Source organism: Solanum dulcamara, chromosome 4, assembly GCF_947179165.1.
Source record: "Solanum dulcamara chromosome 4, daSolDulc1.2, whole genome shotgun sequence".
Taxonomy (NCBI): Eukaryota; Viridiplantae; Streptophyta; class Magnoliopsida; order Solanales; family Solanaceae; genus Solanum; species Solanum dulcamara.
This window is the reverse complement of record NC_077240.1, coordinates 29,203,438-29,275,526: the sequence shown is the minus strand read 5'-3', so window position 1 is coordinate 29,275,526 and position 72,089 is coordinate 29,203,438. Positions and strand designations below refer to the sequence as shown.

The 72,089-nt window shown below is 34.9% G+C and overlaps 3 protein-coding genes across 3 annotated transcripts in view; all 3 read right to left on the bottom strand.

Moving 5' to 3' along the window:
• Window positions 1–7,565, bottom strand: part of LOC129887211 (probable prolyl 4-hydroxylase 4) — an 8,387-nt gene extending 822 nt beyond the window's left edge. Inside the window, exons 1-5 of the mRNA XM_055962209.1 lie at window positions 7,352–7,565; window positions 6,634–6,691; window positions 6,433–6,537; window positions 1,782–1,839; window positions 750–925 (exon numbers count right to left, since the gene is read on the bottom strand). Of these exons, the coding sequence (XP_055818184.1) occupies window positions 750–925; window positions 1,782–1,839; window positions 6,433–6,537; window positions 6,634–6,691; window positions 7,352–7,473 (519 nt within the window). The 5' untranslated portion in view covers window positions 7,474–7,565. The remainder of the gene's footprint in view (window positions 1–749; window positions 926–1,781; window positions 1,840–6,432; window positions 6,538–6,633; window positions 6,692–7,351) is intronic.
• Window positions 7,566–16,071: 8,506 nt separating this feature from the next.
• Window positions 16,072–24,608, bottom strand: LOC129884934 (receptor-like cytosolic serine/threonine-protein kinase RBK2). The gene is made up of 9 exons (XM_055959200.1): window positions 24,574–24,608; window positions 23,732–23,838; window positions 23,222–23,641; window positions 22,791–23,042; window positions 22,543–22,697; window positions 17,020–17,099; window positions 16,799–16,934; window positions 16,554–16,703; window positions 16,072–16,191 (listed from the first exon to the last, which is right to left on the bottom strand). The coding sequence occupies exons 1-9, from the start codon at window positions 24,606–24,608 to the stop codon at window positions 16,072–16,074; spliced, it is 1,455 nt and encodes a 484-aa protein (XP_055815175.1).
• Window positions 24,609–25,461: 853 nt separating this feature from the next.
• On the bottom strand, window positions 25,462–30,743 carry LOC129887210 (uncharacterized protein At4g15545). The gene is made up of 9 exons (XM_055962208.1): window positions 30,391–30,743; window positions 30,259–30,327; window positions 28,319–28,375; window positions 28,044–28,080; window positions 27,440–27,532; window positions 27,053–27,307; window positions 26,596–26,638; window positions 25,764–25,842; window positions 25,462–25,683 (listed from the first exon to the last, which is right to left on the bottom strand). Exons 1-9 carry the CDS (start codon window positions 30,649–30,651, stop codon window positions 25,591–25,593), a joined length of 987 nt encoding a protein of 328 aa, XP_055818183.1. The 5' UTR covers window positions 30,652–30,743; the 3' UTR covers window positions 25,462–25,590.
• Window positions 30,744–72,089: the final 41,346 nt, after the last annotated feature.

Sequence of the window (72,089 nt, the reverse complement as noted above, 5' to 3'; positions counted from 1 at the left end):
GCATGTGAAAATTCTTTTTAATAATAGGTGGTGGTGAGACTCGAACCCAAGACCTTTATTTGCTCTGATACCATGTTATTTAATGAACTTAGGCGTGCAGGAGTGTTAGTGTCCCACATCGATGTGGGATGGGATAAATTTCTTCCTTGTATGGTCTTGGACAATTCCTACATCATGAGCTAGCTTTTAGAGTTGAGTTAGGCCAAAGCCATTTCTTAACAATGATAAGGTAAAGAATGACATTTATCCTTGATCATAATTTGTTAGGTGAAAAAGAAAGGATGGAGAAGAGCAAAGGAGGTAGCTGAAGGTTATTTCCTATATTGATAAGGAAGTCAAAGAGGATGGGATGCAGAAGTGAAACATATTTTAGCTTTTCCATCACTCTAGAACTGGTTCACAAGGAGGAAATATATATCTTTTGTTTCCCTTCAAATCCTACCAAACAACTAGAAGCAAGTGATGAACACCTCACTGAAGGGAAACAAACCAAGGAGCTTCTTATCCTTTGACCTTCCACTCTCCCTGGTAGAACCAGATATGCTGCAAAATAAACTCTTCACTTTTTTCCTAAAAACATCATCATGATGAATTTCTAAACTAATCTCTGCTTTGAGAACCTATCTCAAATGATGATTTCAAGGGGACAAAGTAGCATAAAACAAACTGATACATGGGCAAAATAGAGTCGGGTTAATTCATGCTTGTATCAGTGCAAAGGAATAAAAAGGGGACAAACACAAACGAACCTCTGCTTCAGGGAAAACAGATTCACCACCTTTCTCTACATCACTGAGATACATGAGTACAGTGGCTAACCGGTGTCCACCACGAACAATATTAACCTTGTCGGTGAAGTAATCATGGTGTGGCTCATATCTCTGTCCTTCCTCGTATCTTAGAACTTGTATGTCTTCTCCATTCTCTGGGGGAGACAAAAAAGAAATAAGTTTTCAACTTGGAACCCATTATCATAGTATTGACCATAAAGAGAGTGAAGAAAGCATCTAAAGTCTATAACAACAGATTTTGGAATAAAATTGATTTCATAAAACCACAGCCAAAGATACCAAATCCTTCAAACAGCACTTTCCTTCAAACATGTTACTTTACTAACACCGTACATTGCTCAATCTTTAGTTTATCTCCTCTTTTACCCCAGAGAATCAACTCATAACTTATATTTCTTTGCACTGACTCTAATATGGTAAGACAAAAAGTTCAGAACTTGACAAAGATGGATAGTTTAACAGTATTACAAGTATTAGACAGTACATAAGTTAATAAAATTAAAATACCACCTCTCAATTGAGCACACAGATAAGAAGCATAAAAAATCTTGCAATAATCAATATGTGTGTGTGAGAGAGATAAAACAGAATAACAAATATATGACTAAATGAACAGAGAAACAGATGGGATAACTTGGAAAATTATGATTTCATACTTTCTTCACTTCTTCTACCTGATGGTCTTCTCTTAGCATCACACCGTGCAACTTTTTCTTATAAAGATTATCCTAAACGTTTGCAAAGCTTCACAAAATTCCAACGCCCAATCTATTTAAGGATTGATGACAAAGTATAATTGGATTGATCAATTACTGATGTTGAATCAATTACCACAATATTTTCTTGAAGTCAGTAAATAATAGCAATCAAGTTCATTTTATATGTGCCAGACATACTTTAAGTGGGAGTTAAGAAGAGTCTTCAAATTTGCCACTAATTATGGATGGTTTGGCTATCCTAGGTAGTGATATCCTTCGGAGTAAGTCAGACCTTTAGGTAGAAAAGTCCAAGTCGCTATCTTTTCCTCTATCCCCGTGACAATAGGATCCTGCAGCCAAAAAAATAAAAAAGAGGCAAAATGAAGAGCTGACACAATCGAAGATACAGGATTGAGGATAAAAATTGTATATCAAGTAGACAGTTATTCTTGACTGGAATGTGCCCTTAATTTGACGCATATCTTTTATTTTCTATGAAGAATCACAAATGGATCTCAAATCCCCATTTCTCATAAATAGTTGGTAAGTTTGACTTAGACTAGTGCTTTTATTCAGACAAACATACAGGACTGAGGATAAAAATTGTATATCAAGTAGACAGTTATTCTTGACTGGAATGGGCCCTTAATTTGATGCATATCTTTTATTTTCTACGAAGAATCACAAATGGATCTCAAATCCCCATTTCTCATAAATAGTTGGTAAGTTTGACTTAGACTAGTGCTTTTATTCAGACAAACATACAGGCAAGATTTCAAAATTTCAACGCTTACAATCTATTATTTATGATTGTAGAGATAGTTTCAATTTAATCTTATATGTCAAACTTTCCTCCTAGGTTAGGAAAGGACTCCATACAAATTGCACAGATACATGTAATAAAACTGTAGATCTTTCCAACCAAGTGCACTAATTAACATTCCACCAATCAGTTAGTAGTGATCTAGCTGTTGATAGTTAGAGGTCCTCCAGCTTAGAAACACACTCATACACCCAAAAAAGCATGGTGGAAGTAGAAAACAACAACATACCCAGTGAAATCCCACAAGTGGGGTCTGGGGAGGGTAGAATGTACGCAGACCTTACCACTACCTCATGAAGATAGAGAGGCTGTTTCTGAAAGACCATCGACTCAAAAGTGTCGGCCCCAAATATGAGAAAAAAACCAATTTATATATCATAATGACAAAAACACAAAAACGATGCAAATTTTACAAGACAAGAACAAGAACAATAACAATTGCAACATACTGAGATACTCAAAAGAAAATAACAACACAACTACAATGACAATCCTAAACCGTCACAATGCAAGACATCATTCTATCCCTACTAGCCTTCTACTCCTACTAGCCTTCTACTCTAATGTGCGACCTCCACTCCTTCCTATCTAAAGTCATGTCCTCGATGATATGGAACAACGCCATATCCTATCTAATCACCTCTCCCCAATACTTTTTCGATCTACCCCTACCCCTCCGCATAACCCCCAAATCCAACCGCTTACACCTTCTAACTTGTGCATCGACACCCTTCCTCTACATATGCCTAAACCATCTCAGCCTCACTTCTCTCATCTTATCTGCCACAAGGGTCACTCTCACCTTCTCTCGAATAACCTCATTCCTAATCCTATCACTCCTAGTGTAACCACACATTCATCTCAACATCCTCATCTCCGCAGCATGCACCTTCTGAACATGCAAGTTCTTGACTGTCCAGTACTCCACTCCATATAACAACGCTGATCTAACCACCATTTTGTAGAACTTACCTTTAAGTTTAGGTGGTACCTTTTTATCACACAGGACTCTAGAGGCAAACCTCTATTTCATTCATGCTGCCCCAATGCAATGCGTGACATCATCATTGATGTCCCCACTACTCTGAATAATGAATCCAAGATATTTAAAGTTTTCTAACTTGAGAATAGGTTGATTGGCAAGCCTCGCTTCCATGCTCTCTTCATCCATCGCAACACTGAACTTGCACTTCAAGTATTCTGTTTTGGTCCTGCTCAATTTGAACCCTTTGGACTCATATTTTGTCTCCAAACCTCCAATCTATCATTAACTTTGTCCCGAGTCTCATCAATCAACACTATATCATCCGCAAATAGCATACACCATGGAACCTCCTCTTGAATAGACCATGTCAGCTCATCCAACACCAAGGCTTTAAGAAAAGGACTCAGCACAGATCCCTGATGTAGTTCCATCTCAACAGAAAAATGCTTTGAGTCACCTCCCACCGTCCTAACCCAAGTCTTGGCTCCAGCATACATGTCATTTATCGCCCTAATATACACCATCGGGACACTTTAGCCTCTAGACACCTCCAGAAAACATCCCTTGGAACTTTGTCATAGGCCTTTTCAAGATCAATGAATACCATATGAAGATCCTTTTTTCTTTCTCTAAATTTCTCCACCAATCTTCGCATAAGATGGATTGCTTCAGTAGTCGACCGCCCCGGCATTAATCCAAATTGATTCTCCGAGATTGACACTCCACTCCTCACCCTCATCTCCACCACTCTCTCCCATATCTTCATTGTGTAACTTAGTAATTTGATACCCCTTTAATAATTATAATTTTGGATATAACCCATGTTCTTATACAATGGATCCATAGTACTCCACCTCCATTCATCGATCATCTTAGTTGTCTTCAAAATAACATTAAACAACTTAGTCAACCACTCCAAATCTGTCTTGTTAGTACTCTTCAAAAGTCCATCGAAATTTCATCAGGCATGGTTGCTCTCCCCCTCTTCATCCTGCTAATAGCACGTCTAACCTCCTCAACCCTAAAACACCTGCAGTACCCAAAGTCCCGAAGACTATGAGAGTACACCAAATCACCTAGTACAATGTCTTTTGTCTTTTCATTTAAGAGTCTGTGGAAGTAAGTTTGTCACCTTTGCTTGATAGAGGTCTCATCCACTAGCACTTCGCCTTTCTCGTCTTTGATGCACTTTACTAGATCCAAATTGTGGGCTTTTCTCTCTCTCGCTTTGGCGAGCCTATACAAACTCTTATCCTCACCTTTTTCCCATAACTCATCATATAAGCGTTCAAAAGTTGTTGTCTTTGCACTGGTGACCGCCAACTTCACTTCCGTCTTGGCCCTCTTATAGATATCTTCAAGCCTACACTTATCATCCTTATCCACGCACTCCAACCACTCCGTATACGCAACCTTCTTAGCTTTCACTTTTTTTTGAACTTCTCTATTTCACCGCCAATCTCCTTGATGATCACCAAAGATGCCTATCGAAACCCCTAGAATCTCGGTAGCTGCTTTTCTAATGTAACCAACAGTCATGTCCCACATGTTGTTCACCTCTCCGCTACTACACTAGGTCCCCAAACCAATCAACTTCTCCCTCATCTCCAGAGAAAGTGCGGGAGTCAGGGCTCCCTATCTAATCCTCAGTCGGTCATAAAGGGTCTTCTTTCTCCTATCTATCTTAATCCCCAAGTCCATCACCAAAAGCTTATGTTGGGTAGTAATATTTTCACTTAAAATGACCTTGCAATCCTTACAAAGGCCTCTATCACCCTTCCGGAGGAGTAAGTAATCAATCTGAGTCCTAGCTACTGACCTGATAAAGGTGATCAACTGATTTTCCCTCTTCAAAAAACACGAGTTAGCAATAACCAACTCAAAAGCTTTAGCAAACTCCAATAGAGATGCCCCGCCACCATTCCTTTACCCAAAACCAAAACCTCCATGAACATCATCAAAACCACTAGAATTTGTACCGATATGACCATTGAAATCTCTACTAATGAAAATATTTTCGCAACTCGGTATACTTCTCACTACCTCATCCAAATCATCCCAAAAGAACCTTTTGACTTCCTCATCCAGGCCCACATAGGGTGCATACGCACTAACAATGTTCACAATAAGCCTACCTACAACTAGCTTAATAAACAATTAAACATCAACCTATCACTGATCCTCTTTACCTCCACCACACACTCCCTAAGATCCGCGTCAACTAGAAAAATTTAACAAAAATAATTTACCACATAACAAGAATTTCAAAGTTTTTTCATGCTTCATAATGTTTCAACACTTGATATCTTCTCATTGTGCACAAGATCACATCAATGACATCCTCCTAATCAGTAATCTTAGAAACAATATCACCTCTTAATAAATAAAACTGAATTGCATGAAAACTCGGCAAAGAAAACGTGGAGGCATAGAAAGAACGTTTCAAATACAGCAAATGGAGTCCATAGACAAAAGGATTAACGTTTAAATTCCTACATTACTATACACCTGAATGAACAGAACATTTGGGTCCGGATATTGCAAGAATTTGACAAAAGTAACAAGCCATTAACTGATATTTTTAATCATATAATCGGTAGGAAATATATAGAACTTCTAGTACTTTTCATTTGTATTCTTACTTTGTGTAATGTTGCCATTAGATGAATCTAATTGGGAAGCATAGCCTCATATAGCTGACCCCAACTTGTTTGGGGCTGAGGCAGAGTTTCTGCTATTAACAATTTATCTTTTTATTTCAAAGTTAAACAGAAGAAGAATGTAACAGATGCCTGTAGGGAGCAGCTTGCTTTTCTTTCATTTCAATGCTTCTGGAAGAAACCACTACTCTTCATTATAAAGCATGTCTTTTTATGGTATAAACTTCTTAAAGAACCACCATACAAGTGCACCCGGTCAAGCTACAGATCCATCAACAAAAAGATCTTCTGACCCAGGAATGATCCTCTACCACACTTAAGTGATAGAAATTCATAAAACTACAAATACATGTCACACTTTCAGATTACAAACATTTTTGCTTAGTTGCTAACTCATTTTTGCAACTTAGATAAACAATAAAAGTGCAGTATTTATACAGTAATACGATAATGAGGAAAGTTAAAAGGAAAAAACCTTTGCTTTGCTAATGAACATTCCGGAGCTAGTCCTGACCTCACTAAGCTTACTTTCCCCAGACTCATTGTCTGCCACAGCAGATCTTTTCAACTCTTTTTTTGCCTACACCACAATTGACAATTCAGCTTCCAACACAAACAGATCTCAACAACTTTATCCAACATTCTCAAAAAAGTATAAATCGAAATTAATACTCACAAGAGATACCAAATGATTACATTCTTCGTCCGTAAGGAAACCTTCATACACAAAAGCTCTGCAAACAGTCACAACTAGCAAACTTCGTAAAACACTATAGTATTACGAAACACTTCAAAAAACTTGGCTCTTTCCTCAAAATTGTGCAACTGTGTACACTTAGAAACAGGAAAATAAAGGATTAACTATCTTTTCATGAAATAGGACTAGCTAAAGCGAGGAAAATGCAACATTATTGGAAAATAATTTTTTTTAGCCTTAAAACCAAAAAATAGTGAAATATCTGTTTCCATGAAAAACATATAGCTAAATGAGAGAGGCAATACAATATTACAGGGAAAAGGATAAAATCAACCTCTTTTCCTCAAAATAATATTGCACTTTCCTTAGCTTTGAGACCAGAAGATAGTCAAATACATACAATTCCATGAAAAACATAAAGCTAAATCGGTGAAATACTACAATGTTACAGGAAAAATCATAAAACTGGCTTCTATTTCTTTTTTGCAACATTATCGCATTTTCTTAGCTTCAAAAGCAGAAGATCGTGAATCGGTGGAACACTATAACATTACGGGAGGGGGGGGGGATAATTAAAATTGACCCCGAAATCGGAAAACAAACCAAAATTACAGGGAAAATAAACTTAAAATGTTGACTTTTTTCCCGATAACATTCCAATTTATTGAGCTTTTGAAGTGGGAAAACAGTGAATTACCTAGGTTTCCATGAAATTTGCTTGACTTTAGAGGGATTAATGATTGCGGAGCATGATGATTTAGTAACGAACACAGCGATCAAGAAGAAGAAGAAAGTGAAGATCTGGTAGAACATATTCATGGAAAGAAAGTTTGGAATTTTTCTTGGGAAAATGTTGAATCCAATTCGCGTGAACTGTCACTTGAATGTTCAGCACATGAAACAGATGGTCGCTATATATAGTTGGTACGATGTGCTACTTCTTTTATTTCTCTTTTTATCCCTTTTTTTGAAAATTATTGTACCAACCGCCTTTTGAATTTGGCCTAATTATACAATTGTACCTACAAAGGTAGTAATAAAGTAATAAGTCCTTATTTATTTTAATTTGAATTTGAATATTCCTGGATATGGAATAGTTTTTGTTAGGAAGCATTTTATTATTCAAGAGAGGAAAGAGGAGAGAGTCGTAGAAAAATTTACTTAATCCTCCAAGATTTGAAATTTTGTTTTTCAAGTTAAGAAAAAAATCCTCACAAAACTTTCAAAAAAAATTATATGTGAAATACATATCTAAACACAACTTCAACTTTCAATAACGTTTTTTCAAGAGTGAAATACATTATTTCACCACTGAACTTGGCACGTAAACTTACTTTAGCAACTAAACTTATGTTATATTTATTTACCCCCTTAACAACTTACCTTTCAATTATTTTTCACCCTAAAGTGCTGACGTGGCAAAAAAAATTGAGCAAGTGAAGAATACAAAAATATGAACCCATTGATATATCTATTATTATACAATTAAAAATAAAATAAAAATAATATACATTTAAAAAATAAAATAAAAATACTTATTTTTTCTTTACCTCCCACCCCTCCATCCCTACACCCTATTCAGCCCCTACCCCACTCCCCATAGATCCACCTTTTCTTTACACCCCATCCCTCACAGCCCCTCCTCCAAGTTCTTCACCCATAGCTTCACCCCCACCACCTTCTTCTTCTTCACAATCCCACCTTACCCTATAGCCACGCCCCCACCTCACCCTACAGTTGCACCCCCGCCACCTTCCTCCTTCTTCTTCTCCACAAATCCCTCATACCTTCCTCCTTCTTCTTCTCCACAAATCCCTCATTCTTTCTATATTTTCACTATTCTTTTCTTTTTATTTTCATCATTTCTTGGTTTCTTGATTTTGAATTTTATTTTCTTTCAAAAATAAAGTTACAAAATAATGGTTATGAAAGAAATGAGATTATTAATAATAATAATAATAGTGGCTAATAATGAGAATCAAAATGACTAATTTGAACGAATTTAAATGTAAGTGGGACGAATTTGAGAAGAAATTGGATGAAATTTGGTGGGGAGATATGTTGGGAAAGGCAAGCACAAACAAAGATGCAAGACAGGGCAGTAGTGGAAGAAATTCAAATCTAAATTTTTTCTTCTATTTGAACCAAGAGGAGGCAAAATAATGCAAGCACAAACACTGTTTGGGACAGCAAAAAAATTATCAAAATAAATAAGGCAAGGCAAAATTAAATAAACAATACGAGACACCAAGATTTACGTGGAAAACCTCTTCGATGTGAAGAGTAAAAACCACAGGACTAAAAAATTCACTATAATCAACAAGAGTTACAAAAGTGTTCTCCAAAATGGCCACCAAAGAAGTTTCAAACAAAGAGCAACAACAACTACAAAATAACACCAAAGACCTAGAGAAGAAAGGTGCAAAATCACCAAAATGTAGCTACTGTTCACAAGCTAAAATCTGGAGCTACAGGACTCCAAAACCATCACTGTCAGTTCTCAATCAAATATTAAGTTCAAAGGAACAAGCTATCCAAAATTCAGCTCAAACGGACAAGAAACGAAGTGGAGATCGCAATTTGAAAATAGTTGTTAGGACTTGTGCGAAAATCTGCACTCTCTCACTTTTCTCTCTACGTGTGGCTATTATACTCTCTTGTTGATTCTTGAAAAATAAGACCTAAAAGAAGTCTTACATATGCACCATAATATTGGGCAAAGAGGCTAGTCCAAATTGGGCTTTTATTTATCCACATACGAAGGAAAAAAGACTAAAATCCAATAATTCTCCCCCTCTCGACTATGTGGAGGAGACTGCCATACCGGCGATTATGTAACATCCTTCATACTTTCCTCTTGAAAAAGCTTTAGTCATCATGTCAGAACCATTATCATTCGTATGAATCTTCTCAAGTTCAAGCAACTTAAAATCCAACACATCTCGAATCCAATGGTATCTCACATCAATGTATTTAGATCGACCATGAAATGTAGAATTCTTGCCAATGTGAATAGCATTTTGACTGTCGCAATAAAGCACATACCTCTTCTGAGCAAACCAAGTTCCCCCAAAAGTCTCTTCATCCATAGTAACTCTTTACAATTTACAAGCTTCAACAGCAGCAACAAGCTCAGCTTCTGTAGTAGATAAAACAATACATTTTTGCAACCTAGATTGCCAAGACACAACTCCCCCTGCAAAAATAGTCAAGTAGCCCAAAGTAGACTTACGAGTATCAACATCACCTATCATATCTCAATCAGTGTAACCACATAGAATAGGCTTGCCTATTCCAAAACACAAACTTAGACTAGAAGTGCCACAAAGATATCTCATAATCCACTTTACAACATTCCAATGCTCTCTTCCTGGATTAGAAGAGCAATATCCGATCTTATACACACCATTGCATACATCAAACTACCAACAGCGAAAGCATAAGGAACTTTCTTCATATCTTCCTTCTCAGCATCACTAGAAGGACAATGCATTGTGCTCAATTTGAAGTGCATAGCTAAAGAGGTTCTGACAACCTTAGCTTTGTCCATGTAAAATCTGTGAAGTACTTTCTGAATGTACTTCTCTTGTGATAACCACAACTTCTTGACCTTTCTGTCAAGGATAATCTGCATGCCAAGAATCTGCCTTATTGGTCTCAAGTCTTTCATAACAAAAGACTTATTCAACTCTTGCTTCAACTCTTGAATCCTGCAAGCATTCTAACCAACAACAAGCATGTCATCAACATAAAGCAAAATGATGATAAAGTCACTATGAGAGAATTTTTGCACAAAAACACAATGGTCTGAAAAAGTCTTTTTCAAGCCCTGCTGACTCATAAAAGAACCAAACTTCTTATACCATAGCCTAGGAGCTTATTTTAGACCATACAAGCTCTTCTTTAATTTGGAAACATAATTCTCTTTTCCCTTGACTTCAAATCCTTTTGGCTGCTTCATATAAATTTCTTCATATAAACACAATGGTCTGAAAAAGTCTTCTTGAAGCCCTGCTGACTCATAAAAGAACCAAACTTCTTATACTATAGCCTAGGAGCTTGTTTTAGACCATACAAGCTCTTCTTTAATTTGGAAATATAATTCTCTTTTCCCTTGACTTCAAAGCCTTCTGGCTGCTTCATATAAATTTCTTCATCCAAGCACCATGGAGAATAGTAGTTTTAATATCCATTTGTATAATTTCCAAGTCCAGACTTGCAGCCAAGTCTAGAACAACGCAAATGGATGACATCTTCACAACTAGAGAGAATATCTCATCAAAATCAATTCCCTTCTTCTAATTAAATCCTTTCACAACTAATCTAGCTTTGTACTGTGAAATTGGGTTTCCATTTTTATGTTTCACCCTGAAAATCAACTTTTTTCAAAGCTTTTATGTCTTTAGGCAGCTTAACAAAATCAAAGGTGTAATTATCATGCAAAGACTTAATTTCATCTTCCATAGCATCAAATCATCTTTCTTTTTCTTCACTTTCCATGGCCTCATCAAGACTCTCAGTTTCTCCTCCGTCAGTCAAGAGTACATACTCATTAGGAGAATAAAGAGATGAAGGTATTTTCTCTCTTGTAGATCTTCTGAGAGAGTTTGAGCATCAATAATAGTTGGTTGTGGACCAACCACATCATCTTGCACTAGAGCATCAATATTATGCTGGTCATTCTGAATATGGTCACCATCTTCATTATCAACTTGTTTTTCATCATTTTGAAGATTTTCTTCAGGTGCAATAGTCAAAGGAACTGGATCAGCATCAACTAAGATATCACTACTCTGAAAATCAACTTTCTTAGCTTAGTCAAGATCTTCAATTGTTTGGTCTTCAGAGAATACAACATCACGGCTTCTAACAAGTTTCTTCCCAACTAGATCAAAGAAACAATAGCCAGATTCATCTTGATCATAACCAATAAAGATACATTGCCTAGTTTTAACATCTAACTTTGACCTCTCATTCTTAGGAACTTGCACAAAGGTTTTACACCCAAATACTTTAAGATGATTGTAAGAAACATTCTTACCAAACCAAACTCTATCAGGGACATCATCATTCAAAGCAACAGTATGAGATAAATTGATAATATAGGCAGCAGTATAAGTGCTTCTGTCCAAAAGAAATCTGGCAGCTTAGCATCTGAAAACATACATCTAACCCTCTCAACTAAAATTTTGTTCATTCTCTCTGCTAAACCATTTAGTTGAGGAGTCTTTGGAGAAGTTTTCTGATGCCGAATACCCTTTTCTCTACAATATTTATCAAGAAAACCAATATACTCACCACCATTATCAGAGCAGATGCATTTCAATTTCTTCCCAATCTATCTCTCAACTAAGGCCTGAAAATTCTTGAACACATTAAATACTTGATCCTTAGACTTCAAAGAGTATACCCAGAGTTTGCGAGAATAATCATCAATAAAATAAAGTGCACCATCATGAGACCTCACCTTAAAAGGACCACACAAATCAAAATGTACCAATTCCAGCAAATCAAGCTTTCTTAAAGGCGGATGACTCTGAAACGAAACTCTTTTCTGTTTACCGGCTAAGTAATGAACACATTTCTTCAAATTTGCTTGTTTCACTCCAAAAAGCAAATTCTTCTTTGCCAAATTATCAATCCCCTTCTCGCTCATATGACTCAACCTTCTATGCCATAACTCTGATAAAGTGTCATTCTCCACCAAATTTATTGAGCCTCTAGAAATGGAGCCTTGGAATATATACAAGTTAGACAACTTGTCACCTCGATCCATAATCATTGAACCTTTAGTAAGATTCCACTGGCCAATACCAAGGGTGTTAACATAAATTTTATCATCAAGGTTTCCTACAGAAATTAGATTCAAGCCAACATCTGGAGCATGCTTGACATTGTTAAGAACTAGTGTCGAACCATTGTTATTTTCCAATCAAATTGTGCCAATGCCAAGTACCCCAACCTCATTATCACCTCAACCTCATTATCATTACCCATTTTCAACATTCCAAAATTACCTGGAGTGTAAGAAGAAAATAATTCTTTCTTTGGCGTGACATGAGAAGTAGCACCATAATCCACAAACCAGTTAGACTCACCACAAACAAGATTAATGGCATCTTCACCACAAGCAACAAGAAGATCATCCTTAGCAACAATAGCAACACGATTTTCATTATCGTTATCTTTCTTTTGTTGTCTCATATCTCTCTTGTACCTGTAGAAATATTTCTTGATATGCCCATTCTTATGGCAATAATCACATGTAATATCCTTATACTTTGACTTGCTTCTACTTTTATTTCTGTCATTGTGACCTCTGAACTTGCTTCTTCCCTTGTCTTCAGTAACCAAAACATCGGAGTGTGAAACTAAAGAAGATAAGCCTTGAGATATTCTTCTCATCTATTTATTTAAAACACCACTCTTAACATATTCCATAGTTACAACACCACTGTGAGCAGAATTTGTCAAAGAAACTTGAAGAGTTTCAAAAGAGTCTGGCAGAGTATTAAGAAGCCAAAGTCTTTGTATTTCTTCATCAAACTTTACACCTATTCCGGACAATTGATAAAGGACACCCTGAAAATTATTTATATGATCTGAAATAGGATTGCCTTCTTTATATCTGATATTCATCAATTGTTTCAGTAGTAACAATTTGTTATTGCCAGTCTTCGAAGCATAAAGTGTCTCGAGCTTATCCCATGAATTTCTGGCATGTGTCTCATTCACAATGTGATTTCTAACATTATATTTAACCCATTGTTTGATATAGCCACAACCTTGTATGTGCTCAAATTTCCAATCCTCATCATTCATAGATTCAAGTTTATTGACAGCAAACACAAGTAAACGCATTTTCTCAACAAATAAAAGATCTTTCATCTTGCCTTTCTAAATATGATAATTGCTACCATTCAAACACACCATCTTGCTCATATTTAACTTCATCATTCAAATAGACAATCAACAACAACCAATGCTCTGATACCACTTTGTTGGAAAAGACAAGCACAAAAAAGGTGCAAGATAGGGCAATAGCAAAAGAAAATCCAAATCTAAACTTTTCCTTCTATTTGAACCAAGAGAAGGCAAGATAATGCAAGCACAAACACTGTTTGGGACAACAAAGAAATTACCAAAATAAATATGACAAGACAAAACTAAATCAACAATACGAGACACCAAGATTTACGTGGAAAACCTCTTCGGTGTGAAGAGTAAAAACCACGGGACTAAAAGCTCCACTATAATCAACAAGAGTTACAAAAGTGTTCTCCAAAATGGCCACCAAAGAAGTTTCAAACAAAGAGCAACAATAACTACAAAATAGCACCAAAGGAGAAAAATCACCAAAATGCAGCTACTGTTCACGAGCTAAAATATGGAGCTACAGGACTTCAACACCACCACTGTTATTTCTCAATCAAATATTAAGTTCAAAGGAACAAGCTGTCCAAAAATCAGCTCAAATGGACAAGGAACGAAGTGAAAATCGCAATCGGCTCAAATGGACAAGGAACGAAGTGGAAATCGCAATTTGAAAATGGTTGCTAGGACTTGTGCAAAAATCTGCACTCTCTCACTTTTCTCTCTACGTGTGGTTGCTATACTCTCTTGTTGATTCTTGAAAAATAAGACCTAAAAGAAGTTTTACATATGCACCATAATATTGGGCTTTTGGGCAAAGTGGGCTAGTCCAAATTGAGTTTTTATTTATCCACATACGAAGGGAAAAAGAACAAAACCCAATAAGATGATGGTAATGGTGGTGGGTGTAGGTTAAAGATGATGATGATGATTTATTTTTTTGAAGGGCACTTCATTCAAATTAATAATAAAAACAATAATAATCAAAACAATAAATTTGGACGAATTTGAAGGGCAATTCATCCAATTTGGATGAAGAGAAAGAAGAAAAAAGAGAAAATAGAGGAGAAGAAGAAGCAGAAGAAACAGAAAAAGAAAAATTAAAAAATGAAGGATTGGTAATTTTTGACGTGGCAACAACGTGGCAATGATTTTTCCATGACATGGCGCGAGTGTAGTACATACTCATATTGTGAGAGTGGTATTATTTTTTTAGGGTGGAAAATAATTGAAATAAAAAGTTGTTGAGGGGTATATAAATATAACTTAAGTTTAGTCACTACAGTGAGTTTTCGTGCCAAGTTCAAAAATGAAATAATGTATTTTTTCCTTTTTTTCAACTTAACATCGATTGAATACTACCTTTTAAAGATATTATCCAATCATATTCAAACACCTACTAGTTTGTAGCTGCTAACCTGCTACTTAGTTGATGCGGCTGGATTGACCTTTATGATCCTATGTCATTTTCCTAGTTTGAAAATAATGTCCATCTCAAATTACAAGAAAGTGTATAATCTGTGTCCCCTTTCTTTTATGCTTAATATCTGGCCTTGATTTTTGTTATCTATTTTGAGACTTCACTCTTACTTCAAAAACCTTCCATTTTAATTGTATGTTTTTTAGTTGTGAATAAGTAACAAAATAAACCTACCTTTGAGTGGCAGAATATTGCCCTTCCATTCCAGGATTGGTTCACCTGGAAAATGAAGTCTCACAACTTTAGTACGATAATCAACATTGGGATAGCATGAGGCTAGCCAATCCATACCCATAATAACATCAAAATCAACCATGTTCAGCTCAACTAAATCAGTCAAAATATGAAGGCTGCAAATGATTTCTGTAAATCTTGGATCATCCATTTCATCTGGAACAAAATCTTAGTGCTAATGACATCAAGAAGAAAGCAAAACCAGAATATAATAAAATAAATAAGAAGATATGCATCTGAAATTCTTTCAACAATGCAAAATAAATAGATCATTGGACAGTTATCTGCACTTTATGACAGAAAGAATGTACTATGCATATTTATTTGCTTACATACATGCAATCTAGTATATCACAAATTTACCTACATAATATATATCTACAGTTCACAGTTCTATGCATCAATTGGTTTCAGTTTCAATATCTACCTAGTTCAAAAGTTTGTAGATGTATATCTAAACAAAAATATTGTAAACTGGATACGAATCGCCCTAGAAATGTTGGCGTCTCTTTTCTTCCTCGACAAATAGTAGCTGAATAAATTTACTGCACACTCACTGAAGAAAGCTGCTAGGTACGTACGCCTGTCAAAACTTGAAAGTACTCTTGAAGCATTACACTTCTTATTTTGATTTCTTGTCCCGATTGGACTGATGTATTCTATTGCTCAGATTCCATCTTTACTGGTATAGAACAAGCTTCGTGCGTGGTGCATACATTAACTACATTATGATCAATCGCATTGAAGATCGATCCTCACCGTTGCTAACAAGGAAAATATCTCTAGTTCTACCTGATTTTACTGGTTTGTGGATTATCTGTAAACTTTGGTTAGGGTGACTCAAGTAGTGCATCCAGTTCTATGCCACATCTTCGCTTGAGGGGAGGCCACCTTTGAAACTTTTTCTTGCTCTGTATAATGCCATCAACAGCAACTAACATTTGTTCAACCTGTATGACAACATAAAAAAAACATTGTTTTCAGCAGAAGAAACTGTCTTTGTTTTGAGAATGCAGAATGCAAAAATTAAGAACAACTTTAAACTCTGTAATTGTAATCATCCGTCATTAGATTTTCTTTTTGAATGATTATAGTCAACGTTCCCTAGTCAGTAAAGTTTTGAATGTTTTGTTTGTTCCATGGCGCATTAGCTACTAAAATTAAGAGAAGCATGAACATGGAAGATACAAGAAGATGCTAAAATTTGCAGCAAAAGTCAGATACTCCTCTTTTAAATGGTTATTATCAATATTTTTGTTACTATGATATGATTAATATTGGGTATTTTTCGACTAAAAATGAAGTTACTTGCCTGGATCATTGAAGGCCTATCTGTTGAAAATTGTTGTATGCACAATGAGGCAACCATAAGAATCTGATTAAGCTGCTCTAAGTCATATGCATCTCCGAGTGATGGATCGACTATCTCACTATTTTTCTTGTTGAGGAGCAATGATTTTGCCTATAAAGTTGATTGGTTTCAGTTGGAGCAATAGGAAATTATCTAGTACTACATTTCCAATTGACTAATTGAAAGGAGTTGAGATGATTCCATACCCACATCACAACACTATTACGAGCTTCATCCAAAGCTGGACGTCCAGAAACGATCTCCAGCAGTAACACACCAAACGCATACACATCAGTTTTTTCATCCATAATGCCATGCATAAAGAACTCAGGAGGGAGGTATCTGCCATGAACATCCAAGATGAAAGTTACTACAAAAAAATCATTATCGCATATTTACAATAGGTAAAGTTTAGGTTCAAACAAACCCAAAGGTGCCTTCAAACTGCGATACAGTGAGGTGAGTCCACTTATCAGGGAGCCATTTTGCAAGTCCAAAATCAGTTATCTACACAAAACCAAAAGATGAGCAACAAATACTACAATCATGTAATCAGTAATCTGTAAATAAATTGCATCGTGATTTATCCCTAAAGTAATAAGAGTAACCAAATTTGAATACTAGAAGAAAACTTTTTTGGTGGAATACATAATTGAGACTATGTATTATATGCAGGTATTACGGAAGGGGATATTCCGAAATCATAGAAATGAAGTCAGTTTCATGTCAATAAAGCCATAAATTTGTTGAGAGAAAACACCACAACTAAAGTTTAATATGATAATTAATATGAAAATAAATTGGAAACGAGAATTTTACGTGGAAACCCCTCTAACAGATAGAAGGGAAAAACCACAGGGTAAAAGGATCTCACTATTAAAATATGGAGCACACTGCTCTCAAATATAAGGAGAAAACAACAATTAACACTTCTCTCTTGTAAAAGGAACAACTACTAAAGAGGACACTCAAAACTATAATATTTATCTAGGTGTATAACTCTCTTTGTATTTTTACTCTCACTTTTCTGAATGATTTAAATGAGGGCAGAATGCCCTTTAATTATAGGAACCAAAAACACATAAAAAAAATTACACGTTACAGTTTCCTCTTTTCTGCCAACCATCTTTTCTTCACGCGTTTACATTTGTCAAAAAGAGACTGCATTTGTCAAAAAGGGAGGCAGCCTCTGTCAAAGAAAGGAGGCAACCTTTATGACTTTCTTTCATTAGGCAGCCTTTGTCAAAGAAAGGAGGCAACCTTTATGATTTTCTTTCATTCTCCCACTTGAAGATTTAATTGAGAATCAATTAAGTCTTCACACCATCCTTTCTACCCAACTACTGCAATGTTACAATTATGCTAGGCCAATAGAAGATCGACACCATATGAACTTGTTACTGTTGATCGACTTTGTAAAAATATCTGCTAGGTTGTCATCAGTGTGAATTTTTTGAATATCCACACTGCCTTCTACCACCTTCTCATGGACAAAGTGATACTGAACTCGTATGTGTTTTGTCCTTGAATGAAATGCCGGATTCTTTGCAAGATGCAAAGCGCTCTAACTGTCACAAAATAAAGCAACCTTCTCTTGTTTGTGCCCGAGCTCCTTCAGTAACATCTGCATCCATATTGCCTCTTTGCTAGCTTCTGTAGTTGCTACATATTCTGCTTCTGTCGTAGATGTAGCCACGATAGATTGCAGTTTTGAAACCCAGCTTACAGCTCCTCCAGTAAGAGTAAACACATAACCTGTGGTGGACTTGCTTTTATCAAGATCACCTGCATAATCTGAATCAACATAACCTTTAACAATAAAGTATGATCCTCCATAACACATTGCAACATCTGAGGTACCCTTGATGTATCTCAGGATCCTCTTAACAGTATTCTAATGCTCTCTACCAGGATTAGCCATGTATCGACTAACCACTCCCACTGCTTGTGCAATGTCAGGTCTTGTACATACCATGGCGAACATTAAACTTCCCACTGCTGATGCATATGGTACTCGAGATATCTCCATCCTCTCTGCTTCATTGCTAGGACTCATACTTGAGGATAACTTGAAATTAATAGGAAGTGGAGTAGAAATTGACTTACAATTTTGCATCTTAAAGCGTCTCAAGATTTTTTTCAAGTAGTTCTTTTGAGAAAGCCAAATCTTCTTATTATTTCTGTCTCGGTGAATTTGCATCCCTAGAATCTTGTTTGCTGGTCCCAAGTCCTTCATTTCAAACTCCCTAGCCAACTGTGTCTTTAAATTTGTGAGATGATCTTTGTTGGGGCCTGCTACCAACATGCCATCAATATACAACAACAAAATAACAAAATCTTTATCACCAAATCTCTTGTAATAAACACAAGGATCTGAACTATGTCTGTTGTATTCAAGGCTTATAATGAAGGAATCAAATCTTTTGTACCAACATCTCATCACCTGTTTGATACCATATAGAGATTTATTCAACCTGCAAATCAAGTTCTCTTTTCCCTGTTCTTTAAAACCTTCTGGTTGGAGCATGTAAATTTCTTCTTCAAGTTCTCCATGAAGAAATGCGGTTTTGACATCTAACTGCTCCAAGTACAGATCAAATGTAGCACACATCGCCAGGATCACTCGAATTATTGTAAGTCAAACCACTGGAGAAAATATCTCATTGAAGTTTATACCTTCTTTCTGAGCGAATCCTTTCACCACCAATCTTGCACGATACTTCTCCACTTGATCATTACCATTGCGCTTAATCTTGTAGACCCATTTGTTTCCAATGGCCTTCCTTCCTTATGGTAATTGAATAAGATCCCATGTTTTATTTTTATGAAGAGCTTCAATTTCTTCTTGCATTGCTGCCATCCACAGAGATGATTCTTGGCCTTTCATAGCCTCGTGAAAAGTTAAAGGCTCTCCATCTTCTGTTAATAGACAGTATGCAACATTGCCCTCTATAGAATAATCTGAGTGCCAAGCTGGTTCTCTTCTCTCCCTAGTTGACCATCGAACTTGTGGAGTTTCGATCTCAGCTTGCTCTTGTTCTTCGTGCTCTGGTGCTGCTTCAGAAGAAACTGGAGCTTCTTTTATTTCTTCAACTTCAACTGTAGTAGTCTCTGATTTTTCTTTTGAAGTGCTACCTTCTTTTGCTTGTATCTTGTTTTCAACAAATACAACATCCCTGCTGATTACCACCTTGCGGGCTGTGGGATCCCACAAGTGATACCCCTTAACTCCATCAGCATACCCTAAGAAAATGCATTCTCTAGATTTTGGATCCAATTTTGATTTTTCTTGGGTGTTGTACATAACATAAGCAGGACATCCGAATATATGTAAGCGAGAATAATCAGCTGGTTTTTCTGTCCACATCTCCATTGGCATTTTCAGATCAATTGCAGTTGATGGTGACCGATTGATCACATAACAGGCGGTTTTGACTAATTCCGCCCAAAATGGTTTTTCTAACACTGCAGTTGCCAACATAGCTCTTGTTCGTTCCAACAAGGTTCTGTTCATCCGCTCTGCTACTCCATTTTGTTGTGGAGTATATGCCACTGTGAACTGCCGTTTAATACCTTCTTATTTACAGAAGTTATCAAATTCATCACCAGTGTATTCTCCTCCATTATCTGTCCTCAAACACTTGATCTTTTTCTCAGATTCAAGTTCCACCCTCGCTTTGAACTGTTTGAAAACTGAAAAAACACCTGCCTTCCTCTTGATTGGATATACCTAATTTTTCTTGGAGTAATTGTCGATAAATGACACGAAATATTTCGCTCCTCCTAGGGACTCCACCGGTGCTTGCCAGACATCAGAGTGGACCAAATCTAATATTTCCTTGCTTTTAACAGAGAAACTGCTAAACTTCAGTCTATTTTGCTTACTGGTAACACAATGCTCACAAAAGGGTAGTAAAACCTTTTTGAGCCCTGGAAGAAGCTTTTGCTCAGCAAGAATCTTCAAACCTCGTTTCGACATATGACCAAGTTTACGATGCCATATCATCGTTGATTCTTCAAATGAACTTGCTGACGCGGTTGATGCTTCTCCTTCTTGGTGTGTTTCACTTTTAAGCACATATAGGTTTGCAGCAAGTTTTTCCGCTTTCATCACTACAAGCGCTCCTTTGGATATTTTCATGACTCCACCATGAGTCTTATATGAACATCCATTATCATCTAGTTATCCTAAAGACAATAGATTCTTCTTCAAGTCTTTTACATATCGTACCTCCTAGATGGTGCGTACCGTGCCATCATACATCTTTATTTTGATGGACCAAATACTAATAACATTCAAAGCATGATTATTTCCCATGAACACAGACCCTCCTGAGATAGGATTATATTGATGGAACCATTCTCTCCGGGAAGTCATGTGCCATGTTGCTCCTGTGTGCATGATCCAGACATCAGAGAAATATTTTCTGCCTTCGTTATTTAATATTGCTTCACTACATAAAATATCGTCATCATCCGAGGTACATGCAACATTCCCTTGAGCATTTGATGGCTCAGTGTATTCACTCTTCTTTTTAAACCAACAATCTTTCTTGAAGTGTCCTTTCTTGCCACAGTTATAGCACTTGATATTCTTCTTACTTCTTGATTGAGATCTACCGTGATTGTGACTCCCACTAGGGCCACGTTCCGTTGGTCTTCCTCTCACCATCATCAAAGCTTCAGCTTGCTGCGAACTTGCTTATCTATCTTCCTTATTTTTGCGTCGATTTTCTTTTTCTAAGACAGTGGTTGCAATTTCATCGAAAACTAGACTGTCTGTATTGTTCGTCAGGTTGATGATGAGTTGATCATATGAGTCAGGCGGACTTTGAAGTAGAAGCTCCGTAGGCTCAGTCCCCTCTATTTTGCAACCTATTGTTGTAAGTTGCGAAAATAGAGTATTCAAAGTATTGATGTTTTCAGTAACCGACATGGACTCTGCCATTCAAAAAGTATACAATCTTCTTTTTAAGAAGATTTTATCATGCAAAGACTTGGCCTCGTATAACCCTGTAAGAGTATCTCATATTTTCTTCGTCGTCCGCTTTTCAGTCACACTAGACAACACTTGATCAGCCAGTGCCAAGTGTAGATCAGCAACTGCGTTGCTGTCTATGTCATTCCACTTGCTGTCATCAGTAAAATCTGTGGGTCTGCCTTCAATTGAAGCTAAGCAATTGTCCTTTCTCAATATCGCTTTTATTTTCATTTTTCACAATGAGAAATTAGTCCCATTGAATTTTTCAACATCAAACTTTGTTGTACTCGACATTGTTATTTGCTTCACACCCTTTTAGATCGTTTCTGAATATTTTGCGAACAATCGTGACAAACTGTACCGTCACCGAATTTTACTATTCACGAAAATTTATTATTCACGAATAGTACCTTCGCATAAAACAGACAGAATAATCGAGGGGTCTGATACCACTGTTGATGGAGAAAGCACCACAACTAAAGTTTGATATGACAATTAATATAAAAATAAATTGGACACGAGAATTTTTCGTGGGAACCCCTCTAACAGATAGAAGGGAAAAACCACGGGGTAGAAGGATCTCACTATTAAAATGTGGAGTACACTGTTCTCAAATACAAGGAGAAAACAACAATTAACACTTCTTTCTTGTAAAAGGAACAACTACTAAAGAGGACACTCAAAACTACAATATTTGTCTTGGTGTATAACTCTCTTTGTATTTTTATTCTCACTTTTCTGAATGATTTAAATGAGGGCAGAATGCCCTCTATTTATAGGAACCAAAAACGCGTAAAAAAAAAAATTACACGTTGCAGTTTCCTCTTTTCTGCCAACCATCTTTTCTTCACGCGTTTACATTTGTCAAGTATTTGTCAAAAAGGGAGGCAACCTTTGTCAAAGAAAGGAGCAACCTTTATGACTTTCTTTCAAAATTTTCATCTCATGATGAGTGGTTCAAAGAAATACCTGAGCCTCAAAATCTTCTGTCAACAATACATTAGCAGCCTTGATATCTCTATGGATAATCCTCCTCTGGCAGCCCTCGTGAAGATAAGCAAGACCTGCTGCAGTACCTAGAGCAATATTATACCTTACGTGCCAAGTCAATTTACCCCTGTCACCTGAAAATGTTGCAAACATAATAAAATAAAGTAATTAGTTTTTAAGAGTCTAGAGAAGGCATCATTTCATAAAAAGAATATTAATGAACATACCACTGAGCATATTAGCTAAGCTTCCATGAGGAGACAAAGGAAGAACAAGGTGCATCCCCCCTTCGACTCCATAGCCAATTACATTGGCAACGTTTGGATGTTTGACATGTACTAAAATTCCTAGCTCAGATAAGTAGTCAGACGTCATTTCCTCTTGAGATCCTCTGGTTAACCTTTTCACTGCCACAGGTTGGCCATCTTTGAGAAGTCCCTTGTATACTTCAGAATAACCTCCCTCACCAATCAAGTTATCTTCCAAAATTACAACAAAAGCTTAGGCATCATAATGTGGTTCTACAACATAATACTTAATATATGCACAAAAACAAACTAGCTCGTACTATGAATATCAAAATCATATATCCGTTTAAAGTTAGCTACGTCCGAGCCAACTGAAATATTTTTTTTTTTTAAGAGTAGAAACTTGGTACCAGAACTAAAGTTGTTGGTAGCTTGCTTAAGTTCTGAGAGGGAGAAATTCTTCCAGTTAGCTTCAAAGCAGTGTTGTAAATCAGCATCTAGAGTAGGAGCAGGCAGCATTGGCATGCTACGTCGTGCACTCCTACTTTTTCTTTTGGATAGCATCTTTATGGAAGGTAGTGAGGGTAGCGCAGGAATGGTAGGATGGAACGTATGCAACTGTATAGACGGTCCTTTCTTTAGTCTTTTGATGAATCCTTGCCAACCATCTGAATCTGAAGTGCTAGGCTTGGAAGTAGTTGTTTCAGACTGATCTGTCTGATTCTCCGAAGCTTCTCTTATCGACTCCTCATATACTTTATCCTCTTTGATAACTTCTCTAGCAGAATCCTCATCCATATGATCTTCCCCCACGCTTAGACTTCGAAACTCTAGCATAAAAATGATAATAGTTTAGAATATGATTAAACAAATGATGTTTAAGATAATATGATGAAGAAATTAAACTAGCTTGTTATCACCTTCCGCGGTGAGTGAAATGGAAGAAGCACAAAATAGTAGCTTGGGTCCTATCTTGAAAACCTCCTCGTCTGACTCTTCTTCGACAACATTATTGCAGGTGTTCTCACTGTTAACATAATTTTGGAAGCCAGAGATATAAATAAAGACCATTGCATAGATGTTACTATTTAGTTTTAGAAAATCAAGCAAATATTCCTTAAAAGATTTTACAAGCAAGGAAAAGGTTTCTTTCACCATTTCTTTGTCCAGTTTCATTCAAATCTGACTCCCCTATATCATTTGGAAACTATATAATCTCAAAAAAAAAAAAAAAAAGATCTAGAAATTCAATTGTTGTCAAAAAGAAAAGTGCATGCCAACATCATTATGACAATAATGTTGATGTCTTTCTTACCTTTGTTATTGAATGAATTTTACTACATGACAATAATCCAGATAAAGGAGGAGAGTCGCGATTGGTTGATGATCAACGTTACAACAGTCAAAGTCTATAATGAATCCTATATGTAAACACTCATATAACAAATTTTGTGATATTGAGAGGTGATTGATCTGATAAGATATATAACCATACAGATATGAATTCTCACAATATATATAAATACACACACATACAGAGCCTTATGGGGATGCCCTTTTGGCCAATTGAGGGAACATTATGAAGCAACAACAACAACATACCCAGTGAAATTCCACAGGTGGGGTCTGGGGAGGGTATGATATACGCAGACCTTACCACTACCTCATGGAGGTAGAGAGGCTGTTTCTGAGAAGCAATAAACAGAAAATCATAAGAAAAAAAAAAAGAAGAAGAAAGAATTGAGAATAAATGCATATATACCATGGAGAAGCATAATGTTCAAGAATAGTTTCCATTGATCCTCAGAGAAAGAACCCAAAAGCCAAATTAGACTTCCTCCACAGACACCAAAAAATGGGAGAAAATTGCAGAATGAATGAGAAAGAGAGAGAGAGAGAAGTTTAGAGGAGATGAGAAGGAGAAAATGAGGAAAAGGAAAGAGGGAAAATAGTGGTTATGTTATCAACCTGCATGCATGCCAATGCACCTATAGCCCAAAATTGTGGAACCTTTAAAAGTATATTTTACTAGGGACCAAAACGATATTTATTATCATTAGCATATAGTACGTACGTGCATCTACCTAAGCTCTGTGTATTCATTAATTATTTCGTTCCTGAATTCAACTTAATTCATTACTTCATTTATATATATATATATATATATATATATATATATATATATATATAAAAAGTACAGTTGACATTTTTATCTAATCTTGTATTCACCTATATATATGCTCAACATTTATATTCCATTTGTGACTACCATGACAACCCATACATGCATGCATAAATCTTTCTATGAATTGAGAAATTAATCTTGACCAACATGAAAATGTGTGGTGTATACTGCATTACAGTACCTTAGAAAAGCTAATTTACATCACAATTAGTACATTATTATTTTCTACTAATTTACATGTCATTTTCTTTTTTTCCTCCACCTCTCCAGTCAGTGGCTGATTGAGAATTTAATCATTATCGTATTCCAAGTTTATAAAGTAAAGTATATATTTAATTTTCTCTCTCTATCTTTTTTGCAAGCATATATATATTGAGTGGAGATTGAGGCACTAGTCTATTTTGTAAGCTCAAAACATTTGAGTTCAATAAAATGTACATGAAATTCTGTTTTTGCTATTGAAGCTATAAATTAAAATAAAATACATCGACAACAAAAGAAGAAGTTACAATGTAGTGAAGCAATTTTGGCACATTTAGTTTATTCAGTCAATTTACAGTAAAAAATACGTGCAAAATTCAAGCTTTGGCCATTTTATTGGGCATTACGAGAGATCAATCCTTCAAAGATGGTATAAAGGTCTTTGTTTTCTTCACCAAAAATTTCAGCTGCTTTCCGCAAGGTTTCCTAAAATGTTCAAAAATAAGCTTGTTATATTTGCACAGAACAATGTATGCTAGTTTGGTGTCATCAGATCATATGCATACCTCTTTTGTTTGCTTGTGCGAGTTTAGGTCCTTAACATTTGCTAGAAAACCGCCAAACTGCTCATACGATAGCCGACTCCTGATAATGCACAAACCATCCCATGGTAATGAAATAGAAGCTCAAAGACTTAGAATATACAACGATGAAACACAGAGCATATCGCACACAGCAAATCTGGTTCGAGAACACTGATGATCACCAGAGTTATGGAATATCAAGTTTCATCCCCCATTTTTGCATTAGTAGAAGGTCTAATTAAGACATTTTACAGTTATCCAGTTGAAGAGTATAATCTTTTAGTCCTTCCCGGGAAAAAAAGGAGGAATTCCGAAGTGAAAACCAAAAATGTTTCCCACATGCTAGAAGAAATGAAAGATAAAACCAATATAGCAACAGACTTTGGTCTCTTGGTCCATTTCGTTGAATATCCGAGCAACAATTTAATCAATTATCGTGTCAAGAGGTGCTTACGAGAGCCTTCTTTAAAGAGGAAATAAATATCAAATCATATTTTTGGTACAAGAGATCTCCAGTAAATACAATTAGATGTTTTAATTTTGAGTAAATGACATCAAATACAGTTACTGTCTCATATCAAAAAATAAAAAAAGGAAAGAAGATTGGGGTATAACGTTATGAACCTTAGAGGAGGAGGTTGTACTGAATTATACAGATGGGACTTTCTTTTAGACCCCCAGAGTGCATTGTGACATCAAAATAAGTAATTTTTTGTCAATCCAACATATGCGATTGAATTTTCTCTAACAAAGTGCAGTGGATCAGTCAGTACAAAATAGCTAATAACTTAGTTTTCAGCAGCAATAGCTTTACCTGACTTGTCGGAAGAACTCTTTGCCATCCACTCGAGCTCGTGCTGGGATAGTACATGCAAAAGTGGAGACACTCATGTCAGACCTCAGACCTCAAACACATGAGGCTTTAATTTTGTCAAATTAAGGAGGAAGTAGAGACACAGCTAAGCATTCATGCACTATATATAGGTGCAAAAGAGTAGTTGACTGGTGGCACTTAGACCACATGTTATCCAATAGAAGGTGGTGATTGACGATAACAAAACTGTCCCATTTCCCTTGCATTACCTTACTCAAAATAGGTCCTCAACTAGGATGAACTTATTTCATCAAGTAAAATTTTATTCATCCCAGCAACCTTTGAGCTGAAGATAAATGTGTTATATTTTTAGACTGAAAAACACCATATTTAATTATGCATGCCAAAATGAGCAAAGAAAGGAACCCAATATGAGATCTTCAGAAAAAGAACAAACCAGTTTGTGATCCTGCTTCAAGGCCTGACATCGAGCCATGCTGGCTATAGGGTGTAGAAAATACTGAAGATCTGTCATCATACATGCCTCTAACTGTTGAGAATGAAATAGAATGCCTCCTTGGAGATAGTGGTCTTGGCGACCTTGAAGGAGACACAGATGCTGAAAGACTTGGAGGGGAGCCAGGAGGAGTAAGACGTGGGGTGCTAGTCTGCGATGCTAACAACAGACCTGGTGATATTCGAGGCCTCGAAGCTGCAATATTTGAATAAAGATAGAAGTTTCTGGTTAAGTTACACAATGTAAATTGTTTCGTACATTAGAAGTTTCTTAGCCAGAGGTCACCGACAATATCACAATACAGACAATTGGGATTTTGGAGCATACTTTCTGATTCAGCATCCTCTGAATGTGAATGTCCACCCTCTGTTGACTGGGTCCGTTGAGGAGGTTTTGAAGGTGGCAAGGAAGAATCTTCATCTGAATAATTTATACTAGCTTGGGTTAAGTAATACTCGTAAGTTGAAAATGTTGCTTTAAAGTGCTCAGAGATAACATAACTTCCATTTGAAATAATTGGCAGAACTGCTTGTTTCCTCTTACCCTCATTTACCCAATAGAAAAAGGAGGACCCAAAACATATGCTAAAAAAAAATGAAAAGCGAAGAGGAAATGACTCAAGTATATTAGACTGTATCGACTGTATACGACAAAAGATGCACAAAAGATTCTCAAATCAATAAAACCTTTTAATCCTTTGAACCAATAATAGACAACTTCATTATATCCTAATGAGAAGAGATAAGTTCCTATATCTAAAGTTGTGGAGAAACTCCGCTCTAATAAACATATTTCACATAGCAAACATTGGAACATATTACACATGGTGAAGTTTGGAGCAACAGAACACCTTCACACAAAGATATTTATTGAATATGAGCAAATTGCAGATAAAGAAGATAGACACTGAGCAATGACCAAAAAGATAAACCTGATCTGTTCTGCCCATTTTTCGCTGGAGCTCCAGCCTGTCAAACACCAAAAGCAACAGATTATTAATGATGACAACATCTGCTACTTACAAGATTAGCAGGTAATAGTGTTGCCAGTTCCCGTAAAATTTTCAGCACAGAGAAATTTAGCCCAGTTCCATGTAATAGTATAGTACCCTCAAAGGCATTATTTTAGTTACAGGAATACTATTTTCTGCAGTTAATAAACAACAGGAAAATGGAGAAATCCTTCGATGTTCATACAAGGACTCACCAGGTTGTCTTCCTCCTCATTAAGCGATCTCATTAGCGTCTTTCTGAAGGCTTCCAACTGTATTTTCAAGAGATCAGTAGGCTGAGCTCAGAGAAGCTAACGCATGTTACTTAGCCAAAAATTAAATATATATATATATATATATATATGTAGTACATGTGTGCGCATGTATGACACAGCTTAAATGGAGAAAAGAGAAGATTATCATAAGCTCCAACTAGTTATGCAGTCGTCTGTACTACAATACTAGTCCAATGGCAATGTAACATGAGAAAGCGTAAGTGCTGGTTCAATAAATATTAAGCCATGAAACAATTGGATAGTTGGTTAATAAGGCATGAATAGCTACTACTACAGTGATGTGTATGAATAAAGCTCCATTTGTATATTCAAGTGAATAATATATGTGAATATACTGCATTAATACTTCAGTGCTTGGAGAAAGGATGAACGATACAGTAGCAATATGTAATGTACATGCAACTACTCTAACCAAAGGACATTGTAGGAAACTATAAAAGTAACTTAATCGGGTAATTGCTAAACTGGCAATTACATGCTCTATAACAGGTAGGACTTAGGAGCTTCACTCCATAAGGTCCATAACAAGCCACAAGTTGCTCGGGATAAAATGAAGCTAAAGTACCTTAGACAAAATACCCCTAACAATCTTGTTTTCCCACCCCTTTTTCCCCCTTCCTCTTTTACATTACTCTCTTAAAATCTCTTATCAAGCCATAAAACCATACTCTATTTTTTATAACCACCTCCCACCAGCAACAGGCATCAGCATAAGACAGATGGGAACTAGAGCTGTCAAAATGGGCTGGCCCAACCCAACCCAATCCAATTCTAAAGAGCTAGCGAGTTAAATGGATTAGGACGGACTGACCCTTTTATATAAAGGGCCAATAAAATAGCAACTCAACCCAACCCTAAGTGGGCTACGGATTGGGACGGGTTGGCCATTCAATCAAAAGATGGACAACATCGACATCTTAAAAAGACTATGGAACTTTGATGAACACAACACCAATACGACAAAAATTCGCATATCCATGGGTTGCACACACTTTAATGGAATACTTACAAAATAACATAATAGACAAGATACAACAATAAACATTCATAGAATTCATCAGAATAACATACATTACATGATTATTTTTTTCATAAACTGGACAAAAAAGGAGAAATGAAAAATTAGGTATAAGCATAAAAGTAAAAGAGGTCAAAAATTCATAGTTATAATAACTTCAATTGCCTAGTTGCTCAAGATTTGGCAAAATAAAACACTACTTAAAATATATATAATAAATATTTTTAAAATTCACGACCCACGGGCTTACTTCTAAGGCTCGCGAGTTGAGTCTATGATGCTAGTGGGCCAAATGAGGCTAGCCTAAAAAGCCTCATTTCTAAATAGGCAAAAAAAATTTACCCTAAACCCACTTAATTCAAGGTTGAGTTGGACCGACCTTACGGCCAAGCCCAAGCCCATTTTGACAACACTAATGGACCTAGTGTTTTTTTGTTTTTGCTAGAATTTGAACTTAAGCCTCGTGATTCTCAACCACTCCATTGACCACTAGCCCACACCCTTAGGTGCCTTATCAACAAGCCATATTATACTGCTTATACTAGAGGTCTCATATTTGAATCCTGTGAATGGAGTCCGCTTAATCAGCGGCTTTCCCGACGAGTGACATGAATCCGGACTAGCTCTGCTAGTAGACTTCTGACGTCAGATGATTAAAGAAAAAAAAAAGGATCTTCTACATTTAAAAGGACAACCAATTGAAGCTTCAAACTTTACTCATTTTAAGCTATCTAACAAAGAAATGAAACAAAACATTCGAATCTCAAATGCAAGTATTGACTAAGCAGAGCAACATCATTCAGTTGACAAATTGGGATAATTGGCTATGAATGAATAATACCTTAGAAACATCACGATTAAGCTTCTTCACAGTATTGGATAGCGTTTCATTCTCTTTCACCAAATTCTCCTGCAAAATTCAACCAAGTCAACCCCTAGTCCCAAGAAGGAAGCAAAACGGGTCGGGTCGGACCTTTTCTTGCTCAGCGCGGGAAAGCCTATCGGAGGCGTCGGCGAGGGAGGAGTCAAGGGAGTCAAGCTGGGAGTTAAGGTCGTTGATGATGTCATCTCTCTCCGACAAATGGCGGCGTAGAGAGGCGGCTTCCAATTCCAAGGCGGAGATGCGGGTGGATAAGGCAATGGAGGTAATCTTACGCGCTAAATCAAGCTGTTCGAATGGATCTGACGGCAGTACTTCCACCACTTCCTCGGGAAGATCGAATTCCGTAGCCATTTCTTTTATTTTATTTTAACTTAGTTTACTATTCTAGTGTTGTACTACTACTACTATATTATTTATTCAAGTTTTAATAATTTTGTTTTGTTTTTGTGGAATTATTTGTTATATAGTCTATGCTCTTTGTTTTGTTGTGTGAATCTTTTTGTGAAGGTAAGGAAAATAGTGTGTCCACAAGGGGGATATGAGTAAGATAAGGTTGCTTTTTGGATTTATTTGCTCACTTCTATGTGTGGTTGTTTTTCTCCTTTCTAGCAACTTTTCTTGTTTGTTCGTTATTTGTCTGTGATGGTTTAAAGAGAAATCAAATACTCTATTCATCTCTTCTAAATTGATAGTAGAAAAAAAAGGTGGGAGCGTTTAAGGAGGGGAAAAAGAATTTATTTAGTTATCTTTAAAGTTAAATTAAATTAAATTAATTTAATATTTTATAATCATAATTTCAATATTTAAAAACTATAAAAGAAGTATTATAGGATACCAATTTAAATAGATGTTTGACCATAAATTATAAATATTTTTTTACTTTATTTATATGAAGATAAAGTTGAAAAAATATATTTGAAATAGTTAGTTCAAGTTAAATTAAAAACAATTATTAGCAAACATTAATTTTAAAAATAAAAATTATTCCAAAAAAATGAATATTTCTCATGGTTAAACCACCTAACTGTTCCCGCAAGGACGTTCTTATTGACTTGTTGATTGAGCAAGAATCCCAGTTCACATGGCAAATCTTTTGCTTTCTTCTTTATTGAATTTTTTAAATATTACGAGTTAATTATCTTTTTTTTTTGGTAGAAAAGTATAATTATATATATTAAACTGCTAAAAAAGGGGGGGCTATTGCCACCCATAATAGTGGCATTGTTACAAGTACGGCCTATTGTGTGGCCATTTGACAAATTGGCACATGAGTTAGTTTTTCTCAACAAAAAAAATACTTTCTACAATATTTGCCCAGACATATTTTAAAGCAAATATTGATGGGACTATCAAAATGTTGGGGTTCCCAAAATCACTACATCTAGCTCCCTCATTGCTCAAGATGTTTGCTACCATGTTCTGCTCCCTCAAGACGCGTGTCACTAATACTCTTCCCAGATTTTGTATCAAGTATCTGCACTCAAAGAGAATGTTAGCATATAAGGATTATCATGGAAAAACATATTAATGACTTCCATGGAATCAATGTTGATTTCCGATGGTGTAAGATTATTTGTGTGGGGAAGAGCTTGGAGCTCTGCCAGTTTCGAGTTGATATGAGCAACCTTGCTCATGAAACCAAAATCTAGTCGCCTATGTGGTTTCTGATAACTCTTCCTAGGACACCAGTGTTGATGCCATTATTAGTGGCTCCGTCAGTATTGAGCATAAAACTACCAGGGGTGGGGGGATTTCACTTAACAGTCATGGTAGTGTGAGTTTTTTGAAATGGACAGTAGAAGAATTAATGCGGAGGTGGTATTTTATGGCTTGGTGGAGGACATTGGAAAGAGGAATGGCATTTTTTTTCCCATGAAGATATTGTCATTTTTTTTAACTAGACGTTCCAAAAATAGTAGGGGATTAGAGCTTCCCAAGGGATGCTATTGTTATAGGGCTTTCCTTTGCTCTCCTTCCATATCTTTTTTCAATTATCCTTGTTATAGATGGTAAAGTTTAATTTCCAAGGGAAGGTGAGAGTTGTCATTAATCTCATTCCAGAAATTAGATGAAGTAGTGCATTTAAAGAGTATATGATTCATATCTTCCTGCATGTTGTTGCACAATCGACAAATGTGGTCTATATTTAAGCCAATCTTATGGAGGTAGTCAGAGGTGGAAAGTCTACCATGGTGAAAGATCCAGAGAAAGGTCTTGATCTTGTAAGGGCAATGGATTCTCCAAATCCAGTTAAAATCTTTAGTAGTTATATCCTACTTTTGGGTATTGGAGTTATGGATCATGTTGTAGGAAGAATTAGAGGTGAAAAATCCACTAGTGGTAAGGTTCCATGAAAGTTTGTCATTTCTACCACATTCAGGGTAAATATGAACAGACTCCATGTTGGCTATTAAACTATTAGGCAATTGGAAGGAAAGGTTGAAGAAGTCCTAGATGCCACCTTCCCAAAAGTCATAAATTTTGGATCTTTCCTCCCCCTCTCTTAGAGGTATATGGAGGATGTTTCTAATGGGATTATAATTGGAAATCCATCTATCATGGAAGAAGCTAATTATGTTGCCTTTAATCACAGACCATCTATAGTCAACCATGTTTTCTTTCCATCCATCTAGCACACAACTCCAGATCCTAGAGATAGGGTTCTTTCTTCAGTTCAGGTTGCCCTTAAAGTACTTAGACATCATAACTTTATCCTAAAGGCTGCTTCGATTGTGGTATAGCCTCCAAGCTAAGCCAGCATGAAGGGTTCTATTTCTGATCTCACTCTTTTGGATCCCTAGACCACCCTTGTCCTTAGTATCAGTGATAGTGTCCTAGTTCACAAGGTGGATTTTTTTTCTTAGGGCTAGTTCCCCAAATGAAATTTCTTTGAATTTTATTAAGGCTATTACTGACCTTAGCAGGGATCTTGATCAATTACATGACATGGGAGGAAATGCTGCTAAGGAGGGCTTTAGCCAATATTGTTCTACTAGTCATGTTAAAAAATATGGTTTTCCAGCCAGACAACTTATTGTTCATATTATCAATGAGGAATTGGGAATCACTGTTGACAGGTCCTTTGTGAAAGATGAGAAAGCCGAGATACTTACCAAAGGAAGCGTTGGATTTGATTTTAAGAATATTGGAGCAGTTAGTAGCATTTTCTTTGGAGCAATTTGAAGAAAAGATGACTTAGACTTGCTAATGTTTATGCTTTGGCCAGAGTGGGTGCAAAAGTGATTAAGAGTATTCATGATGGTGGCAGAGTTGAGGTTATCTACCCTGAAAAAGAAGGTAAGATCATCAATAAAGAAGAGGTGGGATAGCTTAGGTCCCCTTTAGGTGATCTTGAATGGGTACCAACATTCGGTATTCACCTTTATTTCAATACTCCTGGAAAGCCCCTCCATGCAAAGGATGAAGAGGTAGGGGAGATGGGGTCTGCTTACCTTATCCCCCTGGTTGGATTGAAAGACTTAGTTTTTTCCCCATTAACAAGGATGTTGATAGAGTTGCTGCTAACATAGGACATGATGAGCTTGGTCAATCCAGGAGGAAAGTTGAAGAATATGAATGTGTCTCTAATGAAGGACCATTCAAGCTTATCAAAAGCTTTTTCCAGGTTAATTTAAGAGCCATATTGTCTTGTTTTCCTTTCATTTTTTTTGAAGTGGAGATATATTCTTAGACAATGATGGCATTTTCAGAATCCCTTATATTATTAAGAAAGCTGGCTTGATTAGGCCAATGATGGAGTTGAGGAGAGTTTTGGTTTTATAAAACAATGATCTTGATGACCAGTTTATAAATGGTGTTACAGAGGTCAATGGGTCTGTAGTTTTTGAGAGAAGTAGGATCATGGCATTTGGGGATGAGTACTAAGAGGGTTTGATTTATAAGCTCAGGCATCTTATGGTTAGAGAACACATCTTTGCAGAAATTAGAAGTCTTGGGACCAACCAAGTTTAGTATTTTTGGTAGAACATGGGGTGAAGTCCATTAGGCCATGGGGCTTTGAGGGGGCTGAATGACATAATAGCTAAAGAGATCTCTACATCACTAAGAGGGAGGTCAAGTAGGAGTCTGTCCTCATTGGAGATGATGTTGGCATTATTGGGATTACTGGTAGCACTGAGGGAGGAGTAGGGGAGGCTAGTGGAGAATAGGGAGGAGAAGTAGGAGTACACATGAGAAGAGATATCTTCTTTATTTTGAAGAGTTTTGCCTAACTCATTCTCTATACTACAGGTCATGTTTGTCTTTTCCTTATTGATGGTAGAGGTATGAAAGAACCTAGTGTTGGCATCATCTTGACTGAGCCAATTAATCCTGGACTTAGTTTTCCAAAAAGTTTCCTCAAATTTTAGGAGAGTGTCATATTCGTCCTACAGCTCCCCTTCCAGGTTTTGGATAAAGGTGTTTTTATGGTAATTGGAGGATTTTTGGATTCCTTTAAGTTTAGCATTGATATTTTTTCATTTTGAGAAAGATATTGCCAAAGGTATCTTTGTTCCACTTGGAGGGTTCAGATTGGAATATAGTTATGGCTCTGGGAGGTCTGCGGAGTTTTCAAAGTAGTGATGGACAATGTTCCTAAAACTAGGGCGCCCACGCCACATGGGTTCCATTCTAAAGGGTTTCTTATGACTGTTGTCTTGGGGGGTGGTAAGGCTTCCCATTAAGGGGCAGTGGTCAGACTTGATTCTAGGGAGGTGGGTAATGGTGAATTGGGAGAATATGATGACCTAAGAGTTATTAGCCACACACCTATCTTATCTTTTTAGGATAAGATTTTGCCTATTCTTGTACCTCCTTTAGTCTATGTGTATTTACAACCTTTATACCTCAGGTCAATCATATTGTAACTATCCAGATACTTTTTAAAGAGGCTAGCTTTATAGTTATTGATATGGTTTCCACCATCTTTTTCACTTGTTTTTCGAATTTCGCTGAAATCTCCTCCCACTAACCATTATCCTTTGATAATGTTAGAGAAATCATTGAGCTCGTCCCAAAGCCTAGATCTAGTGGAGAAGTCATTACTAGCATAAATGGCAGTAAAATTCCAAAAATTAGGGTCTGGGATTACCTGAACCATGGTGTGGATACTCTGCGATGTGATGAAGATGTCTTTTGGGATTAAATGAAGGAGTCGTATAAGAGGACTTCATTTAGCCTTTTCTGATCAGCCATTTTTGTTTCCATAAGTACCAATATTGAGGGTTTATGGATGTTAACCATAGCCTTGCATCTCCTAAAGTTAGCACTATTGGCCCCTCTAACATTCCAAATTATAAAATTCAAAAGGGGCGGTGGGGATAGTGAATGTTTCATGGTCCTCTTCCATTTACTCACCTAGGGAGACTTCCATAGATCGATTAATGATTTCAGATTGAAGGTTGTTGGACAGTTGCCTCTCTCGCTCCTTTGCTTTAGAAAAAATAGGGTCAGATCCTTTTGGGCAGAAGAAAACAAAGGCTCTCTTGTAAAGTCTTTGAACTCTTTGTTTATAGGATTTTCCAATACGACGGCCTGAGTTTTTTTCTCCCTAAAGGGGGCTAGGAGGAGTTCCATCTTGTCACACTTCGGGAGGGTACCCTAGATGTGGCCGGCACTTGAAAGCCATTTCTGGCCTTCAAGCAAACCACCTGATCCAGTCACACTTTCATTCATTCACATTCTATCGGCAGAAGACTCTATTATGGTACTACTATCCATAATCTAGGGCCAAAGGCCAAACAACTATCAAATCAATGATCAGCTAGAATAAAACTAGTCAAAACGAACAAAATAACATTTCCACACTCTAGTCTTTGAAGCCTCTATCGACAATCCAGGAGGTGCTAATGACAAGTCTATGTCTACCAACGATCAAAATAAAGGAAACAAAACAAAGCTATAAAGATTATCTCGGTATCCTCCGGAAATTAAGAGGACTCACCAACTAGCTGGAAGTGAGAAGATCTTCAACGATGCGTCAGTTGATGATTTCTAGTACCTGTCTCTGCATCATGAAATGATGCAGGCCAAATAGCGTCAGTACATGGAATGTATGAGTATATAAAATGGCCAAATGAAACAATATCAAGGAAGAATCAAATCAACTCGAAATCTCAACTCAAGAGAAAAAACAACTCAATCAAGTGTCCTAAGTCTAAACAGGGATATGATTTAGACGGGACCAATCACATACAATTCAACCCAATCTGATTCAGAGTACTATCAAGACCTCTATGAGAGTTTTTCTTATCCGACAACCATCACTTATGAGCCAGTGACAGTACAACAAACCGACGTTGTTGCCGCGTCCATTCATACTTTACCGAGTATGAACGAATCAACTAATCATGGATCCAATCCAACCAAGTCCTATAATGTCAGGACAATAATTTTGGGGAAACATCCGACTTTAACGGTTCAATCCCCTCCTACGTTTGGCGACGTAGTTATTGGATTCGAGTTATTACTTACTCTTATCCAATTCGGTGCTCGATACTCCTCCCAAGACTTAATGCTCATAAAACTCCATCCAATCAACTCGATCAAATCATATCGACAAGTCTCATTTGAAACCTTGTCAATTCATCAATTCTATCACAATCAAACCTCTTTCAATCATACTATTCGATCAATCTCAATCGTATCTTTCAAGAGTAGTTAAATATGCATTTATAACAACATACAAACCTATCCAATTGTTCCTTTATTCATTTAACAAATCTTTTGGGACTCATCAAAACTCCAAGGTTCTAAATCAACAATTCAAGATGAGCAACATATTTAAGAAGATTAACATATTTAACATAATTAACATAGTTAAGAAAATCAATAAAGTATGTTTAACAACTCATATCCATCAACTCATACTAACATGAAGATTTTAGAAATTTCTTGGCTCAACAACATCAACATAACAAGAATCAAATTAATAGATGAAAAGACTAATTTGGACATAAGCCTATCAAGAAACTCCATTCTTATGAATATTTAACCTCAAAGAAGGTGTAGGGCACATAGGTGGACTCAAACCATGCTTTGAGTAGCCTTACATACCTTGGTGAAGACTTTGAAGAAACCTTGAGGTTAGGTCTTCAATGGAAGGCTTGAATTCTTGAAGTTCTTGAAGGCAATCCTTGTTGAAGATGGATTTGAAGGAGAAGAGAGGGGATTTCTAGGGATTTTAAGAGAGAGGAATGGACTGAAATAATGGTCCAAAACATCCCAAGGCTAATGTATATATAAATTAGGAAATACCCAATTTGCCCTTTCTCCAAAAATCAGGAAAAATGGGCTAAAACACTCCTGGCGCTATAGTGGCGCATCGCGCCACTGCAGCGCCAAGTCGAATACAAGCTTTAAACGTGCACATTATATAGTGGTGCATCGCACTAAGGACCAAACTACTGAGGCTGTTTTATGGCGCTATAGTGGCGCGTCGCGCCCTTACAGCGCCAAGCCTAAATTTTGTGGGTTCTGGAAAATAGGCTTAGAAACCCTGCACATCCAATAGTGGCGCGCCGCGCCAGGGACCAAACTACTGAGGCTGGTTCCTGGCGCTATAGTGGCGCGTCGCACCACTGCGGCGCCAAGCCCAGGTTTCCTGCAGTTACAACCCAGACCTGAAATTTCTACAGTACTAGTTCATCTTAGGATAATCATAACTTTTGACTCCAAACTCCAAAAATTACAATCTTGGCGACGTTGGAAAGAAGATTCGAAGACCCTTAATTTAATAGGTCATGGGCCACCCAAATCGTTATATATAAAAATATATGGTCATCAGAAGTTGACTCCTTATACGAACTCATTTTAAAACTTAGCCAAGATGAATTCTTTGGACTTAGCTTGGTTCTAGGGATCCCTTATGACCCCAAATTACCTCTGACACTCTCCAATTTCTTAGGAATTGATCATAACTCATGCATACACTTGAAAATAGTCGAGTTTGATCCTACACATATGCAAAAAAGGATCTGAATCTTAGTGAAAATTTTTTAGGGGTGTTACACATCTCCTCCTTGCCTTTCTTTATTGTTTTTGCATCTACTTTCGCCTTTTTTCTCTTTAGCGCTTTCTTCATTTAGGGGTCTATAGGGAGAGGGTTCTACTGAGATAAAGGGATGAATGAGGGATTCATATGTTTTGCAGATGGGGGATTCATTGGAAAGAAGGGGGTGTTTTGGAAGGTTTGATCCAATGAGAAAGTTCAGGATTGGCATTGAGAGAGGGCTCTGAGAGCCCATTAGTTGTGCTTAAAGCAAGGTTTGTGTCACGATCTGATTCTGTAGATCATGATGGCACCTATTATAACCCACTAGTAGGTAATTCAACCTGTCAATCCAGAACTTCAAGTAATGGATTTGAGGGAAGAAACTAAACAAGAGTGGCGAATTATAAAGATAAGTAGAAAGAATAAGTGGAAGTAAATCAAAATATGATATAAACAACTAAATATCCCTCCCAGAACCTGGAAGTCACAAGCACAAAGCAAAATAAAAGACAACTACAAGTCTCGAAAGTGGACCAAAAATATATACAATAATTGGCTAGTCTCAATAAGCAAAATACGGGACATCCATACTGAAGGATATAGAAATGATCCAAAAATGCCAAGTGCTCACCTTAGTCTTTGAAGCTGACTGCAATAGGATCGATCTATCCACGATGGTAGCTGGTGCTCAGTCCTCATCACAAAAGTAGATGCAGAGTATAGTATGAGTACCAAGACAACAAGTACTCAATAGGCATCATAGGCCAACTGAGCAGAAAAGGTGAAAATAATATGAAAAAGAGGAACAAGCCTAAATAGAAATCAACATAAGCATCTAAAGTGAAAAAATACTATCTATGAAAGCTACAGCTAACTCTACCCAACTGAGCCCCCATAAGCCCAGCAGGGACACTTGTGCACAAGTTAAATAAAAACCCGAATGAACTCCCATAAGCCCGTCGAGTACACAGAACAGCTACAACTACCAAGGCTAGAAACCAAGAATCTACGAGGTCAGGAACCAAAGAACTGTATCATTTCCTAACCTAGAATCTCCAAAAGTCAATGATCTAGGGGTGCCTTAGGGGTCGAGGTTGGGACTGGGACCCATATGCTCGCTCGAATATCCAACATGGCCAAGGTCGGGACTGGGTATTCGGATGCTCGCCATAATACATCGGTGCGGTCGAGGCCGGGAATGGGTACTCGGATGCTCTTCGTAGCACATCGGTATAATCAAGGCCAGGATTAGGTACCCGGATGCTCGTCATACTAGCAAGTCGATAGAGGCCTAGGCTGAATACCCAAATGCTCCCCGATAATTCAGAACGATGGTCGGGACTAGGTATCCGAATGCTCAAAGATAATTTATTACATGGTGCCGAATATTCTTCTTCCCAACTAGGCTACAATAGTATCGAGGATCTCCTCCCCAATGTGTCAACTAATATGCCGCCAAATCTTGAGCCAAAGCCAAATGGACACGAAATCTAGTATTGTCGACGCATCTCAAAGTCATGGTTATACTGAGTTATGTATGAGGGTATTATTAAGAGTAAGGGTATTGCCTAGCTAAGACCAACTACCAGGCACTAGCCCGCTACACCATTCTACAAGAATCTAAGTTCATCGAAGCGACGCCGGGGCAACTAAAGTAGGTTTACAACCTATACTAAGGCCAACATACTCCACAATATCAATAATATTCTCATTCAATTCTTCTTATAATACTAAGAAATAACGGTAAGACACGCATGCTTTCAAATACCCAAAAAATCCGATAACAAGTCTAAAGCATGATTTCTAACACCTAAGATATATCATTAAACTACCCAATCCAAATTCCAACTATTTCAACATGCTTTCACATATTCCATCTCAATCTAAAGAAAGAAAAGTCGTAGCCTACCCATAGGCTGAACACGCGAGCTCTAAATCATAGTGCCAGAGCTTTTTACTTCTGAGCAATCTCGGAACATTGCCATGCTGTCAAAAGTAGAAGCACAACATCGATACGGTCATTTAGACACTAATTTCATAATTTTTTGGAGATGGACCAATTTCGGAGTCTAAAATAAGAATTATGGGACCCGCATCCAGAATTCCAGAATTGACCCCAAAAATAGGTTCTAATTCCTATCCTCAGCTTGTGTTCCAAACAAAAACATAATTCACACAAAATCACAACCCTAAAAAGATCATGCAACAAAACCCGAGTTCTAGCTAAGACAATGGAAAAAGACAACATTTTAGGAGCAGCAAATTACCACAAATGATGAACCCCCGACCCAAACCAATAGCACAACGATGATCCTTGCAGAAAACCCCACAATTTAGACCAAAGAATCACTGCAATCGGAGTCAAATTGAGCAAGAATCAGCCCCTCAAAGATCTACACAATTTTAACTCAGAAACATAACAATCAGATGCTAAATTTGAAGTTTTACCTCAAACAAAGCCTCCCCTTGAGATTTCAATCTTACCAACAGATTTTTCACAAAATTCTCTTGAACTTAGACCCTTGAATCATCAAAATCAGATTTATATACACCAAGAAATAAATTCTCAAAATTCTTCAAAAATTAATTTTAAAAATAGGAAGGGCAGTTGCTATAACGCGAATCTTACCTCAAGAAGAGTACCCAGCAGTCCCAAGCACTCCAATGCGTAGCCACGAACTTTCCAAACACATTAGGGTTCTAATCACCCCAAATGAAGCTCCAGAACTCAAGTTATTGGGTTTTAAAGTTGAGTGAAAACCCCAAAAATGGGCTTGCCTTTGCACCAGATTTTTGCTGCAATATTTGATTTTGGAAAAGTCCAAAATCTCCGATGGGGTGCTCGGGATTCATTCGGAATCCGATAAAAATAAACCATATATGCTACCCCACTAAATTTGACCTTTCAGACTCAATGACATATTCAAAATTATCATACAAGGTCATTTTAATAAAAAGTGGATCCCACACCTAAGTGTCATTTTAAGTCGCATTCCATAACGAGCCTTGAGATTAGACCGAAAGCCTTGAAAAGCGAATGAAGGGTCGTTTTAGACCAAAATCAATATTTCGGAACTAACCACGCTATTATAATTTTCATCCGAGCGCATTTTTCAAGAATGTTGATCAAAGTCAACCATAGGCTAACTTTCAAAGTCAAAAGCATCAAATGGCCCCAATCTCGTATCGATTATATCGATAGTCATGCCAATAATGATACTAGCCTAATTTGTTATTTCGGAGCTGATTGAACCATCATAATTCGAATTCGAGGCCTACTTGATCCGAAACTCGAAAAATCACAACTAAACCAACTTAGGCCTTTAAAATACCAAAATAGGCTCGGGACCTCTAAAAATTCAGCCATCATTTCTTTTAGACCAAAACACATCCCCCAAATCCAATGGAATTGTCAGAATTCCATTCCGAGCATCGAAACTCCAAAAGTTGATCAAAGTCAAATCTTGACCTAAAATTCCTCAAATTCTCAACTCAAAACCTCAAATCTTGGTTACAACTCCAAAACTAATTTCATAAACTCTCCTAGGCCAATTTTGATAATTTGGAGCTGCTGGAATCGATGGAATTTTATTTCGAGACTCGTAGCTCCGGTTAGCCCCAAATACTTTTTTGAACACTTAATGCTTATGAAAACTCAAAATTTCCAAAGACTTAACTTTTCGTAGAATATTTTAAAAATCAACACTCGGTACCAATTAGAAACGACTCGGAACAACTAAAGAGAGGGGTAAAATGGTTATTTTATAAAAAAAACCAAAAATGACCTTCAGGGTCATTACAATTTGAGACCAGAAAAAATGCCCAAGGTTGTATATGGCGTGATTGAGACCTTACTTGACTATATATGCCAGGTATGCAGGATCTTGGATGAGGAGAGTGATCGACATTTCTCTTATTTTAATTTGAATAAAGAGTGACTTCCCTTGCATTGCTAGTTCCAACCAAGACTTTGGCGTGTGGTCTTACGCTTGTGGTTCTGTTACCAAGATGAGTGGTGAGTTTTTCATCATTTTAGGTAGATATAGTGGTAGCATCTTCTTGAGTTGGAGTAGTAGAAACAGTAATGGACATTGAAGTAGTGGAGAAGCATTTGCCATTACTTGTAGAGAGAGAGAGGTGGAAGAGTAAATTGAAACGACGTTAGAGATCATTTTATTAGGATTAAGACGATGATTGCTATTTTCAAAGTAGAGTCTACTTTGATGTAAATTCCTGGAGGAGGTGGTATTCATGGGAGATGAGGAGTTCAGATCACTCTTAGTGAGAAAGTAGTTACTCTCCATGGGACCCTCGTTATAAATGGCGTCTTCAGGAGAGAGGGACTGAGATCTCACTTGAGATATGGTGACTAGAGATTTCCCTGCATTAGGAAGCTTTAGACAAAAAGCATGTTGAATTTCATTAATGAGGTCGATTGGGGAGACTAGGGGAGGGGTCCCACGAGCTAAATCTTCATTAATGAGTAAATTAAATTTTTTTTCATCTTTTTCATTTCCTTTTTCATCTTTTTTCTCGCTACTGTTCAGAATGGGATTGGGGATGGAATTAGCAGTAGAGAAGGAATTTCGATTTAATAAAGTAAACTTGTTGGAGTTTTTGATAAGGAATTTACATGGGACGGAGTCCACTGTTGTTATTATTATGTAAGGCAGTCTGGCGGTTAGTTTCCCGTCTTTCTACTTTGCTCATGCTCGGAGTTGATAGTTTCTTTCTTGTGGGAAAGGACACTATTTGCCACCTTTTTTATTTGTGGTTGTTTAGAGATAGACGGTGTTTGGCTATTCTTGATAGGGGTGGGGAAATCTAAATAATTTCTTAGAATATGCCTCAATTTATCATAATATGTACACAATATGTCTTATCCCTCGTAGATGACTTTATGAGTGTTGTTCTCTATTTGAATTGTATTTCTCATAGGGAAATTTAGGGGAACTTGTATGCGGATTATTGCATACCTTCCTATTAAAGTTGAAGAGGTGAATGTATCAATCTTTAGGAGTTTGCCTAGTTTTCTTCCTATTTTTTGTAGGATACTTTTGTCATAAAATTTTGTAGACAGTTGAGGTAACCTAGTCAAGATGGCAGTGTGTGTTATTGTTGCTGCTTCAGGGACGAAATTGGGTTCCCATCTTCTCATCGATAGGAAACTGCCTACTACAAACTAGGGGCTTTCATGTAGAACTTTTCTCATATTACATTCTTCACTGAATTTCGCAATGTAAAAGTTCAACCCAAGTCTATCTAGACGAGTAGTTCAGTAGGTTCCACATTTCAGTCAGTTTATTTTTTAGGTAGACATAAGCCATTTTCCTCCCAAATAATTTCATTATTGAGGAGTTCTTCCAAGGATTGTAGATTCTATTCTTTTCCTCTTAAAATAGAAGGATGGGTTCAGTTTACTGGTCTGAGTCCTTTTTTTTATATGAATATTAGTGAGTAGGAGAGATTTATCTTTTTTCCCTTATTTAGCAGAACCTTTTTAAAGATATTAGTAGTTTGTCCATCTTTCACTTCGTCCATTAGAGAATCTGATGGTTCAGGTGGGTCAGTGGCTTGGGGGATAGAATATTGTTGTTCATGTTGGGGGACATGGGGATTTTTTTTGTCTTGTTTTCTAGAGAGAAAACTTTGATATTCTCAAATTTGAGTTAACTATCAAGTTTGGACATAACTTATAATGATGGCAATATATTTATAAATTGCTCTGTTACTACTAAACCATTAAAGACATAAAAATACATGTTTTTATATTTTTTTTCTTTTCTTTGTTAATTAACTTTTTTTATTAACTATATTTTATACTAATTAACTCCTAATTAATTATTAACTACCCATCTAATTTTTTATATTTTTTTCTTTTCTTTTCTTTGTTAATTAACTATATTTTATACTAATTAACTCTTAATTAATTATTAACCACCCATCCAACCACCCTTCCCTCCAAAACCCAATCGTCTTCTCCACCAAAATGGGGAGAAGACTTCTTCTTAATGGATTTTGAAAGAAAAAAAATCAAGATTCAAAATGGGAAATAAATAGAGGTGGGTGTAAAGAAGAAGAGGGTAGGTGTGTGTGAAGAAGAAAGAACGTAGAGGTCGGGTGATTTGGTTTTTTTTATTTTTTTTACTTTAATGGGGTTTGAAAGAAAAAAAATGAAGATTCAAAATGAGAGTAAACGGAGGTGGGTGTGAAGAAAAAGGATGTAGGGGTGGGGTGATTTTATTTTTTAAATTTTTTTACTTTACAAAATTTCTGACACGCTGCTCCGTTTTTTTTGTCACGTCAGTTGTAGGGGGTAATAATTTCACTTTTAGGTAGTTTATGTGTGTAATAGGTTTCCATGATAGTTTAAATGTGTAACTGACTTTTTGGTATAACTTTAGGGGGGAATTTATGTCTTTTCCCCTTTTAAATATATTTTTTATTTATTACTTAGATATACCGTATTTAGAAAATATATATCATTTATAGAAACTGTACTATATATTAAAAGTGAATTATATATTTAATATATATGTATTATACTTGTTTTGGTAAAAAAAGTTACACTGTGTATTAACAAGGAATTATGCATGTAATATAAATGTATTATACTATGTATAAAAGCGATTTTGCATGCAATATAGATGTAAGCGTGTTAAAATGTTTTAGATTTATTTTAATAAAAAAATTTATAGTATGTATTAAAAGTAAATTATACATGCAATATAAATGTATTAAAATTATATAGCTATAAATAGTAAATATTTTCTAAATATGATATATTTAGGTAAGGTCCCAACAGTATTCAGTGTTAATGGGCCTGAAATTGCCCCCTCCTTTTTGAAGCCTAAAATAACATGGGTTTTAGCCCAATTCCATTCCAAGACCTGTCTACAGAACCATATATCACACCGTCCTTATTCTTTTGAGAAGAAAATAAAAAGTAAATATGACTTCATAAAAAAATAAAAAATCTTAAATTTGAAAAGTGATTCGATTAAATTTATGGCTAATGTTTTATCTTTTTTTTTCACATTTTTATAGAGAAAAATTAACTGCACGAAAATTTGTGACGCTGTCATTTAAACTTGATTACTAGTTGTTCTATTGAAAACAATCACTGATGTAAAACCCAAAATAATCAAATTTACTACTAAATTATTATTATTATTATTTTATAAAAGGCAATTAAGTTATCTTTTATGAAAATTGTTTGCTTTAGCATGCTTTTGTCCCTTAAAAGTAAAAGTATGTGGTGGAAAAAAAAAAAAAAGAGGTACAAAAATGGCATGCACTAGCATTAGATTCTTCTCCTAAAATTCCAATAGATGACTTTCATGTCCACTATTTTCAATCCAAGCCGAAATAGGAAAATCGCACCATTAGATCCGATCATCGGTTGAACGTTATAAACTAAATGAGGTGACAAAATAAAGAAAATTAACAAGAAAGGAGATAAAAGTCTTAAAAGTCTGATCGATTTCAATTTTAAAATGAATAGCTGAAAATCACTTAATTATATAAATAATATTTTCTTTCTTTATATTTTATAATATAAGGTGTTTTAAATTATCATAAATAACCTGAAATATAACGAACTATTATTAATGTATGTAATAGCCATCCACATGTTTGTGATCAATTTTATGTAAATTTAAGGTTCAAATCTTAATAGAAGTAAAATAAAAGTCATTATTTATTATATCTTTACTATTGATTGATGGAGTTATTGGTACAAATATTGATGAGGTGTGATAAAAACTTATAACATAACTATAATATATATGCGTATAAATTGATTTGAATATGTATAAAGAACACTGTGGCATAAAATGAGGACATAAATAAAGCTTGGAAATATTATTATTTTTTTTAAAAAAAAAAACACAAGTGATGAAATGATGCTCCAATTCATGGCCTAATAGTAAAATATTGTGTGATTGAGATTCCACCTTATCCTTATATAGACGATGACTCATTTCTAGTCATGTGATAAATATTTTAGGTTGTAACCATTTAAGCAAAAAAAGAGAAGAAAAAAGAGGATACTAATCATGAATTTCTTTTTGCTTTTTCAAAGAACTTCTCATGTTATGGATAGAGTTTTCTCCTATATTTTCAGTAAAATTTTAAAATACTTGAGTCATATAAATTATATTTCTCCTTTTATTTATTGTTACAAAATTTGACATCAATTATAGAGAAAAATTATAAAACTAGCTCTTAAATTTTGGGGTTAATTTAAAATAGTCATCTAAATATGAATATGAGCAATTGTAGTAATTTATGTTTGCAAGAACTGATTTTGATCTCCTTACATATATATTTTTTGTAAGAAGTATGTGAGGCGTTTAAAATAAAAAAATTACTTGACTAAGTTTTTCTGTACATATTTTTAAGAATTTGTTTGATGACGTCCACATCTCTAAATTTCATAAAAGTAAAATGGCATCTCGCCTTTTCAAAAATTTGATTGATCAACCTCAAGCGTTATTTGGGGTTCTTAAATGAAAGAATTTAATTTCAGCATAAACTTTCATCAACATATTAATTAGAAGTTCCCAATAAAAAGTATTTAAAATAATAGAAAACTACTAACATTACTAGTGGGGTCCATCATGCATGTATTCCCTTCACCTAGACCTAGTCAAAGTGGGAATAAAATTAACATTTCTTTTTATTTTTATTTTTTGGTACAATAGAGTTGACATTGACTTTAAATTTTTGGACAATCAACAATTAAGATTGTTCATTTTTTTTTACCTTCGATATAAGTAGTTTTTATATATTTAAAATAGCAAGTTTCAAAATTTATATAAAATAATAATAAATATTTGGAAAAAATTGTAACTTACATATTGTAAAAAAATTATTAGTTGTTTGGCGAAGCATATTTAGGCCTCATTTGTTTGAACTTAATGAAGGTATTAATCTTAATTATTTTGATCTCAGTTATTAAGTCTATTTTTCCAAAGTCTAAATCTTAATTTTCAGATCTTAATGATTAAGTGTATTTTTTTCTTATTTTACAACCGCTTAATGGATCTGAATGATTAAGATCTATAACAAAGTTTTAATATCATTAAAATGTTTATTTAAGAATTTGTACAAAAATGATACTTCACCGCTACTCCATCTAATTTCACCCACAACCACCATTTCAACCACAACTATCACTAGGGGTGTACATGGACCGGGTTGGTTCAGATTTTTTACAAATCAAACCAAACCAAACCATTTGTGTCGGGTTATTAAATTTATAAACCAAACCAAACCAATAAAAGTCAGGTTTTTCAATATCAATTTTTCTTGGGTTTTTCGTTTTTTTTTTTTGTTTTTTTCGGTTTTTTCGAATTTTTTGGGTTTTTCATAGTATCTAATAAAAAGCGCAGAGCAATACTTCTTAAAAAGAGTTCTAGTACAAAATATCAACATATAAGACGGAGGTTGTAATATAACTTTATAAGATGAGCTTTTTTTGTATATTATTTAGATGGGCTTCTCAAGTCCAAATTTAAATGTAAGAAAGAAAACAAAATTATGAAAAATTTTAAAAAAATATTTATAAATTACATTTTAATAAATATTTTTATGTATAATATAATTTAAAAGTAGTATATCTATAATCGGGTCGGTTTAGTTTCGGTTTGATTTTTTTTTAGTTAAAATCAAACTAACCTTATAATGGTCGGGTTTTTGTTCCAAACACCAAATCAAGTTAAACCAAACCACTAGTCGGTTTTTTTTTTCGATTTGTCGATTTGGTGCGGTTTATCGGTTTGCCCTGTACAACCCTAACTATCACCATCTTCAATCACCACCATCTACCATTCAAAATCACCATCCTCGGCCTAACCACAACCATCATTACTGTCAATCACCAAAATAATCAATCGTCATCACTATTAGTCATCATTTGCAATTATCACTACCAATCATTATTACATACACTAATTAATCACTATCGATAATTACCATCATTAGTCAATATTATATATCATTTATCATCATTATTAACTATCAACATTATTCCACCACTAATTATCAATCACCGCCACTACCAACCACGATTAATCATTACTTTCAATCATTATACCATAAGGTACTACCCACAACCATCATCATCAGTCAGCCTCATCCCAAATCGACACACACAATCTCTGTCATTGGTCAACACCACCACCAATTATCATATACAAATTTTGAAATATTTTATTAATATAATATTAGATCAATTTAGTATTTTATTACCAAAGGATGTAGTGCACTGGATGAGGCTGCTCCTTCCTTAACCAAAATCCCCGAGTTCGAGCCTTGGGTATATCAGGTGGAACCCTCTAAAAAAACATTAAAAAAATGATATTTTATTTGAATTTAATATTCATTATCTATGTGTATTCAGGTTTAGGAATCTAAATTTTAATACACATTTTAATATTAAGATCAAACGGCTTAATTTTAATGAAAACAAATGAATTCTTAAAAGTTAGTAGTTGAGGTAGTCAACTAACACTTTGTTTGTATGGTTGTTACGTATTGTTTTATAATGTATCGTATTGTATCATAGTGTGTTGTATTGTGTCATACTATATTATTTTAATGAATACAGTATTTGGATAGATTATATCGTTATCCGTCGTTACATAATATCACACCTCCATGATTTGAATGATAAACTTACAAGAAAAGTAGGATACGGGGGAGAATTACTCGAAAAAGGTAGGGTAAAAGATGAAATATAATTATTAAATAATAAATAAAGATAAAATGAGAAGAAAATATTAAGGTAACGATGTGATCACCCCAAATCGATCGTTACATAAAATGACTCTTTTCGTTGTTACCTAATGATTGATTCAAATGATACAATACAATATAATTTAAGTAACAATCAAAATAAATATTCAATTTAGACTAACAATACAGTACAATACAATATAATAGGCAACAACAATCCAAACAATGGGTAAAACGCCTCCAAATTTGGGTGGGATGTGATTAATTGGTGCCCGAATTAAGAGTATGTTTGGTATGAAGGAAAATATTTTCCAATTTTCTCATGTTTGGTTGACTTAAATATTTTGAAAAATATTTTTCAAATCAACTTATTTTTCTCGAATTTAAGAAAAATGACTTCCTTCCAAAAACTAAGAAAAACATTTTTCAAAACTCTCTCACAACCTCAAATTACAATATTTTCTTTTTACCTCACCCCTACTACGACCCCCCTCCCTTCAAAAAGAATTAATTTTTTTTTAAAAAAGAAAGATTAAAAGTTTATTTTTGAAAAATATTTCATATTTTGAAAATTTGTTTTACCCTATCCCTACCCCAACCACCCTACCCCTACAAAAAAAAAATTAAAAACTTTATTTTTTTGGAAAAATATTTCAAAATTTAAATTTTTTATTTTTTTTACCTCACCCCTTCCCCCTAATAGCGTCCACCCCACCCTTAGCCCCCCACCCCACCCTACAAAAAAAATAAAAAATAAGATTTTTGAAAAATATTTTAAATTTTAAAAGTTTCATTTTTTTACCCCATTCCTACTCCGACCCCCCTACTAGCCCCCCACCCCATCAATTACCCCCTCCCCCTTCCCCCCCACACAAAAAAATAATTTTTATTTTTTGAAAATATTTCAAATTTTAAAAATTTTATTTTTTACTCACCCCCTACCCCGACCCCCTACCCCACCAGCCCCCCAACACACAAAAAAAAAATTAAAAATTTGTATTTGAAAAATATTTCAAGTTTTAAATTTTTTTATTTTTTCACCCCAGCCCTAACCACTACGCCTCGTCAGTCCCCCAACCACGCCCACCCTCACCCCACTCTCAAAAAAAAATTGAAAAATTATTTTTAGAAAAAAGTCAAATTATTTGAAAGTTAGGTCTGGAGTCCGGTGTGGTCGGATTTTGGTTCGATAGTCGGGGATCGAGTCTAAATTTGGAAGTCGATCTTGGGTTGAAAATCGAGTTGGGTCCCACATTAGGTGTCGGGATCGGATTTCGAGTCAATTACTAGGGTTGATTTTCATGTCAAAAACTATTTTTCTAAAAAATATTTTCTATTCTCTAGCCCAAAATAAAAAATATTTTCATTCACTAACCAAACAATAGAAAATATTTTCCAAAAAATATTTGCTACTCACCAACCAAACATCAGAAAATAAGTTAAAAACCAACTTGTTTTCCAAAAAAATATTTTCTAGGAAAACATTTTCCATGAAAAACATATTCCTTCGTACCAAACACACCCTAAGTTGCCATTCGAACAAATTCTGAACTAATTTATGTTGGTGTATACATTTAACATTGAACTCAAACATCATAAATATCATTAATTTAATAATGTAACTGAAATAATTGAAACGAATTAAATCAATTGCTTAATAATTTATATGATTTTAACATAGCTAGGTCATCAACCTCTAAAATTTAAAATTGAATACAAAGTTTTTGGGACATTCCTAGGAAACAACCCAACTATCTATAAACATATCATAAATTGAAAAAGTGTTTATCTATACTATATTAAAAGCACGAAGACCTTTAAAATGTTGATGAACTTTTTTTCCTTCATTGAAAGATTTTACTTTAGACTAAATCGTCTTTTTACTGTTAAATATTATGAATTAATTATTTCTTATTTGTATGGAAAAATAATAGTAGTAGGCCACGGATGGAGAATCCTGATTCGCAAAGAGTTCTAAGTGATCCTAATTTGAATTTTTTGTTTCTTCGCTAAAAGATTTTTCTTTAGATATAATTGTCTTTTCATCATTTTCTTTAATTACTAGACATTATTTTGATAATATTAAATATTGACCATAATAAACATAAGGAAAATTAAATAGACTAGTTTTTCTAATCGTGCTCCAATTATGAAAAGAAATCCTAAAACTAATCAAACTCAACTGACCAAATTTAATTAAGTTGGGATCGTACTCTTTTTATTTACTTTCTATTCTAAGAATAAAATCTAAAAATAATATAGCATTAAGCAACCTTTATGTACTTTTATAATAATTTATATAAAAGGAAAGAGAAGTATATGAAAGTAAGCCGATGTTTCTTTCTTTTTGGTCTAACTAACATATATAATATAGAAAAAGAGTTCTAATTAAATACTATTTTTGAATTTTAGTTCTTAAATAAGATCGTCGAGCTCAATTATTCTGGGGTGATGTTTGATTTTATTTTTTTTATTTTTTGTCTCTTTAAGTTGTCTTTTAAAAGCTCTTTTTAAAGTTATTAAAGAATAAATTTGTATAAATCATTACTAATTGATCTTCAATATTCTCGTGAAGGTAAATAAAGATTTATTTGGATGTATGATTGAAACTTCGTACTGATTACGAATGGATTTGAAGAAGTCCAAAAATATATGGTAAGAGTTTTAAGATTTTCTTTTATAACATGTATATATTTTTTATATTTTAAAATTATTTGTTATTAGACAAGATTCATAAAAGGTAGCACAATAGTAATATTTTCTTTTATATTCTATAGTTTTTATTTTTTAGCTATTTTAAAAATATCATTCTTCATTAATATCTATTTTTGTGGCACTATTATTTTACGAAACTCAAATTAGATGAAAGAGTTAAATCTAAGGTAAGTATATCAATTTTTATATATTATGTCAATAAATAATTATTTATTATATTTTTTAAAATAATTAATATTTAATTAATATCATATTATGTAGGACTTTTAAATATATACCTTTTTAGTATTTTAAATTTGATCAAATTATATCCGAATACAAATCACTTCTAATATATTTTCTGAAAAGTAAAAAAATGTCGTAGGAATCCTTTTTTCTATTCATTGTTTTGGTATCCTAACACAAATTTAAATACCACTAAAAGGGCAGTCCGGTGCACTTAAACTTCCGTTATGCGCAGAGTCGGGAGAGGGTCCGACCTCCAGGGTCTATTGTACGCAGTCTTACCTTGCATTTCTGCCAGAGGCTGTTTCCAAGGCTTGAACCCGTGACACAAATTTAAATACCACTAATCACTTTAAATTAGATTTTGAACCCTCCATTGTTTTGGTTAAAATACGGGGAAAAAAATTGTTTCATCATACTTATAACTTTTATCACCATAATTCTCTCTTTCTAATAAATAACTTTATCGTTGTTCTAATTTATTGATTTAGTCTTCATCATTTATCTTTCAATATCTTATTTTTGTGAAATTACACTAAATATGTTATTATAATTATTTATCAGTTATTTTTATAGGCAATCTTTTATATTATTATCATACACACATGCATCACACGTACTCTAAACTAGTTTTACGAAAACGAGCGAGGACACATAAACCTTACTTGCTGGTTCCTTGAAATTCACTTCTTATATTTATATATATATATATATATATATATATATATATATATGTCTGAAATTTCATGGACCCCATATGTCTTTTGAGAGATTTCCTAGTTCTATTCCCTCTTTACTTTTATCATAGTTTATTCTTTATTTCTTATCTCTTTTAGTGGAAAATTATTAGGGACTGAGCTGTTGGGTCTAAAGTTTTGGTCCAACAATATTATGTATATCTTTCATTGATCAAGAGAAAGTGATTTGGAATCATGTATTATATATAATGACACATAAATTTCGTGTAGTATTTAATAGAAAATACTAATTAGGGGATTCTTTGATTTCTTTTTAGTAGAAGCAAATTTACAATAATTATGATTATGTCTCGAATTTTTTTATAAAATCAATGAATTCGCTTATTTCCACATCCTAAAATCCTCAAAAGATGCAGTGTTTTCTTTATGAAGCTAATCCTTAAAAAAAGAAAACCTCTCAACATCCGTAATGATGTATTTATATGTTATAAATTAGGTTTAGGAGAAGGACAAATAAATGAGCTAATAAGCACTTCTTATGGGTGGACCTAATAGCTATTTTCAATATCTCTCACTCACATATAAGGAAGTACTCAAGCTTTAATTTGTCCTTCTAAGAAAAATATATTTTATTTTAAATTCTCTTCATCATTCCATACCACATAAATAGTTCGTGTGAATGTCATATTATAAGAACGCTTTACTATACATATATTAGGAATAAATGGTTTTCATGTTGTCATAAAAATCATCAAGTAAGTAGATCATAAAAAGTATGCTCATGAGTACATTAGATCGTTTAATCACCCTGAGACATCTCAGTTTGATCTCATATATCATAGTTTCTTGTGTTTACAATTATGACTCATAAGTCATAACCCGATACCAACAAACACAAACTAAATGAAATTTCGTCAATGATCTTCCTCTTCTCACGAGTCTTTCAACTTGTATATAATTCCATTTTTTAGCCATGCTCCATTAAACTGAATCTCTCATGGCCATTTGAAAGCATGCTAAGAAAGCGAACATCAAAGCAATTCTATATTCCATCCACTGATTGGAGTCATGAAGAGGGTGCTCAAAAGGTCTCACACAATAATAAATTGACATAAAACATGTGTTAGCCCTTTTGATTCACAATTGCACACATGACATGAATCATGTGCTACAAAACGAGAGCATACTTTAAACTTGCTATTCTTAAATATGTAAATAAATTGCATATCACAAAGATCTCAAATTACTTGCCAGTAAAAATTAAACAGTATTTTTTATTTACTTATAATAGTGATATTCAATCTATCTTGAATGCTCCTATTTTTTTCATCAAATATGTTTGGGGTGTATATAGATTGGGTTGGTTCGAATTTTTTAAATATCAAATTAAATTATTTGTGTCGAATTTTTAAATCTATAAACCAATCAAATTAATAAAATTCGGGTTTTTCGACATCGTATTTTTCCGGGTTTTTTAGATTTCTCGGATTTTCAGATTTTTTCGGTAAAGAATTCATACAAACATATAATTAACTAGTATTTTTCAAATATTTTTTTAATCCTATCCAAATACAATTATCTAAGGGATTTCTTAAGAAAATAACTTGAATATGATATGAGTGACGACATTAAAATATTCAATAAAAATAATAATGTAATCTCATAAAACAAAATATTGTAAATAAATAAGTCAAAATGAACATGATTATGATTTTAAAGTACTAAATCATGCTAAAATGAGTCCAATAAGTGTTAATTATATGACTAAATATTAAAGAAAACTAAAATTAGGTTATGTATTTTAATTATCTAAATCAATATATAACTAAAGAACAAATATTCAACATTAATTATTGTCTTTCTTAGTATTGAGTGATTTTTTTTTGAAAGCAATTGTATTGATTTGATTTTAATTGAAGCTTTATTATTAGAGTTACTAATATATATGTATTATAACCTTTATTGGACTATTCAAAATTCTAAATCAAACTTGAAATAATATTGTTAGAAGATAAAAACTATGAAAAAAGTATAAAAATATTTATAAAAATTATATCAAAGTAAATATTTTTATGTATAAAATAATTTTTAAAATTATATATATGATGTCGGATTGGTCTGCTCTCATATAGAATTTTTAAAGTTAAAATCAAACAAATTCAATATAATTGAATTTTTTTTTTCAATATCAAATCAAATCAAATCACTAATTAATTTTTTCCGATTTAACTGAATGCGTTTTAATGTAATTTTCGGTTGGATTTTATTCACTCCTACGAATATGTGTTGTTTTTTTTTCCAAATTCGACCCGATATTGAGCTATGCTAACCAACTAAGATTTGCTCATTAACTTTTTATTTTTTACCCACTAAACTTTATCGGTGACTGGACATAACAAATTTAGTAAGTAATATTATAATCATATAATGGTAGGCATGATATTTGGAGGATCTAATTTTTTAAGTGTATTTAATTTTTTGGAATATTAAAATGAGTTTTAAAAGCTTACTTTTAGTCCACTACAAAGTTTGAATTAGTCACAACTCGAATGACTTTGTGTATCTTATATTTTTTTTTACATTCGTTAATGGTAGACGAAGTCTTGTTCAACTTTTTCTGATCAATGGTAACATTTAAATAGACATTAAATATGTTTCTTGAAAATAATTCAATTGTATTCTTAATTTTATGTAGGATGATAAAAATATTACAAAATATGATACTTATTATCGATCAGAATAAGCATAATAAATTTTGATCTATATCGACACAACTATTTGATGAATCAAATTATATTTCCGTTAACTACAGTCTTTCCAAAAATTTCTTTTCAATAAATTTTAACTATAAAATATTGTGTTATTAGTATTATTCATCTAATTTCTAAATACATAAATATTACTATTTTTTTAAATAGAACATAGATGTTCTAAATTCACGCAAATTAGATACGTAAATCCTATTGCACTCAATGTCACATTCTTTCTGGCTAAAAGGAGAGTAATTATTTGGTTAAATAGTTTCTTTTCTTTTTTGTACTAATTGATAAAAACAAAAGGTCCAAGTGGAAAAATCCTCACTATGGCCATTATTGATCAGATCAAAATGAATATTAGGCTCTAATAAAAATAATAATAATTTTATCTTTAAGCCGTGGCCTACTAGATTGTTGTCATTATCAATCATGTTATTTACTTATATTAGACTTTATAGGTGGTGGCTCTAGATTATTGGCTTTGAATTAAATAATTAAGAGGAAAGTTTGGAAGTGGTTATTTTAAATAATAATGACGTAATAGAGAGAGACCAACTATTTTATGATTTCCACAATTTATTGTTAGCGAGACTAGGAAATTATTTCTGCATATATTGATATAGATCTGTGATAATGGACCTGGTTCTTTCAACAATTGTTGGCAATCATCACATAATTTCAAAACATTTCAACACTTTGTTTTTGGCCCCCAAAATGTGTACTAGTGAATTTTAAAATTTTGTTTTTGCTTAAGCAATATTAAAGATCACACAAAAAAGTGCAAATTTTATATAGAAATTTTAGCAGAAATATTGTAGAACTTTAAATTAAATTATTCAATATATTATATTGATAAATATTATTTTTATAATAACATTTAAGGTAATGCATTGCAAACACATGGCTTATATTTTATTGACTTGAAATTAATCTTTACTATTTATAAAATTATTATTATTATTATTATTATTATATGAAGTTGAAGACTTTATGTTTATTAAGTACCACACTAGAAAAAAACAATTATATATAAATATTTTCTTTGATTGAAATTTGATATGTCCTCTTTTTGATTTTTGGCACAAAAATTACCTCCTACAATTAATAAAGTGGCTCATTTTAGCCCCTTTCACTTAACGAATTCTAAATAAAATCTAAATCCACCTAAATAATAGTATTTTTTTTGTTGAGTTGACAATTTTAATTGAAAGAAAACATTTCCATTAGTTATTACTTTTCTAATATGAAGAATTAAGAAAAAAAACATTGATTATAAGTAGATATCAAAAACTAATTTCTTATTTCTTTACCCTCATAACTTCACTAATTTGCTTGGTAGGAGTCTTCCTTTGAAATCATTTATTTTTCTTCTGACGAGCTAATATTATTAATTTGATGTACAAGCTTTTTTTCATATGTTATTTATTGTTTAATTTATTTTTAAATTCCAATAAAATATCCTTATACTGAGTGGACACTTTCCATTCAACAATCTAATTTTTTTACGGAATACTCAATTTCACATTAAATTACATGTTGATATTTCTATTTACGCGTTTAAGCCATTTGCATAGCCTATTAACATTGAAGCAAGTCCCCAATGACAATAGATAGATTGGGAGCAATGTCATTTTCAACTGTTTTGTAATGCAATAAGAAAAAAAATGTATATTAGTGAAAATGTGTACTAAAATTGTCTTTCTATTCTTAGATAATATATTCGTATCAAATTTTTGTATTTATTTTTAATTAGGTGTTCTTGACTTATATCCGCACGTCCTTGAAGTGTTTATACCGCACTTATGTTATTATCGAAACATTTTTTATGACTTATTACTATTTATGATTATTTTATGCATGTTAATAATGGAAATAGATTAAAATATAACAACAATAATAAATACAATATAATCCCACAAAATAGGATTTGAAGAGAGTATTATGTACTCAGACTTTATCACTATCTTAGATTAAATATGAAATTGATTCGCGTATATCTAATTGAGGTGGAGGTGCTATCACGATTTAGGAGTTTTTCGGTTATGAGAGGTGAAAACTGATTTCATCGTTTAACTTCAATTACTTTAAGAATCAAACACTTTCTCCAATATTAAACAATAAGCATTTTCATCCACATATCTCTGACAGAAGTAGACATGACTAAAGGATATGAGGACATGAATAATGAAAATAATTTATTAATGTGCGTAGGATTTTTAGGAAAAATGGGTTTAAGTAGTAATACAGAGTTTAAACTTAAAGTTAATGAAGTGGTTGAAGTGATGGGAAATAGAGGTATAAAGCTAATAAAACCAATAAAAATAAATCTAGAAGAATAAGAATGAAACTTAGAATAATTTAATAAACTCAAAGTGTTCACCCCTGAATCTCATATAATGTATACTAATATAAAAGGAGTAACATCAATATGATTTAGAGACTATAATTATACTAGTAAAAAATAATTAAATGATGAGGAGACAAAATTGATGAACATAGAAATAATACAAGAAGAATATGAAGTTGATAAAGCTATAGAAGAAGCCATAATAAAATATGAAGAAAATAGTTAAATAACATTTAAATATAAAGGATGTAAAAAAAATGAGGAAAGAAGCGTGTGTGAGTATTTGATATATGCTCACTTAATAGGAGTTCGGAGCCAAAAGGATCATTTTTTCTTCAAAAATGCATAGGACCACACTTTTTTTTAAAAAAAAAGGGACAATTCGCTCCCTCAGGATCGATTTTCTTGTGATTTTTAACATCATTAATTTTTTTTTTAATAAAATCGCATCTCTTGCGGTATATATCAAATGGTCACACACGCACGCGCATATATTACATATTGTATTCTACTACAAGATGAAAAGAGTAAAATGGAAAAAGGTAGACTCAAGTGCTTGATTGAAAATTCAAGTAGCAATATTACATATCATATTCTACTAAAAGATAGTTTTAGGGATATAAAGATGGACAAGAAATGGTGATGACACAAGTTAGGTATATATCATTATCTAGTGACTAGTGGAGCCTTATAATTTACATAAAGAGAAAAAGAAGATCAATTTTCTTTGCATCAACTTGGAGAAAAGTTGAAAATGATAGTAGTATAATTCAAACAAGAAAAAAGGTACTCATAGTCCCAAATTAATGTATGTGTTTCCCTTATTCAAAGTCAATTTGACTCACCCTTTAATTAATTTAGTCATGGATTATTTCATTTGTTAAAATTAGATAATCTGAATATAATCATAATCATTTACATATTGCTCGAGTATAAGTTTTTCTATTGCTATTTTGACTATTTTAAGAAAAAAGAAAAAGAAAAATGAGTATATAAACACAAAATTTGTGTAAATATTCATTTCAATTTCTTGCTCAGAAGTTGAATTATATTTTTGTATGGATGAGTCATTATGTGTTATTGTCCTGAAGGCCATTTCTTTCAATTTCTGGCTCAGTAACTAAATTATATAACTAAAACATTAACAAATGAAACTATTTACTATTTAGGGAGCACTTTGTCTTAACTGATACTAGAAAAGAATGTTAGCATGATATAATATTTATTTTTAGTTTTTTTAAATCATTATTAAATAATACATACTTAAAAGTATTTGTCATTTATATATGTACATACAATTTCAAATCATAAACGTATTTTTTCACTATTTTTTTAAAAATCTAGATTCAATTTCAAATTCTTTTAATAAAATTCTATTTATTTACGATTTATAGTTACATATAAAATGCATTTTTTTAAAAAAATTCTTTGCATAAATAGCAAAAAATAATATTATTATGTTTGCCTTTGAACCTAAAGCTTGTGGAAACTAATATTTGTCAATATAGTATGCGCATCGAATTTACTAATATCTTAACAAGAGATATTTTGCATAAAAAGAAATTATTTCCCCCTTCTCTTTTATTTGAGAGAAAAAAATATTAGTAGTATTATGGATTAGTTGGTAATTTGAAAAACAAAGCAAGCAATCTTACTATAAAAGACAACTTTGGTTTGGTAAATTTTAAAATGCAGAAAGATGATATTTTCAGTGATGTAAATTGGACCCAAGATATACTTCTTCTCTATCAACTTTTAATTTGGTAAGTTTAAAAAAAAATCAAACTTATTATAAATTAAATTCAAACCTTGAAATGAAACAAACTCCAAATACAATTTCTACTAAAATTTAAAAATAACACTCGAGCTAAGTCTTGTTATAATTGAACACTTCAATTTCTGATAAGGTGTTTCAATTAGACACTTTCAATTCAAAATTTGAAAAAACTTTTGTGCACGCGTGTTTTCAATCGTCTATTAAATAGTTAATTTAATCGCATAAAATATGTCATCTCTTTTAATTATACAAATCAATCTTAAGTAGAAAATATTTTGAGCTTTATGTCTTATTGAGGCGGAAGCACAGAATTAAAGAAAATGACATATTTTATGTGGTTAACTTTTACACTCAAACAAAATTTTAAATTTTGAACTGAAAGATGTCTAACTGGGACACTTTATCAGGAGTTGAGGTGTTCAATTAAAACAAAACTTAGTTCGAGTGTTTAAATGAAATATCCTAATAAGTTTAAAGGAATAATTGTGTATTATATCTAAAAGTTCAAGGACTTTGTAATACCTTAGGTCACAAATTTATTTTGTTAAATCTCGTATCTAATATAATTAAAAACAATAAATTTAAATTGAGGAAATACTATTTTTATATTTAGAAATACTTTTATAACAATCTATTCCCGTCGTTATGGATAAGCCAATAGAGAAGGAAATCGGGCCAGAAAACTTTCGGGTAGTGACTTGAAAATTTTAAGCCTAGGCCAAACTTGGATGGAATATGAGTCAGGCGAGGTCTAGGGTAATCCGGGAATGGATGGGGAATCGAATTGGTAGTTTGACCAGTTGAGTTGATAACTAAGACGATACAAAACATGTATGGCTTTACGAAATCGTAGTCGGACGAGTAGAACTCCCGAAATTGAACTTGGCGCGATGCATACATGTTAGAACGTCATGGGATGAGGGTGTGTTGCAAAATGGAGGACCTTGGGACTCAAAATGGAGTCCCTTTTTCCATTCATCCAGCCGGGGCGGGGCCTCGCAGAGCGGGATGGTTCTGCTTTGGCGTGACAATTGCAAATAAAATCGATAAAAACTCCCAAAATTATTTTAGTCATCCCACTTCGTTCTTAAGAGACCAGAAGCGACCTAGGGTGATTTCTTGCACTTTTCCACTATATTTTATGCTAAAGGTAAGTAAATCACTCTCTTAACTTGTATTTTGATTCTTAGAATCTAGAATCATAGTTGATCATCATTGGGGGAAAGTTTTGTCCTGAAAGCATTGGGATCATGGGTGTGGCCAAAGTTAGGGAATTTGTTATATTTTAGATAGAGTAGGCCATTTTATTAATCCTTTTCATTATGTGTGACTATTTATAGATCAAGAACAAGCGGAGAGAATTCGAAAGGGAAAGCTCCAACAATTTAGAGTTTCAAAGGCTGAATTTCGAGGTAGGTGATGGTTTTATCTTCCCGTATGTGTTATATGTGTTGATAATTGCTTCACTGTATGCATGTATGTATGTGAATTGGTAAGGGTGAAATGAACCATGAAAAATGACTATGTATTGTCTCTAACTTGCAATGAACCCGTTCTTGGTATATATGACTGTTGAACTAATCACTGTATTTGTGATTGATTGTCTATTCTTGGATCGAGTGTAATATTCCGACACATAACTAGATTGGGTGTCACGTTCCGACAGAATATTGGATCGGGTGTCACGTTTTGACATACTAACATGTGAATGTAAGTTCCACGAGAGGACCCTTTTTGAATATGTTCAAGACTGAGACTGTTAACCTGTGAATATGTATAGGTATTGTTCATGAAATGATAATTGATAAGGTGTCCAATATATGTATATATATATATGTGTTACTGTGATGTAGTTACTTGACCATATCTCATTTATTGAAATAGCCGTGTGATTCTACCAGTACTCTGTTATTTTGTGTACTGATACTGCACTTGCTCTTTTTTTTATTGAGTACAGGGAATCTTTAGGCGGCTGTTGAGATACTTCGAAGACCATTAATTTGCCAGAGTTCAAGGGTGAGCCAATTCTTTCAGGCTACATAGGCTCATATCTATCTTGGTCCTTTTTTCGAGACTCAGACTTTAATACTTTATTATTTTTATGACTTCGGGGTTGCATCCCCTTCCTTTAGGCTTTTTTTGGTCAGAAGTTTTGGTGCATCGACTTTCAGGTCCTAAGTGTTAATTTTCGCATATTTTGGGTTGATTAACTAGATTTTTCTGAATTTATGGGAACTCAGCCTTATTTCATTATTTAAACCTTCTTCTGCAACTTTAAATGCTTTGTCTCTTATAAATATGTTGAGTTTTGGGTGTAGTATCAGTTCTCATGCCGGAAGGTTAGTATAAGTGCCAATCACGGTGGATGAGGATCGTGACACTCTTAGATTACTTTAATTTAAAGAGAGTAAAATAAAATAATTAAATTGGGTGTCATGCTAATTTTAAGAAAGAAAACAAAAAAGGAAATGTACATTAATTTATTTTGATCGTGATGTGATAATACAAATATTTTTGACAATCATAAAACTAGACTTGCTAATAATGTGATTGGTAAGGAGAACGTCAAAAATTATATTAAAATTGTATAATTTTTTCTTCAATTAAATGTTCTTACTTCTTAATGCACAATATACATGTCACGATCCTGATCTGCCGTGACTGGTACCACAATAACTCTTCAATGGGAGAATCATTTTTATAGCCCAACTTGTCAAACTTAAGAGATAATAATTAAAAACTTGCGAAAGTAGGAATAAACCAGAAATAATACCGAGTTCACATAAACTCAGCTACCAATTTGAATAACAACGAAATGCGAAAACATCCTAGGAACTGAAAGTCGTTCGCATCAAAACTCTAACCAAATATCAATGTAAAGAAAAAGGAGAACACTCCCAAAAGAAGTCATAAAACTAAATAGTGTTTGAAAATCTGAGTCCTAAAAAAGGCATAGAACAGAGAAGAGTTCACGGCAGCTTAAAACAAACAGCTCACCCTTGAACTTGAACAAGCTTTAGTCTTCTAACTGAGGTCTCTCCACAGCCAGCTGAATATGCCTTGTACTCAAAAAAATGGCAGAGGAAGAGCAGTATCAATACACAAAAACAATGGTGTACAGGTAGGATCACTCGATTAGTCAGTAAGCAGATCATAGATAAGTAAATTCCACACAATAGGTATATACATATACAGAATAAGTCAACTAATCTCAAGTTCAACCATATTCAGCAATATCACAACTCCATATTTTCCATATGATATAACTTCACACAAGGGTCCTCTCAAAGGACCTACAAACAATCAATTTTGTGTCAGAATGTGACACCTAATATAAATATATGTCGGAATGAGACACCCGATATAATTATGTGTTGGAATATGACACCCGATTCAATTATGTGTTGGAATGTGACACCCGATCCAAATATACCACAATCATAAATACATTCAGTATTTATAATATTATATCATCAAGAACAAGTTCATCACAAAATAGGCCAGCAAGTGATCATTTTACACATAATCTAGCAGGTTTCCCTATTCATATACACACATGCATATCATGAAGCAATTTAACAAGTATATAAAACACATACGGAAAATTAGACCATCACCTACGTCAAATTCACGCTTCAACAACCTTACAATGCACGAACTTTCCTTTTCCGGGTTCATTCTTCTCGTTCTTGATCTAAAAACAGCAAACACATATAAATGATCAACATCATGGCCTAACTATCATGAAATGTAACAAAATTCACACCCTAGGTCAAACCCATGATCCTAAGCCCACCCTAGGGCTATTTTCCACCATTAGCTTTCAATTCAAACCCTTTCCCAATGATTACCAACCTTAAATTCTAGGTTCTAGGAATCAAATGATGAATTTAAGGAGTAAAATCCTTACCTTAAGCGTAGAAATCCATGGAAAATTGATAGAATTTGCCCTAGGTCGCCTCTTAAAGTCTTAGAAACTGATTTTACAGAAAAAGACCATTTTTGGACTTTGTCACGACTTAAGTAGCGAATGCCCCACTCTGGGGGGACCCATTCCGCTCTAGCAGGAATAATCTCGATCAAGCGGGATATGCGGAAATAGTGAGCTTGTAGTTTGTTTCCAAGACCCCATTTTACAACACCCCCTTTCAAGGACATATTAAAATATATCCTTTATGCCAACTTTAATTTCGGGAGTTTTACTCGCCCGAATGCGATTTCACGAAGCTATAAATACTCTGTATCGTCTTGGCTATTAGTCTGTCCAATAAAATTGGAGATTTTACCTTCCATAATTTACATGATCACCCTAAACTTCACCTGACTTAGAATTCATCCAAGTCTGGCCTAGGTTAAATTTTTTTGAAGTTACTACCCGAAGTTTTCTTGCCCAAAATCCTTTTCCAATGGCCTATTCCTAATGATGGGGATAGGTCATTATAATAGATACTAATTTACCCATCACTCATCTCCGAGTGACTAACTAAGGAAAACATGTCTAAAGAAGAGATAGAATAGTACCTATTTCGTCGAACAGTCGAAGATACTTGTCTCGCATGTCTTCATTCAGTCTCCCAAGTAGCTTCCTATACCAAATGATATTTCCATTGAAATTTAACCATGTTGATCTCTTTAGTCCTCAACTTCTGAATATTACGTTCAAGAATTGCAACTGTCTCCTCCTCATACTAGAGTTCCTTGTTTAATAACACCGAGTCTCATTTAATAATGTAGTCCCCATCTCCATGGTAATTTTTCAACATGGACACGTAATACATCGGGTGTACCCTAGATAAGCTAGGTGGTAAGGCTAATCTGTATGTCATTGGCCCTACACAATCAAGAATTTCAGAAGGGCCAACACAGCGAGGACTGAGTTTTCCCTTCTTACCAAATCGCATCACCCCTTTAATGGGTGACACTTTTAGAAATACTTGCACACCAGCCTCGAATATCATATTCCTTACCTTTTGATCAACGTACTCTTTCTGACGACTTTGAGCTGCTATCAACTTAGCTTGGATGTTTCTTACTTTATCCTGAGCTTCCTTCACTAAGTCAACCCCCAATGGCTCCACTTTCCCAGCTTCGAACCACCCTATAGGAGACCTATATCCCCTCCCATATAGGGCTTTAAATGGTGCCATATTAATACCGGAGTAGTAGCTATTGTTGTAGGAGAACTCACACAAGGTCAAGAACTTGTCCTAATGTCCCCCAAAGTCTATAACACACGTCCTCAACATATTTTCCAGCACCTGGATAGTCCTTTTTGACTGCCCGTCTTTCTATGGATGGAAAGCCGTGCTGAAAGTGAGTTGAGTGCCCAACTCTTCATACAACTTCCCCCAAAATTTGGAAGTAAAGTGTGTACCACGATCTGAAATAATAGAAAGGGGCACCCCGTGCAACCTTACTATATCCTTTACATAAATCCTGGCTAGCTGTTGTGCATTGTAGTCTACTCTAACCGGAATGAAGTGCGCTAACTTTGTTAACCTATCAACCACCACCTAGATGAAGTTATATTTTTCCAAGGTCTTAGGAAGTCCCATCACGAAATCCATGGCTATTCCCTCCCACTTTCATTCAGAAATGGGCATTCTTTGAAGCAAACCTACAGGTCTTTGGTGCTCGTATTTTACCTGTTGGCAGTTCTGATTCTTGGCTACATATTCAACTATGTCTTTCTTCATACTAGGCCACTAATACAACTATTTCAATTCCTGATACATCTTAGTCACTCCTAGGTGAATAGAATATCATGAATCATGAGATTCAAATAGAACCTTTTGAAATTAGTCCATCTACTCGGAGAACAAAAATCCTTCCCCTAAAGTGAAACATCCCACCTGCATCAAGTGTTGAGTCTTGGGCCTTGCCCATCAACACTTTTTCTCTAATTTCATTTAAGCTCATATCCTCAAATTTCTTAATCTTGATCTCTTCTATGAAAGTGGGACTTAGATCAACTCTGGCCATTACCCCACCTTTCTCTAAGATGCCTAGCCTCATAAACCTAGCCTCCAAGTCCTAAATTTCTCTACCCAGGGGCTACTTAAGAGTCCCCAAATAGGCTAAACTGCCATGCTCACTAGTTTCTAGCTCAATGCATCTGCTACCATATTAGTCTTACCTAGATGGTACTGGATAGTGACTTTATAGTAGTTAAGCAACTCCATCCACCTTCACTGTCTCAAATTCAAGTCCTTCTAGGTGAACACATATTGCAAGCTATGGTGATTAGTAAACACCTCACACTTGACGCCATACAGATAATGTCTTCAGATTTTTAGTGCAAACACAACCGCTGCCAACTCCAAGTCATGAGATGTGTAGTTCCTTTTATGCACCTTTAATTGACGCGAAGCATATGCTACAACATTTTTATCCTGCATCAACACAGAACCCAAACTGGAATGTGAAGTACCACAATAAACAATGAAGTCTTACCTTCGACTGGCAGGGTCAAAATTGGTGCTGTGGTTAGAAGAGTCTTGAGCTTTTAGAAGCTCTCTTCACACTTGTCAGTCCACTCGCATGGCACCTAATTTTTAGTTAGTCTCGTCAAGTGAGTAGTAATAGAATCAAAAATTTTCATAAACTAGCGATAATAACTGGCCAGTCCCATAAAACTTCTAACTTTGGTCACGAAACTATTCCTAGCCCAGTTCTTAACTACCTCAATCTTTTGTGGGTCCACCATTACTCCTTATTTGGAAACAACATGTCCTAAAAAGGCAACTAAAGGCAGCCAAAATTCACACTTAGATAATTTTGCATACAACTTTTATCTTCCTAAAACACCTAAAACAATTCAAAGATAATCTACATATTCCTGTTCACTCTTTGAATACACCAATATATCATCTATAAACACTTTCATTAATGAATCCAGAAATGGTTTGAACTCTGCATTCATCAAACTCATAAAGGTTGCAGGTGCATTGGTCAACCCAAATGACATCACCAAAAATTCATAGTGCCTGTACCTGGTTCTAAAAGCTGTTTTGGGCATATCCTTAGGCCTAATTTTCAACTGATGATACCCAGACTTGAGATCAATCTTTGAGAAGACTGAATCACCTTGTAACTGGTCAAAAAAGTCATCAATATGAGGAAAAGGTTATTTATTTCTGATGATGATCTTATTTAGTTGTCAGTAGTCAATGCACATTCTCATACTACCATTCTTTTTCTTGACAAACAATACTGGAGCACCCCAAGATGAAGCACTAGGACGAATTTCCTTCTCGCCCACCCTGTGGACATCATCTTCCATTGCTCCCCCAGCTGTTGGGACCACTGCTCTGACCTGCTGAGGTGATGAAATTGTCCTGTGGGGGTAAGGAAACTCCCTCTGTATATGGTTGGGCTCCCCACAATTAAAACAATCATGATCAAAGGATGGGCAACTACTTGGGAATGATGCTCCCTGACTCTCATGGGCCGGATGCTTCTATGGAGTACTTGAAAAACTACAGTAGAAGTAGTCAATACTGACTGAATTGGCTGGGCAGCAATCACCGGTCTGCCTGATCCTCTGGAATAGGATCCCTGAAAGTTACCTGCACTCTTAGGCTTCTTAGCGAAAGTTTTATCTCTCCCATCTTTCCTCACACCTTCAACCTTCTTAACAAAGTTTATGGCTTTGTTGAAACTCCTTCTAGACGAAGTCATATGGACAGAAAATACCTGCAAATCGAGGTTTAGCCCCTTTACGAACAACTTGATCCTCTCATCCTCTGTAGTGACCAGCTGAGTAGCGTACCTGGACAATGCATGAAACTTGGCTTTATAAGCATCCATTGATAATCCTTTATGATCAAAGGCCATAAGCTCATTCTTTTTTCTGTCCCTCTAGGAATATAGCATGAAACTCAACCCACGTAAGTGGGGGCAACACAAGCGAACGACACTTCACAAAAGCCCTCCACCACTGCTTGGCCTCGCACTGTAGCTTGAACGTCACAAACTCTACTCTATGTTGGTGCACTATACCCAACTTGTGCAACCTCTCATAACAATCGAGAATAAACTCATAAGCATCTTTATTATTTGTACCCTGGAAGACTGGGGGTTTGAGTTTGAAGAACTTAGTAAGCATGTCATGCTCAGTACTAGTAAGCATAAATGGGTTTTTGTGCGAAAATGAAATGAGAGAAATAAAATTGTAAGATACAAAGCACGCCTTGTTGCTTAAGGATTCTCTCAAAGACCCGGGTCAACTATGAATAAACATATCACTTGTTATGGATAAAAAAATTCAATATCTCATCAATTTAGTTGTACATAAAAATCTTAAAATACATCTAATGGTCTGAAACATGTAATAAGTCTCGGGAGATGTACTCAATGAAATTGCAAAGATTATTATATGGTTTGAAACAATCAGGACGTATGTGGTATAATTGCCTTAGTGAGTACTTGATAAATGAAAGTTATATAAATAATGTCATTTGTCCATGTGTTTTTATTAAGAAAATGGAATCAAAGTTTGTTATACTCGCCGTTTATGTTGGTGACATAAATCTCACTGGAACCCTTGATAAGGTCCAAAAAACGATTGAATATCTAAAAAAAGAATTTGAGATAAAAGATCTTGAAAAGACAAAATTTTGTCTAGGTCTGCAAATTGAACATTTAGCAGATAGGGTCTTTGTCCACCAATCTGCCTACACTGAAAAAATCTTAAAATGATTTTACATGGATAAAGCACACTCATTAAGTACTCCAATGGTTCTTCGATCACTTGAAGTGGAAAACGATCCATTTCGACCTCCAGAAGAGAATGAAGAACTTCTTGGTCTTGACATATCATATCTCAGTGCTATTGGTGCACTTATGTATCTTGCTAACGCAACCAGGATTGATATAACATTTTCTGTTAATTTGCTGGCAAGGTATAGTTCATCCCCAACGCGAAGACATTAGAACGATATAAAGCATATTTTGCGATACCTAAAGGGTACCATTGTGAAATTGAATACTGATGGGAGTGCATTAGATAACCCTAGGAAAATTGGAGAAGGGGGAATATTAAGAGACCACAATGGTAACTTAATATATGCCTTTACAACTCTATTGGGAATGGGTACTAATAATCAAGCAGAGGTGCAGGCAGCAACTATTGGCCTCACTTGGTGTATTCAACATGGACATAATAGAGTGATATTGGAAGTTGACTCTGAATTATTGACTAAGTGGCTGAAACAAGACCTTAAGCCACCTTGGAGCATTCACAGATATGTTACAAAGTTACAATCCCTGGTCCAACAATTGGAATTCTTTCAGTGCAAACATATATTCAGAGAAGCAAACCATCCTGTAGATACCTTATCAAAATGCAGCCACATGTTTAATGATACACAACACTTCTACAACCTCCAGCAGCTACCACAGGAAACAAAAGGTTACATCAAGATGGACAAGCTAGGAATGGCAAGTTTCAGAACGAAAACTCTGAAAAGAATCAAACTACCCTCTTGACTGATCTCATTCCCAATGTGTAATAGACTATTTACCTGTATTTTGTTTTACTTCTTCTTATTCCACCTAATTATTTCCTATTATAAGGGGAGAGTCTCCCTTGTTTATTGCTTTAGTAGAAATAATAACACAATGCTAGAAGTAAAAGATAGAGTAGGAGTGCCCTCTTGTGTGGAAGCCTTGTGCAGGTACTCTACACATCTGCACCCTCCAAGAACAAGAACCTCCACCTATCACAACACTCAAGAGCATACAGCAACAACAACCCAGACCAGCAACACAACATCACACACATGGATCCACACTCAACAGCCATCAAAAAGGAAGCTTAAGTTCCAATTCTGTTTACTGTTGGGTGTCTCATTGTTCAGGTATCATGCAACTTTGAGCCATGTGGTGGTGTTGCAGCAGCTGAGCCTGGAATTCATGCATCACCTACCATCTACATACATACAATAACTCCACAACAGCACATGGAGCAACTACAGTACATCAACAGCAGGTGGAGGCTCATTCAACTCTAGGAGTTCCCTTCTTGTGGGTTTAAATTATGCAGGAACAATGGTTAAGGACCAACAACCCACCATAGACCTGCATCAACTCAACAACATCAATTGCAAAAGCTCCATTATATCAGCAGAAGTGAATGCCACTAATCATCAGCAGCAGCAACCTAACAGCAACAGCAGAAGCAGGATGTAACATGCCATAACTGGGAGCTTGCCTAACTCACCTGATGCAGGCCCTTTTTGGATTTACTCTAAGGGTTGCAGTAATACAAGATCCTGTTCTGGGACTCTTTTGTATAGCAACTTTAGCCTGCATCTTACCTCTATCAACAACAACATCCTCCAGCAGCAGTTCCACCATCATGCAATTCTCAGGGAACACCTACAAGTTATTTTGCAGAATTGTTTGTTTATGGGTTTTTCTATTTTTGTTTGTGGGTGCAGTACTCCTTACCAATTATCTTTACAGGTTCAAAGCACCTCAGCAGAAGAGAAGCTACAGCAGGGCATGCTAGGACCTCTCTTCAGCCTCCCATTCAAGCCAACCTCTTCCCTGCAACATCTGTAACTAAGCTACAGCAGGGTATGATGTGCAGGGTGAGTTGCACCATATGGACCTGTCCAAAGGCCTCCAAACTTTGTAGGATTGCAGCAAATACTATAGGGATAAGGCCCAAGAAGTTTCATCACAAACGGACAATTGGAGACGTTAGGCGAGCGACCTTGAAAAAGTCAACTGCCTTAAGCCTAAAGAGGGTGCCTTTTTTCCAACTTGTGCAAAAAGCCTCCAAATCTTGCAGAACTAAAGAAAGGGATGTTTGGGTATATCTCAAGAAGTTTCAACTCAATCGGATAATTGGAGACGTTAGTCGAGCGACGTTGAAAATCCTAACAGACCCCAAAGCACTCTTGGAGGTCCTTTCCTTTTTGCTAGCTGGTGCAAGTTCTTTCTTGCCTTTGGTTGTTTGTTGTATTGTTGCAGGTTGCTGGATTGATTCATCAACATGCACTGGCAACAACTACATAGAAGACATCACAGATACAACCATCAAATCAAATAGAATCTCCAAGACCCCTGCACAAGGCCCAGCCTGGTTTTTCTGTCTGGTTGGCTATTTGTTTTTCTGTGATGGTTTTTGTGCAGGTACAACAACTGATGGGGAACCTTGGCAAATGAAAGGCATCAACATAGAGACTACAACCTTCCAAGATAGGACCTCACCAACACACCAGCCCTACACCCATACATATTCCATCCCTGCAACACCTGCAGCAGATCCACTGCTTCCCAAAACTCTTGAACCTCCTTGCTCCTTTAATTATTATGTGCAGGCATATAATATACCTTCAAAAGAGATACTCAATTCTCCTTTGGAGGCAACAAGAAGCTGCCTACAGGTTTGCAACAACCCCCACAACTATCACACTTGTTTGGTTCTTTGTTTGCTTGTTTGTGCAGGTAAACAAAGTCACAGACAAAGGGACATAATAGCCACAATTGGAAGGGCCTCACCTACTCCCATCAACTCTCCATGCATACCTGTTGTAGTCCTTCAACACCTGCAGCAGCCCCCTTTCATCCAAGTCTTTTGGAACTCCTTGACTGTTTTCATTGAGGAGAAGACAAGAAGATGGAGCTCCAACAAACACAATGCTAATTATACAACACCCACCTGGAACTCTTTTCTTGTTGACTTGCTGATGTGCAGGCATATCAAACAGCAACAATGGACCCTTTCAAAGTGCAAGGCACCTTCAGTCAAACATTTAAGCCAGGGCTGCACCCTAGGAGCTCCTTCTTGGTTCATTTGTGGATGTGCAGGTACATCCCTGATCAGTCGACAACAATGGAACCATGCAAAGTTTAAGGCACACACTGATAGACTTCCGACCAGCTGTTCAAGTCAGGACTGCACCACATACAAAATGCATGTTACACCTACTCTGTCCCTCAGCTTCCTTAACAACAACCCCAAGGTTGCTGGCTGCTATGGCTCTATTTACATCATTTCCTTTCACCCCCTTAGCTGCTATTGTTATGTTGCATACTTCCTTGGGATCTACTTGGTACGACATGACTAAAAAGGGCAAAGATGAAAAGAATTTTCCCAACCCATGCAAGATAGAAGGTTCATATACTTGTTCTTCTTCAATTTAGCTATGTATGGTACGTAGCATAGTTGAATAGGACTAGTGTAGGTTACTTTCTTATTTTCTCATGGAAGGGGAGAGTCTCCCTCATTTATGCTTTCTTAGTCAATTTGTACCGGGAGGAGTCCTCTCATAGGTTTACTGCTTTCTAGTTATAGTTAGTCTCATTTTTGTATCGGGGATGAGTTAGCCGACCTTAATAGGTTAGCCGACTTATGAACCACCATAGGATCGGAGGTAAGGTTTACGTCCCCCTCCTTGTATTTTTTACTTTATTTATTTATGTTAAGGCTTGGGGGTGATGCTCAACCCCTGACTGTGCACGAGAGGTGGGAGCCTCGTGTAGGGTCTGTTCCCATAGAAAAAAAAAGGTACCATTGATATGAGTT

Bases quoted from the DNA above. Each gene is read 5' to 3' on its own strand.
- LOC129884934 (XM_055959200.1), bottom strand. From the start codon at position 24,608: ATGGAAACTATTCTTGAACATTATGCTTCTCCATG. The intron at 23,642-23,731 runs GTGATAACAAGC...TTTTTATGCTAG, and splicing joins CATTTCACTCACCGCGGAAG to AGTTTCGAAGTCTAAGCGTG. The intron at 16,935-17,019 runs GTTTGTTTGAAC...TGTTCATGGCAG, and splicing joins CAGTTTGAAGGCACCTTTGG to ATACCTCCCTCCTGAGTTCT.
- LOC129887210 (XM_055962208.1), bottom strand. From the start codon at position 30,651: ATGGCTACGGAATTCGATCTTCCCGAGGAAGTGGTGGAAGTACTGCCG. The intron at 28,376-30,258 runs GTATTATTCATT...TTGAAAATACAG, and splicing joins TTAATCGTGATGTTTCTAAG to TTGGAAGCCTTCAGAAAGAC. The intron at 27,308-27,439 runs GTATGCTCCAAA...CAAATATTGCAG, and splicing joins AGAGGATGCTGAATCAGAAA to CTTCGAGGCCTCGAATATCA.